Raw genomic sequence first — 72,089 nt, 5'->3', positions numbered from 1 at the left:
AACATATACCATATGTGAAGAAATCACCATGTACAGATGAAGTTTCCATAGTTAGACATGGAAAATTGTCTAAGTATCAAACAATTATCTAGTAGAATAGAGATAGTTTTGTTATGCACGAATTACAGAGGCACTATTACCACGCACATAGTTAAGGAACGATAGTACAATATGTCAAGATAATGACTGTAAGTGTGCAAGTTTGTATGGACAACACATAGTAAGTTATGAAATAAACACCAGTAAAGGTAATGTATAGAGCAAAAAAAAGCATATTAGTAATGGGGTAATTATGGAATAAAGAATTTTTTTGTTTACAAAATAATTATTTGAATAATTAGGGACAACATCCTAGATGTTAACCCTAAGAGAACAATAGTTAGTTTTGTATTTTTCCAAGCATGTGAAAGCTTGAAGGTCGACTATACAATTTTGATATATAAAATGTAAAGGTATAAAGGAAAGATTGTATTATGCAAAGTAATGTGTAAGTTGTATGTGATATGTGATATGAAAAATCATATTCAAATTGTATTGATTCAAATTCTGGTGTATAATCAAAGTTATGTGAAGAGAAGCAAAGGAAAGATCAGATATAGAAGATATCAATAGTAAAGAGGTTTTTGTTTATATCTCTTTTTTATAAAGAATTGTATTGCACAATTGCATGTTTCGGTAGTGGCTCATCTTGGATACATTTTTAAATTGTATACAACAAACCCTAATAGGGTAGAGGACTTTAATAAGGCCTAGTCCTCTAACAAGGACCAAGACACTATATGTACTTTATAGTCTCCTAACAAGATCAACATCCTTAACATGATACTTTTATTTTGTGGATCATTTTGTGGGTACCATCCCCACTAGGGTTTTCCCTTGGCCATGGTTTCCCTAATTAAAAAAATATTGTGTTATGAGATCTCTTTGTATATGGTTATTATTACTATTCAACATAGTTTAGTTTCATATGCATGTTATTAAGTAATTAACAATATTCAGTTTTGGCAAAAGTTTGTAGAATACTGATTCACCCCCTCCCCCCTCTAAGTGTTTCCTATTTCTAACAACTGGTATTAGAGCACAGTTACTCTAAAGAGGCTTAACAACTTGAGTAATATCCCTATGAATATGGAACAACTATAGAGGAATCTTGAAGAAGCCCTTGAATAGATTGATCTTCTTACTGAAGAAAGGGATAACCTAAAAGATAGGTATAAAGATGCAAAAGACTACATTGGAAAATTGAAAGATAAGATTGATCATCTCAAATCTAGAAAGGTTCCTCGAGAGAAGAAAAAAGATAGTAATGAGGTATCAACATTAAAGAAGGAAAATGAGATTCTGAAACATGAGTTGAATATTGTTGAATTAAAGCTAAGTTTGAAAAAGGATGATAGCAAGGTTGAGTCAAATATGAAATCTGAAAATGCAAATCTAAGATCCCTTCTTACAAAAGTAATATTTGAACTTGAATCCATCAAGATAGAGCATGTAGAATTTTAGAAGTACAATACTATTGTGAAAGGATAATTAACCCAAGCTAAGCAACAATTAGAAAAGTTATATTCCAATAGTGAGAAAATTGATGAGAAAATATATTATCAGAGACCTTCCTATGATAAGACTAGTCTTGGATATTTCATTGGAGAAAAATCAAAAAAGAAATCTGAAGCAAGAAAGGAATTAGATCCATTTGTTGAAACCTCTGAACCTAAGAAGAATAACCATGATAAGATTGAATCCAGTAAATCTATAGATGTACCTAAAGACTTGAACATGTGAGTCAACCCAAGAAACATGAAGAACTTAAGTAGATGGAGAAAGTTGAATCACCTAAATAGGTAAGGTATGAATTCAAATGTAGATGTTTTCTATGTAATGAAGTTGGTCATATGAAGATAGATTGTATAGGTAAGTCTTTCAAACCTATTACAAATTTGTATTGTTATAATTGTCATGGTTTCAGTCATAAACCAATTGATTGTAAGAAACCTAGATTTGATAGTAATAATAGAAATAGTATAATGTTTAGAGATACTAACCCTATAGGTAATGAAAGAAGAAGATCGTGTAGTATATCTAATGAAGGAGATAGATCAAATGAAACAAGGAATAACATTGTGTGTTACAAATGTAACAAATTTGGACACATTGCCAGAAATTGCAGAGCACTGGTTAATCATAATGGACCTAATCAGAAAAGAAGTACACTAGTATGTCAGCTATGCAACAATTTTGGTCACATGCCAAGATTTTTCAGAATGGACATAAGAAACATCAACAAAAATCCAAATTTCAGAAGAAACAATAACAAGAACACTAGAAAGAATGATGCAAACAACAACTAGAAAGATGAATTGAAAGAACATGAGGAAGAATTCAAAGAGGTATTTGTTGAAGAAAGATACATCAAATTCATATGTAGTATTACAAGAGGAGTATTTTGATGAATGTTGGTAAACAGATTTGTTCTTTCAGATTATTACTCTTTAATGCCCAATTCGGAACAATATCTAATCACAAACAGTTGGAAAGCTCCTTATGGATGTTTTGGCTTTCCTCTTAATTGGTAGGTAAAACTCCCTAAAATGTATTTGCAATCAATTTTTTTTCTTCCTAAACTACTTTAGGGTATGTTCTTAACCCGAGAACAGTAGAGGGATAACCGAGCTAGACCTAAATAAAATCTAACTCAGGCAGATAGAATTTTCTCAACACTGAAACAAATTTATGCATCCACGCATCTTATGAATCCATAAATCCCATCCACATAATTAACTAATGTTGAACTAAGCTAGTTTAAATATGAACTATGACTAATAAATTGGAAACACTGAAAGGATTTCCTCCTCGAATAAACTATAAAAATTCTTATCATATTCATCCATTGCCTCAAAACAAGGGAGGTAGAACTCTATTCTTCCCTTGTTCCAATTCAAACAAAAGAGAAAACATGAGCTAAATATAATACTAACTGGAACAAAAAATGATTGACATAAAATACCGTTCGATTGTCTCTCCAACAAAAAGTACTTCACACCAAAAAATTTCCAACCTTTCATTAATCTTTTCAATTCATATGTATAGAGTTTTTGAGATGACCATTACAATGGGAGTTTAATTGGTTCATCTTCTGAGGATGAAAAATGGCAAGGTGCCAGTTTGTCATATTATAAAATTACAAAAGAAAACAAAAAGGGGGTATAATATGAGTCACTTAGACCTCTTCCCCTTTTCAATTTTTGCCCTATATGCCTTAGCAGCAACCATTATTGGGATTAGTTCTTCATGGTTGGGCATGTGTATATTAGTGAATCTTAAAAGCCATTTTGCATGTTCCCTTGCCAACTCCTTTATAGCATTCAACTAATTTAACAACTCCTTTGTAGCCACATGTATCCATCCACTGAGTGTCTAGAGTTTTGTAGTTCTATTCTGGCTACTGGAAGCCACTACGAATAGATTATCCAAAAAATTAGAGAAATCACTTTTCATCACTTCCACTCTAATGAGATCCTTTCCTTGACCACTAGTTTGAGAATCAGTGTGTAGCCCTCTCACAAGCTCAAATCCTCTATCTTGAGTCTTCTTTATTTTACTCTCCATTTCTTTGAGTCCCTTCTTAGCTTCCTGGATCATTTCTATCTTGAATTGCATACATTGGAGCCATTCAAACAAAGATTCATTAGCTTTCTTTCGAATCTTTGCTTTGACTACTTCTTTTGCTTTCATCTAGATGATCATCTTTAAAAGGGATATGCATTCATCACATCTAACTCTTTCTCTAGCCAGAGTGTTACTGTTAGATAATATGTTATCATTTTTTGTTTCCAATTTGAGGATAACATTTCCAATTTGATCTATGAGAGGAACTCCTTTTGATTTAAGTCTCTCAATCCATTCTCTAGCAATCTAGCCATAATGTCTATCTTCTTGTAGCTGGGAGATGAGGGCTTGTACTTTAGTTGCACTAGGATTTTGGGTCACAAACATACCAGAAATAGTTGCTAGTCAAGTGACTAGTTGCCTGATAAATTTATTCAATTCTTCTATCTCTGCTTCCATCTTGATCTTTAACAATTTGAGACTCTCCAATTGTCCTTCTATCACTTCATTACTCGATCTCCACAAGCCAACTTTTCTATCATGTCTAGCTTCTCCAAGATTGATCAAATGAAAAGTAAAATTCTTAGGCATCATATCCTCAATTCTCCCTCCTTTTTTTGGCTTGGCTATTTCCATTGTCAAGTGCCCTGTTTCTAGATCTTGCCCTAGTATTGATAAAGTCTTTTGCTTTTTGACCTTTGTCAATGCAGTCCCAGAATGAACTGTGAGAGATACAGTGTCCTTCGCAAAAACACTTTCATCTTTTCTCTTTCTTTTCCTTTCCAAGGTATCTTCTAACCAAGAATCAGTTCCTATCACTTTGGAAGCCATTCCAAGTGATTCGATGCTGAACATTTTCTTCTTCACTGGAGTCATGGCTATAGAAGCTGAAGAGAAAGGATTCTTTGAGTCCTTTGAGATGAGTCTAGAAGAATCTTAGCCCTTCTCCATCTTTGAAGTCTTCTTTGTCTCTTCATTTGATTCAGTAGGCTCACTGCCACTACTTTTTCCATCCCCTGGGTCTACTATTTGTATAGGGGAACCACCTAGCTTCAAAAGTGAAGCACTTGCTGATGGCATGGGGCTATGATGAGAAGATGAGATTGGGGTGGTATGTGGGGAAGGTATCGGAGTAGTGGCACTATCTTTTGGTTCTTCCACCTTCTTCTCTTCAGTACCAGTCTAGGTTCCTATAACTGGCAAGGAACCATCATGACATGTTTGGGCTATAGGAACATTCTTGTTTGGGGGTTGATCACCTCCACCAGTATGTTGAGTTGGTCCTTGGGTGGAAGCTATGGTCACACCAACTATAGCACTCTAAGATGAAGTAGGCATTGCAGCTGTTGGAGAAGCTTGAGTGGCTGCACCCTTACTCTAGCTCTTTCTGGTTGTACACTCGACCCATTTCCCAGTTCTCTTGATTATCCTAGCCATCATGATATTGAGATTCTCTTCCACATCCACATATGGCTCAGAACTTATAGGAATTCCCCTTAATTTAGTCAAATATGTTATTGGGTGGATTGGCTCCATACTCAACCTTCTTTGGAAATCTTGCATGTTGAAGAAATGAAGTGAGGTATCTGTAACATTTTGCAATGTTGACTTAATCCCATTCAGTCCATTGAATCCAACGAATCTTGTTGCCATCTTAACTGAGATAAGATAAGATGAATTGAAATCTTAAAACTAAAAATAGCACAGAGAGTAGAGCTTTGCAACTATGAGAATTCTGAAATCACTATTCAATTTAACAGCATAATAGTTTAAATAAGAAAGTGGTAGTTTGAAAATATGTTATGTTCATCTCTATATAGAAATCCCAATCCACCCGTTAATCTTCAAGATTCACGCCACACAAGTGAATTAAAGGATAAATCCATTAGATTAGTAAATGTGGGGGTTTTTAATGGATTTTTCCATGTCTTTTCACTATATCCATTGGCCCAATAGTAACTTTCCTTTATTATAGACTTACTTTCCCATTTTTCACCAAGTTGCAAAAAATTAAGAATGGAGTACTCCGTAGGGAAAAATTCGCTCAGCTAGATTTTTCTCAAGATACCTTCCAAATGTGGTTAACTGGCTTCTATTATCCTTTTTAAGCATCCTAGGATTGATCAATGAGCTCAACATGCTTGTAGTAGTGATTTTTCAATAGATGTGGAAAATCGCTTTCCAAGGTTGAAAACCCGCTAAGGAGAAGATAACTTCTATTTTTTTGCCTTTGCTTTTATTTTCTCTTTATCTTTTAAGTAAGTGTGCTTCTAATCTTTGGAAAATCTAAAAAGGGCTATGAGAGTGAAAAGGAACCCACTTACTTATTTTTCCCTATCACAAATGTATTTGTCAAAAAACTGACTTCGTAGGTCGAAAACCCATCGTGGAGAAGCTACTTCAGAGTTTTTCGCCAGCCGCTATTCTAATCATTATGATGAATTTTGAGTGACTCTCAAGGTAGAATACTACACTGTAGGGGTTATTTATCCATAAAACAATTCTTTTCTTCCTTGCTTTAGCCCATAAAACTCATTTGTTCACCTCTACAGGAGATCGTCTTCATAGTTTGAAACTCTAGCAAGGAGAAGCCAATGCTAGGTTTTTCACAAACTTCATTTTCTTTATGTGCAAACTATAATGAGTCATGAGAAAATTCATTCTTGGAAATGACTTTGTAAAAATCATGGTATGACCCAAGAATCTCCATCGAAAAGGATCCTGGACTACCCATAAAACTCACAACAACAAGGGAAACCCACCCGGTTATGTAATGCAGGAGAAGAAGTAAGATGAGAACCAGATGGAGAGACTTTTCACTTGGGGAAAGGAAATAAACTCGAACATACCTAAACCTAATTGAGACACAAGATCATTTTCCACTTCACATAATGGGTACAGGATGAAAAGTAAGGCAACAGTTGGCTCTGACTAGAGACTTGGGTTGAGTATACCCAAGCAAGGAACTCAAAATCTCTAGTTTCACAAAAGAAGGTAAAAAAAGGTGGCAACACAACAAAACACAATAAGAAAAAGAACAAGAAAACAAAAGCAAAGGAAAAAGAAAAACCAAGAAACACAAAAGACACTTAAAACTAACTATGATACAATACAGGGGTTACCTGCTCTCAATTACCAATTTGATAAAGCTTTAGATCCTGACCATTATAGGTCAGGGGTAGTACTTCACCATCTTCATATGCCAATTTGAAAGAATTATTTTCAAATGCCTAATAAATTCTGAATGGGCCTTTCCATAAAGTATCAAACTTCTTATGCATTCTTTTTGGAGTGCTTTGCTTATCCTAGAGCAGCACACTGTCTCCCACCATGAAATTTTGTGGTCTTGTTCTCATATCAAATAGATCCTTCACTCACATCTAGTGTTGTGTGATGTGGTCTACGATTTCCTCCCTTTCTTCTTCAAGTTTACTCAAGTACAAGATCCTCTTTTCTAAACCATCTTTAAAAACATCATCTTCGATCATTGTTCTTAGTTTATTTGTAGCTAATTCTAGAGGTAAGGGGAGATTAGCTTCAGTTTCGTAAACCAATTCGAAAGGAGATATGTTGATTTCCCTTTTAGGTGTCACTCTATCTACCCACAACACCTCATAAATCTTTTTGTGCCAAGTCTTTTGATTATCTGAAACCAATTTCTTAACAATATTCATCAAATTCTTATTACTTGACTCAACTTGACCATTTCCTTGAGGGAAATAATCAGATGAATGACCCACAATGATCCCATACTCAAAGCAAAAATTGGTAATTTCAATTGAAGAAAAATAAGATGCATTATCCATCACCAATTTAATAGGGACACTGAACCTGACCAACATGTTCTCCTTTATGAATTCACACACCACTTCGGAAGTAGTCTTCTTAGTACCTTTAGCTTTTACCCACTTAGTGAAGTATTCAGTTGCAGTGATCACATATTGGTGACCAGCATTGGATGCAAGACTAATTGGACCAATGAAGTCGAGACCCCATTGTTGAAAAGGTCCTTCAATGATAATAGGTCTCAATGGTAGAGCAGCTAGTTGAGGGCATCCAGAGAACATCCTGCACTTCTCATTTTTTTCTACCCAGGTATATGCATCTTTAAACATCCCAAGCTAGTAATAACATTGCCTTAGTATTTTAAAAGCTATGACTGAAGATTAGAAATGTCCTTCGCAAGCTTCATCATGAAATGTTCTCAATAGCTTTTCCTATTGTTGTTTGTCTATGCACCTAAGGAAAGTTCCATCAATGGCTTTTTAGAATAGCTTACCATCCCAAATTACATACTTAGTTCCTTTTAGTTTGAGATCTCTTCTTTGTCTTGTGCTTAGGCCCTCTAGACATTCACCATATGTCAGCAAATAAGAAATATTTTCAAACCATGAATCATAGAGGCCTACAGCTAACACCAGCTGCTTCTCTCCCAATTCTTCTGTTCCTTCAGTTATCTTATTTTTTGCAATCGCCTTGCACAGAGCATTTCCCCTTACTAGCTTGGTAGGTTTTATTTCTATATCATACTCCTACATTTTTGCCACCCATGCTCCTCTAACATTATAGCCCACATCTTGTTGTGTCAATACACTCTTCACTGCCACATCAGGGACAAAGACTACAGAATGTGAATGCAAGATATAAAATCAAAAAAAATTCAGGGCTTTAACCACTACAAAAGCATGCTTTTCAATCTATGAATATTTCAATTCATGATTCTTCAAAGATATGCTCGTGAAAGCTATTGGGGCTTGTACCCCTTCATCATTTTCTTGCATAAGTATCACCGAGAGAGTATGTTTGGAAGCATAACAATAAATAATGAAATCTCATTTATAATTTGGACGACATATAACTAGGTCATTAGCAATAGTGGTCTTTATATCTTGAAAGGCTCGCTTTCCTGCCTCATTCCATTTGAAATTTGAATTTCCTTTCATCATATCCACTATATGCTTAGTTGTTTCCACGAAATTAGGCAGAAATCTCCTGAGAAAATTCACTTGTCTAAAGAAAGATTTAACTCCTATTTTATTCGAAGGCAAGCTCAATCTATGAATGACTTCTACCTGTTCAAGGTTGATTTTAATGCCCTCCTCGGACACTATTGTAGGGCCCATTTGCCGTAGCACCAAAAGCCATGACTATTAGTGAACATGGAACACCACATAATTAACCACCTATGGGCAAGGGAGCACGTCGCATCACCCAACAATCTCCCCCTCGATGCACATACCAGGTGCTTACGCGGGTCGGGAAGGCACCGAGGAGATTTGAACCCATGACTAGGCCAAAACCAAGCTCTGATACCAATTGTAGGGCCCATTTTCCGTTGCACCAAAAGCCATGACTATTAGTGAACATGGAACACCACATAATTAACCACCTGTGGGAAGGGGAGCACATCGCATCATCCAACAACTATATGAACTAGGAGTTTCCCTTTTGTTACACAAAAAATTGACTTCTTGGGATTGAGAGATCCCATGCTCTCGACATCTCTGTAAAACCTTTCTCAAATCTTCCATATGATCTTTTCTCTTTCTCAAGAACACGGTGAGGTCATCCAAATATATGACTATGATTTGACCCTTCAGATCGATGAATGTCTTACTCATACATCTTTGGAATGTAGAACCAGCATTGATAAGTCCAAAAGGCATTCTATGATACACAAATGTACTCCAAGGAGTGGTGAATGTTGTCTTATGTTGATCTTTCTCCCCTACTTCGACCTGATTATAACTTGAAAAATCATCAAGCATAGACATCATTTCAAATCCTGCCACTATTTGCAATAGGTAATCCATGTTAGGAAGAGCAAAGTTATCTTTAAGAGACGCTTGGTTCAAGTTGTGGAAATCGACATAAATTCTTATTTCTCCATTCTTCTTTATGATGGGTACTATATTGGTTATCCACATGGAATGATGAATGGGATAAATGATTCTTGCTTTTAACATTTTATCTACCTCCTAGAAGATGGCATCTATAACTTTAGGATTGTAGTTCCTATGTTTTTTTCTGAAAGGGACTGCATCGGGCTTTAGTGGAATTTGGTGTTTTACCTTCCCATCTCTATAACTTTTGAAGTCTTCATAACTGTAGGCAAAAACATATCTTTATTCTATGAATAGATTTCTTACGGCTTCCTTTTCTTTAGGAAAACAACACTTCCCAATATTAATCATTCTGGGATTATGGATATATCCAATTTTTATTCCCTCATACTTGCTCGTAGTAGGTCCTTTTTTTGCTCTCTTTTTCTTTATGTAAGCATTGTGTCTATTAAACAGTTTTTCCAAAGCCACAAAATATGGAGGAATAATGTTACCTTTCAGTTGAACTTCTCCATTTTGATTCAATTTCTCATTTGCACCAGAGCTTTCATGATCACTTCCACTGGATTCATGCTCAAAACTAGACCTATCATTTTCAAGGAACATCTGCAAACTCTTATCATCATTGAAGACTTGCCATGATTTTGTGTTATCTAGAATAGCAGATCGATACACAACTTTGATCTGATACTTTTTGCCTTTGAAATTTGGGTGGGGAAGTAATAGGGAGGCAAAGACTACTAGGGAATTAGCTTTGGCATTCATCTCTCTTAGAACCACTTCAATAGAGAAGGAATCAAGGCCTTCTATCTCATGCCAAATCTAGTTCCTGTAATTCTTCAGCTTGTGATTTTTCATAGAATATTGTCCTTTCACCTATTTCACAATAAGCTCTGTGTCACCTTGAGCTTTTAGGATCTTTATCCCTCTTTCTTTTGTCATTATTATCCCCAATAGTAAGGCCCCATACTCCACAATGTTATTCTTATTCCCAAATTCCAATTTGAAAGCCATAGGTTCAGGTTCTCCTTCCTAGGATATCAATACTACACATGCTCTAGATCCTGAAGAAGCACAACTTCCATCAAATTCAAGTGTCCAAATGTGTCTTCGCTTTCATTAGAAACTTTCTTACTTTGATTCTCATCTATCTATTCATCCAAGCTTTCTTCAGTAAACAACATATAGTTGTCAAATTCTAGCTCTTGATATAAAATCTAGGCTTTGGAATCATCTGACTTCAAGACTGTGAACTTCTTCTTTTCTTCAGGTTCTAATTTGACTTTCTTATTCCCAATAAGTATCACTACTTGGGACCAATCTAGCTTTATTTCTCCTCCTAAGTCTCGACAAAAACTTCTACTTAAAAGAAGTCCATAGCTTGCTAGAATGTCAACTACCAAAATAGTCAATAGGAGATTCTTTTCCAGATGTGAAGCTAAGGCTACCTGAGCATCTTTAATCTACCCAAGTAAGGGAACTTGTTTAACATCCATTGAGTAGCATATTCCATGTACTTTAGTGAGATTGAGACCCAAGGCTTTGGCTATGGAATAAGGCGTAACATTATCTGATGCACCTGAATCTATTATGCAATTACTGAGTTTACATCCATTAATATACAATGAGATATAAAAAGGCTCTGGCTTTTTTTTGGGAGATGTTGTTAAGACTGTAGAATCTTCTTGGTTAAACAAACCAGATTTCAAGGTTTCATCCTCTTTCTCAATCGTTACATTACAATTCGCATCTGATGTGTTTCCTTTACATTGGTCAACCAATCTTTTTAACTCAGAAGGATGTGACTTTAAATAATCAATAGTGGAAATTTGAATTTTTGATTCTTCACAAAATTGAATGAAGTCAAAGGATGTCTTGTCCTTACCCATTTGTGAAGTAGATGCTCCTTGATCAGTATGTACATTACTTGTTGAAGGAATAGAGTCATTTTTGTGGGTGTGACTAGAGGATTAATTCTTCAACCTTTGGCCCTGGGTAAGTACTGTGTATGACTTTCCATCGATGGTTGCATAACATTCACCTTTTGATTCAGAATCTGACTCATATTCTAAAAATAAATTTCTAGAGTCACCATTTGCATAGGAATCGGGCTTAGAACAAGGAGTTGTAGTGTTCAACTCATTAGTAGATAACAATTGCATCATGCAAGTAGTCTCCAGACAACTCTTGCTATCATGATCTGTGGTCAAATGAAAGATGCACATATTTCCTTTTTTTTGGTGCTGCCTCAATTTGCAACCTGGGTTGTGATCCTGTAAGCTATGAAAATCTACTTTCATTATTTCTTCGCGATGAATTTTGATTATTTCGCTGATAGGGACTATTGAATCCAAGTAACTGCTTCTTCATTACTACTAGCTCATTTGAAAATTTTTGAATCATCTCCTCAGATGATGTGGTATTACTAGAACTTCCCTTAGTTTGAAGTTCTCATTTCCATTTTTCCATAGAAATCAAATCATCCTCACACTCAATCGCCTTCTTTTGTGCATCAACTAGATCTGTGGGATGTGCTCTCCTTAAATCATAATTTACATCTAGAGGCATTGCACTAATAGAGAAGGTTTTCAAATTACTAGGTGTGGGTCTATCAGCAACTAGAATTCTGCTGATAATCTTATTGAACTTGGCAACGAAATCCCTCATGCTCATAGTGGATTGCTTCTTAATTGAATTCAACTATGTTAGTAGGGTATATTTATCTTTCGCAGTCTTGAATCTTGTCTCAAAGGCTATCCTCAATGTATCCCAATCAATTATTGAGCTGTCAATTAGATGATAAAACCAGTCCACTACATTATCTGTAAGACTCTCTACGAACAACCTTACAGCAACATCTTCATGTCCCACCCCTAAGATATGAGTGGTTGCGAAAAAAGCTTTAATGTGTTCATCTGTAGTAACTTTCCCATCACCTGAGAATTTGGGGAAATTCTTCCTTGAACCAGTCGGGAGTGGATGATAAGTGTTTAATGCTAATGGTCTTGTTTTCGCAGCCCATGGGGCAGCCATGATTGTCCTGGCAGTATATGGCAGGAAATTAACAACTAGAGGGGCAGTAACTTCATGGAGTGCTAACACCTGAGAAGTGGAATGTGAAGTGTTGGTGTCCTAATTTCTAATAGGGGAAGGCTACCTACTCTGGCTTTTATTTTCACTTCCCCTTTGGAACATCTAAGATAGAAAAATTAAGCTCTGGAAGCTTATCAAAGATAGGGTCTTACTCACCCTGTTCCTTGGAACTTCTGAGGAACCTAAATTGTTCTAGGATGCTGGGTCTAGTTTATCTCTGAGCTTCTCGTCTCAATTGTCTTTTTTATCTCCGGATATCTCTCCTTTGAACAGCTCTCTCTAAGGCTTCAAGCTCTTCTTTCTTCTTCTTCTAACACCTAGCTAGTGTTCCTGTAATGTTCAGTGTTCCTTCTATGTCTCCAAATGAATGTGTTAAGGGATGAAATTATGTCTTCTTGATCATCTTGAAAACTGAGGTTAGGTTGGAGCACTGGAATTATGTTTTCATGAGGTAGTATCATTTTCCCTCATGACATAGGCTTTTTGGTCAAGCAAATGTTCGTCTCCCCAGTAGAGTCACCAAAAATTTGTTGGTAAAAAAATTTGTTCTTACAGATTATTGCTCTTTAATGCCCAATTCGGAACAATATCTTATCACAAACAGTTCGAAAGCTCCTTATGGATGATTTGGCTTTCCTCTGAATTGGTAGGTACATCTCCCTAAAATAGATTTGCAATGAATTCTATTTTCTTCCTAAACTACTTTGGGGTATGTTCTTAACCCAAGAATAGTAGAGGGAGAACCGAGCCAGACCTAAATAAAATCTAACTCAAGCAGATAGAAGTTTCTCAACACTAAAACAAATTTATGCATCCACGCATCTTATGAATCCATAAATCCCATCCACATAATTAACTAATGTTGAACTAAGCTAGTTTAAATCTGAACTATGACTAATAAAATGGAAATGTTGAAAGGATTTCCTCTTCGAATGAACTATAACAATTCTTATCGTATTCATCTGTTGCCTCAAAATAGGGGAGGTAGAACTCTGTTCTTCCCTTATTCCAATTCAAACAAAAGAGAAAACATGAACTATATATAATACAAACTAGAACAGAAAATGATTGACATAAAATACCATTCGATTGTCTTTGCAACAAAAAGTACTTCACACCAAAAAAATTTTGACCTTTCATTAATCTTTTCAATTCATACATATAGAGTTTTTGATATGACTGTTACAATGAGAGTTTAATCAGTTCATCTTCTGAGGATGACAAATGGCAAGGTGCCAATTTTTTGTATTACAAAATTACAAAAGAAAACAAAAAGGGGGCATAATATGAGTCACTTAGACTTCTTCCCCTTTTCAGTTTTTGCCCTATATGCCTTAGTAGCAACCATTATTGGGATTAGTTCTTCATGGTTGGGCATGTGTATATTAGTGAATCCTAAAAGCCATTTTGCATGTTCCCTTGCCAACTCCTTTACAGCATTTAATTGATCCGACAACACCTCTGCAGCCACATGTATCCATCCACTGAGCGTCTGGAGTTCTGCGATTCTATTCTGGCTACTGGAAGCCACTACGGACAGATTATCTGCAGTACTAGTCTGGGTTTCTACAACTAGCAAGGAACCATCATGACATGTTTGGGCTATAGGAACATTCTTGTCTATGGGTTGATCACCTCCGCCTGCAGGTTGAGTTGGTCCTTGGGTGGAAGCTATGGTCACACCAACTGTAGCACTCTGAGATGAACTAGGAGTTGCAGCTGTTGGAGAAGCTTGAGTGGCTACACCCTTACTCCAGCTCTTTCTAGTTGTACACTCAACCCATTTCCAAATTCTCTTGATTATCCTAGCCATCATGATATTGAGATTCTCTTCCACATCCACATATGGCTCAGAACTGATAGGAATTCCCCTTAATTTAGTCAAATATGTACTACTATACATATTTTGATCATTAGCCTCCAATCCTTCTACATTGAGATCAATGCCATATGTCTTTATTTGTTCCATTGTGAGCTTGGCAAAAGCACAATCTCAACTCTCCAACTCATCCCTACAATCTACCCAATAATCTTCAAGAGTGGTGGCATGCTTGATCACACTCCTGATTTGAAGCACCTCTCTTGCATATCCATTTAGGTCGAACATGGACCTCATAACCTCATATTGCTCCAATTTGTACTTATTCTCGAATGTCTTGAGCATGTTTTTGGCATCAGACCAAGAATCACAACTATAAGCCTCGACCTTCATGGGGAACTCATACCCCTTCTTCCTTAAACTGGCACTTAGCACATTCACTTGGATAGCTTGTCTCATGATCTCTATGAGCACAATCATATCGCTTGGGTATCTAGGTAGCTTCAAATGAAATTCGTCGAATGTTGCAAGACACAAATGCGAGAAGGATGAGAATTGAATAAAATAGCTACCAAACTGACTAAAGGTCACCATCACTTTTGGGCTAAACCTCCTCTCCGGGCATCCTTGTAGTTTCCTGAAAATCCTCATTGTAAAAGAGTCATTAACTCTGACATACTCTGCATAGCTATTCTGTAACTACAAGCATGGATAAAATTCATAACTTTTTACATCATCAGGAAAATCCTCTATTCTGGGAAGGCTCGGCCACAATTGTAGACAAGCCAACATATAAATTAGGAAAGAAGACATGTAGAAGGTATTGTAGAACTTTGTAGCACTGAGATCTTTGGACAAATGTTCACTTACCTCATATGCCCAATCAACATAATGTGTGTCTAAACAGATGATTTGCACTAAAAAGAAATATTGTTCTACAAAATTGACTGCTTCCACCTAACCTTTCAACCAATGCAAAAGAACCAGAATGTCCACGATTTTGGGCTTGAGATCAGTGCCAAAAAGGGTCTTAGGAACCTTACTCTTAGCTCCCTGTGACTTTTGGAACCAAGACCTCATGATTTCCTTCCACCACACCATCTAATTCAAGGAGAACTTGGACATGGCTCCTCCTATGGTGAATTCAAAAAATTCTTCCCGCTCTAGAATCTGGAGGCAATTGACTATAGTTTGCCAATAAATTGAGATTAAAACTGTATGATCTAGCAACAAAAAAATTTTAGTGTCTAGATTATAATGGTTAATACATTGAATGATCAGCTAGGGGGCTTGAATTGCCACTAGAAACGTGGCTGCTTCCACTAGCCCACTTCCTTGGAGTTTCTCTATTATTGGGTGGATTGGCTTCGTCTTCAACCTTCTTTGGAAATCTTGCATGTCAAAGAAATGGAGTGAGGTATTTGTAACATTCTACAATGTTGACTTAATCCCATTCAGTCCATCGAATCTAGAAAATCTTGTTGCCATCTTAACTGAGATAGAGATGAATTGAAAATCTTAAAACTAACAATAGCACCGAGAGTAGAGCTTTGCAACTGTGAGAATTATGAAATCACTATTCAATTTAACAGCATAATAGTTCAAATAAGAAAGAAATAGTTTGAAAATCCATTATGTTCATATCTATATAGGAATCCCAATCCACTTGTTAATCTTCAAGATCCGCGCCACACGAGTGAATTAAAGGATAAATCTGTTAGATTAGTAAATGCAAGGGTTTCTAATGGATTTTTCCATGTCTTTTCACTATTTGCATTTGCCCAATGATAACTTTCCTTTATTACAGACTTACTTTCTCGTTTTTCACCAAGTTGCAAAAAATTAAGAACAGAGTACTCCGTGTGGAAAAATTTGCTCAGCCAGATTTTGCTCAAGATACCTTCCAAATGTGGTTAACTGGATTCTATTATCCTTTTTAAGCATCATGTGATTAATCTATGAGCTCAACATGCTTGGAGTAGTGATTTTTCAATAGATGCAGAAAATCGCTTTCCAGGGTTGAAAACTCGCTGAGGAAAAGACAACTTCTATTTTTCTGCCTTTGCTTTTATTTTCACTATATCTTTTAAGTAAGTGTGCTTCTAAGCTTTGAAAAATATAAAAAGGGCTACGAAAGTGAAAAGGAATCCACTTACTTATTTTTCCCTCTCACAAATGTCTTTGTCAAAAAACTGACTTTGTAGGTTGAAAACCCACTGTGGAGAAGCTACTTCAAATTTTTCTTCCAACCACTATTCTGATCATTATGATGAATTTTGAGTGACTCCCAAGGTAGAATACTACAATATAGGGATGATTTATCCATAAAACAACCTGTTTCTTCCTTGCTTTAGCCTATAAAACTCATTTGTTGACCTCTGCGGGAGATCGCCTTCACAATTTGAAACTTTTCCAAGGAGAAGCCAATGCTAGGTTTTCTGCAAACTTCATTTTCTTTATGTGCAAACTATAATGAGTCACGAGAAAATTCATTCTTGGAGATGACTTTGTGAAAATCATGGTACAACCCAAGAATCTCCATCGAAAAGGATCCTAGACTACCCACAAAACTCACGACAACAAGGGAAGCCCACCTGGTTATGTAATGCGGGAGAAGAAGTAAGATGAGAACCCAATGGAGAGACTTTTCACTTGGGGAAAGGAAATAGACTTAGACATGCCTAAACCTAATTGAGACACAATATCATTTTCCACTTTGCATAATGGGTACAGGATGAAAAGTGGAGCAAGAATGCACCTAATGAAATATTGAAGTAAGCTATTGTATATGATTCGTCCTATTTGAATTAAGCACATTTCTATTGAAGATTGAGTATTAGAAAGAGAAAATCAAGGTTAGGGATATATTTAAGAGTTGAAAAGTTAATATGAGGTAGAGGATGATTTGTAGAATCTATTGTTAAGTGCACAGATGATTTGGTAATCACATGAAGTTATACGAATGAAAAGAAGTTGATAGATATATAGAAACAACTTTTTACTGATTGAGCAGTTGTGTAATTAATGCAAAGTTAGTTTTGAATAGATATAAGTCATGTGAGCAATGTTGTGTGTATCACTCAATTGTGTGAAGAGTTAAGGAGAAATCAAAATAAAATTGACAATGAATTGAAGGAGAATTGAAGTGATTTGCAATATAAATTAAAGGCAGCCCTAGTTACACGGAATCAAGTTATTTTTTGAATTTATAGTTGAATTTTGAAGCTTTTGAATTAGTAAAATGGAGAACCATACTGTATGTGATGTTAGTGAGAGGCCAAGGTATAGGTTCAAGAAACATCCATATGTATCTATGGAAGATGATCCCTTAGTAGAATTTTCACAACTTCTACACAATGTATTACATGTAGAAGATGTCAAGGCATACATAAATTACAAGTTTGAGAGTATTGCGGATAATGATATTCATAAGGATATAGAACTTGTGTGTAATGGTGATTTATCTTTGATTCAAGACTTCACACACATGAAGGATTTTAAGATTTTCTAGCATATGTTCTTCACGAACTTTGATAATCGTGAGTGGAGCAAAATCATTTTAAAAGATTTCACAAAGGAATTTTTTGGGTAGGAGACATCCCTGCGATGATTAACAACAATATGATCCATAAGCTCACTAGTTTTAGAAATGAAGGCAACAACCCAATCAATGAGAAGAACGTGAAGAGATTGGTTGAGACTAACCTGAAAATGAAATCAAATGGAAGAAACATGAGGATTGACCTGATAAATGAAATAGATGTTAGGTTTATCAGCAAGATCACTAGCTACAAAATGAATCATAGTTCCAAAGTAAACTCAATACCTACTGGATTTATCCATGTAGCATATCTAATGAAAAAGAAGAAACATAGAGTAAATATGTGTGAAATTGTGAAACAACAGTTGTTGGATAACATTGAGAAGCTATAAAGGATAAAGAATGTAGTGTTTAGGTTTGAATCCCTCCTAATACACCTATTCTTCCAAGTGATTAGATAATTCCCTAATATGCCAGAATGGGAATGGAATAGTGATCAATGTACTATGAGAGTGATAACTCAATTATACAAGAAACAATCAGAGGAGAAAATAATAGAAGTCATGTCTAAGATGATGAAGAGTTTCTAATCTACAATGAAATAGAGATTAAAAATTGCACCTACTCTAGTAGAGAAATATAAGGATGAAGTATGTTTCATGGTTGAAATTGATGTCACATGTATGGAAGCAGTAGAGCCTATAGTGAAGTCCATAGACCTCATGGGCTATGAGATGAGTGAAGAAATCATAGGAGTCTTATTTTGGAGTCAAAAAGAGACAAGGGATGTCCTAGATGGGGGACATACAATGAAAAAAGTCGAGGAAGTTCATAGTGAACTCTATAACAAAGATATCAAAAAGAAAGTTGAGAAGAAGATTGAAACTATTCTCAAGGAGACTAGTATGGCAAGAGAAGAATATAAAGAGGCAATGGGAATCACTTTGGAAATGAGAGAAAGTGGAAAAACAAAAATCTTGGTAGCTACACCTCTAGTAGTAGCAGGATTAGTAGGAGTTACTATAGTAGGATCCTCCACACAAATGCCAAGTGCACCATATGTCAAAGTAGCATAGGTACAACCTATTATTGTACAACTCGTTCAAAAAAAGAAGGATGAAGAGGAGGTAAAGATAATTTGTGAACAATCAATCACTCCTCCAAGCACAAGGAAATAAGAGAGTTTCACCAAGGTAAAACAAGAGGTAGAGTCACCTTCCAAGAAGAGGACAAAGTAAATATCCAGTAGACCAAGAAAGAGTAGGAAAAATGTGTAGATGACTAAGTTAGATGAATCTAATTTAGAAGAGTTAGAGGACATACATATTGAGAAGGATGTGATTGAAGCTAAGACAACCTTAGACAAGAAACCTTGGAAATCAAAGGTAGAGAATCTAAATGTTTAGATTATTGATATGATGTAGGAGGATCCTAGTTGTAAGATAAATCTTGCATGACCCAAAAATATTTTATTTTTAGGCTTTTTCTATTTTAATAAGGACTAGTAGATAGAGGGATTAATATTTATGGAAACTGGCTATTTTTAGTATGTTTTTCATATGATCTTAGAATGTTCTCATTTTCTATAGGAAGGTTCATTTTAGAGCTGTAAGCTACCATAAACCTCTCATTGTTCAAGCATAAGTATTGAAGAAGTTATTGCAGATTTTCAGTAGAAAAAATTGCAAAGAAATATTCAAGCTCACCATTGGAGGCCCTAGAGTGCCTAGATAAGGTCTGAAACCTTGATGAAAAGGTGTTTGCGCTATTTTGAGCCTATAGAACAAGAGCTAGCATTTTCAAAAAGTGGTTATAACACCCAATTGGAGTAATGGTTCATGAGTTATGGCCTTTCAAAGTTGGGCTAGCCAAAATATCTAAAATAATTGTCAAAGATGTATTTGGTCGAATCTATATGTATTGTTAGGGTTTTTTGTCCCTAGGTATTAAGTTTCAATGTCTAGAACCTTCCCAGGTGACATAAAATTTCTTATTTAAGTAAGGCCTGAACATTATCTAAAATAGCTCTAGGTCGTAGTTCATAGCTTAGTCTTACTGTAATGAAGGCACTCATGTGGGTTAGCATTTTGTACTTATGAATTATATAATTTCACATCTGTAGGGAAAATAAGAAGTCCATATTTTGTTCTCACATTTGTTATTGTTTCTTTTTTTCTGTTATGAGTTTATGGTATTAAGGGGAGCACCCTTCATCAAGTGGTATTAGAGCCTAGTTCTTGAGTGTGTGGACAAATCACTGACTATGAGGCAATTTGTACCAGGACAATGGTTTAGACTGAGTGTGTAGATAGATCACCAATTGTGAGGCAATTTGCACTAGGGTTTCACCCAAAGTGCGAAAATGCCTCCATGAATAGAGCACGAAAGAAGAGTTGTAGGTGTTACACTTGAGGGTTTCTGAGCCCTCCAAAGACAAATGCAAGCATTGGAAGAAAAAATGAGTAGAGGAATACATCTTCTTGTAAGAGATGAAAGTGAGGATGAGGATGAAGTAGATGAATATGTCGAACCAGAGGTAGTTCTAAATCTAGAGGAAGAAAGACTTCTTAGGGCCATCTCAAAGATTGGAAAATGACCTAAGTTTGAAGTTCCCATATTTTTGGGAAATCTTAACCAAAAGGAGTTGATTGATTAGAACAATGAACTAGAGGGGTACTTTGAATATGAAGATATTGATGATCCTAATAGCGTCAAGATTGCGAAGGTGAAATTGAAGGGATATGCAAAGATCTGGTGGTAGGAGGTTTAGTAGGAGAAAAATAGAAAGGGAAAGGATAAAATCGCTAGATGGGAATGGATGATAGCTAAATTGAAGTGACAATTCATTTTTGTCAATTATGAGCTTGATTGTTGAAGAAAATCCAAGGGTTGAAGCAAGCAAGGAGTTCCACCAAGTTCTCATTAGAACTGGCCATGTAGAAGTTAACAAGGAGAAATTTGCCCATTATCTTAATTGGTTAAGGCCAAGCATTCAAGACGAACTAAGTTTGATTTGAATGAACGGTATTTAGGAGACATACCAGTTTTCCCTAAGAGTTGAAAAATTTGAACAATAAGTTTGACAACAAGAATAGTGAAAGAGGTCGCAGTGGAAGATTTGGTGGATGATCTTATGGTGGTCATAATGATGATCAGAAGAACAAGGATGAGGCTACAACTAGTAGTTAGAGCCAAAGGGAAAATAATTCCAATCATTTCCATTATCAAAACAATAGAGATTGGAGAGGAAGAGGTAGAGGACAAGGATCTAGAAGAGGAGGCTTCCATGGGAAATGTTTTCACTATGAAGAAGAAAAGCATAGAGCATTTGAATGTACCCAATGCCAAGGAAGGATAGATCAAAGAACAGAAGGCCAAGCCAGAGTTGCACATGTTGATGAAGATGCTAGATCTTCACATTCTGAAGATGTTGAAAGAGGAGAAGTCCTAGTTAACAAAAGAGTCCTACTGAGTGGTGAGAATAAACCTAATCAAAGAAGGGGTTTTTTCACACAAGGTGCAGATGTGAAGATAAGTATTGTGATGTGAGCATTGATGGTGGAAGTATTGACAATCTAGTGTCAGAAACAATGGTTACCAAGTTAAAGCTGAAGAGATGGAAACACCCGCATCCATACCATATTGCTTGGGTGCAAGATGATCACAAGGTCATGTTCAATGAATAATGCTCAATGAAGTTCAAGATTGGAAGCTACTAAGATGAGGTATTTTGTGATATCATACCTATAGACATATGTCATATGTTGTTGGGTAGGCCATGGTAGTTTGGAAGGCATGTTGTACAGAATGGGTGAACAAATACCTACACTCTAACCAAGGATGGAGTGAAGCATAAGTTGAAGCCATTGAACGATAAAGAAGAAAAGGTATGTAGTGCTGCCATAATATGTTTTTTTGATGGAAAAGAGTTCCTCAAAGGTATGAAGCATGAGCATATGTGGTTTTCTATAATTCCAAAATATAGTAAAGAAGAAGTAGAGGCGGTACTTGTAGAAGTTGCAAATATTTTGGGAGAGTTTTATGATATTGTATCAGACAGTGTACCTAATGAATTGCCCCCAATGAGGAAGATTAGTCACCAAATGGATTTAGTTCCAAGAGCTAGCTTTCCAAACAAGGCAGCACACAGAATGACACCAGTAGAAAGTGAAGAGTTGAACAGACAAGTTCATGAGTTATTGCAGAAGGGGTTGATTCGATAGAGTTTAAGTCCATGTGTTGTACTAGCTGTATTAGCACAAAAGAAGAATAGAGGATGGAGGATGTGCATATATTCTCGCACTATCAACAAGATTAAAATCAAGTATAGATTTCATTTCCTGATGATGGATGATATTATAGATTGTTTGAGTGAAGTTGAGTGTTTCACAAGGATAGATCTAAAGAGTGGGTATCATCAGATTTGTATCAGAGAAGGTGATGAGTGGAAGACTGCTTTCAAGACAAAAGAAGGATTGTTTGGGTGGTTAGTCATGCATTTTGGGTTAACCAATCCACCAAGCACTTTCATGTGGCTTATGAATGAAGTACCAAAGGAGTTTCGAGGTAAGTTTTTCATTGTTTACCGAGATGATATTTTGATCTTTAGTAAAACATTGGAGGAGCATTTGATCCATATTTGCAAGGTGTTTGATAAGTTGAGGGAAGAAAAGTTGTTGATAAACTTGAAGAAGTGCAGTTTTGTAGAGGAGGAGTTAGTGCACTTAGGATTTGTAATTTCAGCAGAAGGTTTGAAAATATACCCAGAGAAAGTGAAGGCTATCTTTGAATGGACTACTCCAAGGAGTGCAATAGAGGTAAGATCTTTTCATGGACAAGCTATTTTTTACAAAAATTTCATAAGAGATTTTAGCATTATTTGTGGACCCTTGACTGAAACAATGAGAGGGGATAGGAAAGAATTTAAGTGGAATGTAGGAGTAGATAAGAGTTTTAATCTATTGAAACTAAAAGTTACTAACCAACCTATTTTAGCACTTCCTAATTTTAAGAAGGTATTTCAAATAGACTATGATGCTAGTGGCACCACAATAGGAGCTATTATGAGCCAATAAGGTAGACTTGTTGCTTATTTCAGTGAGAAATTGAATGATGCAAAAAGAAAATATTTTGTTTCTGTTCATGAATTTTAAGCTATAGTTCAAGCATTGAAGAAGTAGACACTATCTTCTTCCTAAGGAGTTTGTTTTGTATACTGGTCATCAAGCTTTGCAATATTTAAATAGTCAAGGAAAATTGAACCAAAGGCATTTGAAGTGGGTTGAGTTTTGCAGAGTTATACATTTGTTTTAAAACACAGGAGTGGGAAGTTTAATAGAGTTGCAGATGGTCTTAGTAGAAGACAAATTTTGCTGATAGAAATGTAGATAGAGGTGGTTGGGTTCAAGGAACTCAGTACTTTGTAGCCAAATGATCCTAATTTTGGTGAAGTGTGGAAGGCTTGTACAAAACCTGTTACCCTTGATAGAACCAAGTGGTTGGATTTCATAATCTGAGATAGTATGTTGTTCAAAGGAAGCCAATTGTGCATTCCCAAAAGTTCAATGAGAGAGAATCTCATCAAAGAGAAGCATAGTAGAGGATTGGGTAGACATTTTGGCAGAGATAAAACCATAGCTTTGGCTGCTAAGAATTATTACTAGCCACAATTGTAGCAAGATGTGAAGAATTTTGTATAGAGTTGTAGAGTATGTTAGATGGCAATAGGAGTGAAGCATAATACAAGGTTGTATCAGCCATTATCTATACTAGAGAAGTCGTGGGAGGATGTTAGCAAGGATTTTATTCTTAGATTACCAAGGACATAGTGTGGGCATGATTCTATTTTTGTGGTGGTTGAAAAATGGCACATTTTATTCCTTGCAAGAAGACTAGTGATGTTGTTCATGTGGCAAAAGTTGTTTTTTAGAGAAGTGGTGAGACTACATGGTCTGCCAAAGAGTATCATTTTAGATTGAGATACCAAATTTGTTGGGTATTTCTGGCATACATTGTGGACAAAGTTGAAGATAGATTTGAAGTTTAGTTCATCACATCATCCATAGACTAATGGACAAACAGAAGTTGTGAATTGCAATTTGGGAAACTTGCTAAGATTTTTGGTTGGAGACAAGCCAAAAGGATAAGATATGATTTTACCACAAGAAAAATTTGCAAATAATAATTTTTTCAACAGGAGTACTGGTAAATCACCATTCTAGATTGTATATGGGAGTAGTCCTAAAAATGCTTCTAAATTGAGGTAGTTGGATAAAGGAGAGATAAGTAGTGCTAAAGTAGAAGAATTTGATGAACATTTGAAGAACATCCATAAGGATGTGAGGAAGCACATTATAAAGATGAATACACAGTGCAAGATTAAGGTAGATGTTAAAAGGAGGGATGAGGAATTTCATATTGGAGATGAAGTCATGGTTCATTTGACAAAGGAGCTACATATAATAAGCTAAAGATGAAGAAGTTTGTACTGTGCAAGATAATCAAAAGGCATGATTTTGAAAATGCTTATGAAGTGGAGTTACCTACTAAATTGAATATTTCACCAGTATTTAATATTTTTGATTTGACAGAGTATTATGAAGGAGGTGATGGAGATGAAGTTACAGATGCACAATGGAGTATTCCAATGGCTAGTTTAGCTACAAAGGAGATTGAGGAGATATTAGACAGTCATATTGGCAAAAGTACTAGGAATAGAACTTATGAGGAATATCTAGTCAAATGGAAAGGGAAGCTAGTAGAGGATTCATCATGGCTAATAAAGGAGGAGGTTAATGGACTTAGTTTTTCTCTGAACACCTAAGACGTGCTAGAGTCACTTCTCAAATTACCTCAGGTGTCTAAGGTATGAGCATCTTGGGTGTAAGAGCAATCTCACATCACCCAAAAATATTTAGTTTTCAGTCTTCTCTATTTTAATAAGGACTAGTAGACAAGGTGGTTACTATTTATAGGATCTTGCTATTTTTAGTAATTTTTTCATATGAGCTCAAAATTTTCTCATTTTCTATAGGAAGGTTCATTTTAGATTTGTAAGTCTGCCATAAAAATCTCATTGCTCAAGCATAAGTATCAGAGAAGTTGTTATGGATTTTTGATGGAAAAATTTGCAGAAAAAATCTTTAGGCTCACCATTGGAGGCCTTAGATTGTGTAGATGAGGTTTGAAAACTCGATGGAAGGGAATTTGCATCATTTCAATCCTATAGATTAGGAGCTAGCATTTCTAAAAAGTGGTTATAATAGTGAATCAGAGCAACAGTTCATGAGTTATGGCCTTTCAAAGTTGAGCTACCCTAAATATCTAAAATAATTGTCAAAGATGTATTTGGCCAGATCTATATGTATTGTTAAGGTCTATTGGCCTTAGGTATTAAGTTTCAATGTCTAGAACCTTCCTAGGTGACATAAAATTGCCTATTTTAGAAAGGGCTGAACATTGTTTGGAATAGCTCTAGGTGGTAGTTCGCAGCTTAGTCTTACAAATTATTGTAATGAAGGCACCCATGTGGGTTAGCATATTGTACTTATGAATTTTGTAATTACGCATTTGGGGTGCAAATAAGAAGTCCATATTTTGTTCTTGCATTTGCTATTATTTCTTTGTTTCTATTATGTATTTATGGTATTAAGGGGAGCACTCTTCGTCATGATAATAAGAGCTTTGTTCAGTTGAAAAAGTATTATCATTTTTAAAATAACATGGATAGAATGCAATTGTTAAATACATGGTTTTGGAAAATAAGAGATTTGAGAATATTCAGAAAGATATACCTTAGGACTTGTATAATAGGTTAATTAATAGAAAAAGGAGAGTAGTAGAAGATGATAGAGGAATAAGGGAAAATTTGATAAGAAAACTTTATGAAGTTAACAATGATGAAGATATGAAAAGGATAATGAAGGGTATTGAGCCTCTGTTGAGGAACAAGAGAAGAACAATTTTGTTGGTGGGTTGTAATTATGAGCAAGTGAATGAGGAAAAAAAGCAAGAAATAGTTAAATTCATGACCTCCACATGTAATATTGCTAAATAGAGAAAGGATTTAGGGGGAGCAATCCCTATTTTAGAAGATAAAAGTGCACCTACATCAGTAGAAGAGGTATTCAAAGACATTGTAATGTCATAATCATCACTGCATATTACAATTGGTACTAATACCATGGAAGTGGACAGTACACAGATAACAATTGATGATATGGAAGATCCTTTTAAGGATTATGGAACAAGTATTGTTGCCAATATAACTAACTACTCTAGTTATGAAGAAGATGAAGATGAAGAAGAGGAGAAAATAAAGAGATAGGAAGAAGAGGAAAAGAATGAGAAGGAAGAGGAGAAATGGAAGATGGAAGAAGAGAGGAAAAGAAAAATAGACAAGGAAAAGAAGAAGAGGACAAGAAAAAGAAAAATGAAGAAGAGAAGAAAAAGAAAGAAGAAGAAGAAGAAGAGAAAAGAGAGGAAGAAGAAGTAAGGAGGAAAGAAGAGAAAGAAACAGATGAAAGAGTAAATCATAACTAGAAGGTTGTGATTCATAAATCAGTATTCCAACCTTAACTCAAGCATGTTATTACATAATTTTATAAATTAGTGTTCCAACATGAGGTTGACATCCTACTAACTACACTTAAGAAAGGAAAATCTTCTATGATAACAATGATATACATTGCATCAGATGATGATGATGATGATCAGAAAGGACTCATCATCGATAATAAAATTGTTACAGAAGAATAACAAGGTCAAAAAATTTCAGAAGACCTTGGAAAAGGTTGTTGAGAAATTGTAGAGAATAGTCATGACCAAGGTGATAGAAAATGACCTACAACTAAAAGAAAAAGAGTTAGTGAATTTTTTTAATAAGGAATAAATTACTCTATTAGACATTTCATCAACCCAAGCATAGATCAATCATGAAGCACAATTGTTTGCCACTATATGCAATAGTGTGAGAAATGATTTGCATACCCTTGACACTAGCATCAAGGAATTGAGAAGATGTCTAGAAGAAGAAAGGAGATTGTATGGACAATGCACTATGTCATACAATTATCTAAAAGATGTGAATGATGAAATCAACTTGAAGGTGAAAGAACTTCAAACTCTGACATCAACATTGTAGCAATTGAGTACAATTATGGAAGATCTTGAGGCCATAGTATCAAAGGTTCATGATGTCATCATAATCATTGAACTTAGGAAAGAAAGGGTAATCAAATAGTTCTCTCTACTAAGAGAACACTTAATATTAATGGTCAACAATGTGCAAAAGAATATGTAAGGATATCTTGGAGCTAAGGAAAACTATGAGAAATTTTTTTATACAAGTTTAAATGTAGTTGAAGTAACCTCCAATGGATTATGTGCACTACATATCACAACAGAGGTAGTAAGAAATACATAGAAGAAGGAATTTGAGCCGCTAAAGAAAATTTTTAGATTGTCTATCCAAAATCTCAAATTCATCTTGAGAAGATGTAACAATTTTTTTTTGACTTGTATATAAAATTTTGACACCTTTGTCATTGATGTCAAAGGGGGAGAAGTATAAGTAACATTGCATATAGAATATGATGTATGTAGAAAGGAGGAGTAATATCAATGTGAAGTATATTGTAATAGGAGTAATAAAGAAAGATGGTTATAATTTAAATTGATCCACAAATTTTGAATTTTAAAGTTCTGTAAATTTTTGTTAAGGCCAAATTTTGAAGAAATTTTTTCTATAGCATTTTGGGACTTCACCAATTTTCCCATATGTCGCCATCAATGCCAAAGGGGGAGATTGTTGGCAATATGTCTAAGTAAGATATGTTGGTATTTTATTGGATTTGTCAAGTTGTCATTTAGGGCAACTTATACCTTATCTAAAGAAGGTACCATGTACAGATGAAGTTTCCATAGTTAGACATGGAAAATTGTCTAAGTATTAGTTATTTATCTAGCAAAATAGAGACAGTTTTGATATGTATGGATGGTAGAGGAATTATTGACATGTGTGTAGATAAAGAAATATAGTACAATATGTTAGGATGACAAATGTAACTGTGCAAGTATGTATAAATAGAAGGAGTTATGGAATAAACACTAGTAAAGGTAGTGTACAAAGCAGAACAAATCATATCAGTAACTAGGTAATTATGGGTTACAAAATTATTTTTTTTATGAAATAATTATTTAACTAATTATGGATGACATCCTAGATGTTAACCCTAAGAGAGAGAAAGAGTTATTTTTTTATTTTTCCAAGCGTGTTAAAGCTTGGAGGCCGATTGGGTAGTTTTGATCAAATGTAAAGGTATAAATGAAAGACTGCATTATCTAAAGTAATGTGTAAGTTGTATGTGATATGAAAACTCATATGCAAATTGTATTGATGTAAATTTTGATGTATGATCATAGGTATGCAAAGATATCATGCCCAAAGATCAGGGTAAAAACACAACAAATTTTATTTTGTTTAAGTTAATAAACACAATGTTTAGCACATACTACATTGAATACATCATAGGAAGTTGAAAAATGATAGAAGTGAGTTTTTCTATTGTATTACATAATGGTGTAGTGTCAACATCTCAGATGTAGTGCACCATTATGGTACCTTAGGTTCTAGTGCTACAGGAACACCTAGTTCAAGTTACAAAATTTGGTTTGATTGAACCATAGATAAAGTAAAACATCATGCTTAAGGAGTAACTAGGGGTCGTTGGTACTTTAGTTGAATTTGAATTAATTTTTTTTAGTTGAATTTGAATTAAATCCATCCACTCATACTTCTTCCCCTTTCTTTGAAGAGATGTGATCGAGTGTGTCAATATAGAAAATCTTGCAATATGGCATCTATAGTATCCTACTAACCCCATCAAGCTCCTCACCTCAGCGACATTGGTGGGTGTTGGCCAATCTATGATGGCCCTAATCTTTGATGGATCTACTAAGACCCCATCACCTAATATAACATGACCCAAATAATTTATCTCAGGTTTGAAGATTGCACACTTTGACAAGCTTCCATACAATTGATTTTCTCTCAACTTCTGCAACAATTGTCTTAGGTGCTCCTCATGCTCCTTTCATCATGAGAATATATCAAAATATCATCTAGGAATATGACTACAAACTTATCCAAAAAGTTATGGAATGCTCCATTCATGAGGCTCATGAATACAACTAGAGCATTCTTGAGGCCGAATGGTACCATAGTAAACTCATAGTGATCATACATCATACAAAATGTAGTCTTGTGGATATCATTCTCCACAATCCTCAACTAATGATAACCTGACTTTAGATCTATCTTTGAGAATACTCAAGCACCTTGTAATTGGTCGAAGAGATAATCAATCCTAGTTAGTAGGTATATGTTCTTAATGGTTACTTTGTTCAACTATTGATAGTCAATGCACAACCTAAGTGATCTATCTTTATTCTTCACGAAGTTCACTGGTGCACCCCAAGGTGACACACTATATCAAATATTCCCTTTCTCTAAGAGTTCCTCCAACTAGGTCTTTAGCTCACCAAGCTCATAGGTAGTCATCTTACATGGTGCTCTTGATACTGACTCGTCTCCTAGCAGAAGATCTATGTGAAAATCTATTACTTGAGGTGGAGGAATACTAGGAACATCAAAAGGAAATACATCTACAAACTCCTATAGAATAGGAAAATCATGGAGGGATGGCTCCCCCTCTGAATCCTCCTCTCATTTTCTAATGGTGATAGAAAACAACTGACATACCTTTTGCATGCATTGCCTAAGCTACATAGGAGAAATCATACGAAGAGATATAGGTCTCTATACTCTGTAGATCACCTTAGGAATCCCATGCTCATCCATACACTCTACCCTCTTTTTTTATAATCCATCTTGGCATTGTGGGCATAAAGCCAATCCATGCCAAGGACAATCATATGAACCTAGATGGGACATGTCTCTAATCTAAATTTGAGAATTTTGTATCATGGAACTAACTGACACTACGGCTCCTGAGGCTAACTCTAACTCCCAATAGACATCCTATCTAATTGTCATTAACCCACAACACTCCACTATAAATAGAGATATAAAGGAGTTTGTAGCTCCAAAATCAAATCAAATAGCAACCATACTACCTTGTATCATACTTGTGGCCCGATGCTTAGCCTAGCGGTCATGAACTGTTGCAAACACTCTATGGGATCTAGCCATATCACCAATTGTAGGCTCTGAGGTAACCCCTCTCTAACCACCCAATGACTATCCTTACAGACACTCTTTAGCTATATGACCCATGACACCACAAGTATAGCATGGTCCATGGGTATAAACTTGTACACTTTTTGATATGGATTGTTGTGGACCTTCAATCCTACTAGATTCACTATAACCACCCCTAGAGGATTGTTTAGTTCTCATTGGTTGTGTCTATGGGGCTTGTGTCCTTTGATCTTGTTTAGGACCCTATGACTAATACTTCTTGGGCTTAGAGCTTTTATATCCTTTTGATGGTTTCTATTGAGAGTCTTGATGTGGCCTCTACTCTTGAGACTATTGGCTCGTAGAGGACCCTGCAGAGTGGTTCTGATTCTCTTTCCAAGGGGGTCTCTACTGTCCTGAATGTTGGGTAGGTTTTTAGTTCTAAGACTAATCTCAAGACTCCTATCTACCATGATTATCCTCAATGACTAGTGCTAGTTCAACTACCCATTTGAAATTAGTAGGGAATGCCAAGCGAACTGTACCCTAAAGTGAGAAATTAAGGTTCATAATGAAATGATGGATCTATAGTTTCTTTTCCTTCATGTGTTCAACATAAGGAAGGAGCTAAAGAAATCTTCTCTCATATTGGAATACTAAAAGGCCTCTTCTCTAGAGAATGGTACACCTCTATCTACCTCTATTTAAAGTGCTTAGAAAGATACCTCTGATGGAGTCTGGCCAAAAATGTTTTCCATGTGAGGGTGTCAATCCTCACTCCTCCTATAGACTCCTCTTTCTATCACCATACTAAGGCATTCTCCCATAACTATTGAATGGCTAGGCATGCCTTTAGATTACTCCCATGAGGACATAATCCAAAGCACTATTGTAGACTTTGTAAATAAGCCTCTTCTAATGCACTATCTTTAGAACCCCTAAATAATGGTGGTTGTAGTCACAATAACTCTTTGATCTTGTCATTGATATCTCAACGAGGATTGTCAGGTGATGACCCCATTTGATAGACCAACTCACCCTTATGATCTCCCTATCCCTTAACCTATCTTGGTGGGGGACTACTACTCCTCTCTCTAACATCTGCCTCGCCTCCTCTTGGCTCCTATCCTTCCCTTTTAGAATATGCTACTTGGGTTGTACTATGGGTGGTAGTCTCTGTTGGACTACCCCAATCAGGTTCTAGAGGATATCCAGAATATCCTAGTTAAGGTTCCATGGTAATGGGGGAGGTTGTCCATCCTCCTATTTTGCCTCAACATGGAAAACTCTATGACCTCTGCCTCCATGGCGAGCTCATGTGACAACATGCATCCTTCTTAATAGTTAAATTTTAAACAAGTTGAAACGTAACAATTTTAGGTTCCTAGTGTTGAAACTAACACTTTGATACCAAAATGTCATGCCCAAAAATTGGGGCAAAAACACAACATTTTTTTAAAAAAAGTTAATAAACATAATGTTTAACACATACTACATTAAATACATTACAAGAAGTTGAAAAAGGATAGAAGTGAGTTTTCTATTGTATTACATAATGATGTAGAGTCGACATGTCAAACATATTGCACCATTACAAACCTTAGGTTCTAGTGCTACAGGAACACCTAGTTCGGGCTACAAAATCTGGTTTGATTAAACCATAGCTAAAGTAAGACATCATGCTCAAGGAATAACCAAGGGTCTTTAGTACTTTGGTTGAATTTGAATTAATTTTTTTAGTTGAATAAGTTTGGATTCATAATAATATCACAAATTACATTAGGTTATTATGTTATCTTATATTTGTTTCAGTATGTCAATTCAAACTTCCAAGTGCACTAGTGTGCATCCTTTCAAAAGTTTACCTACACCCTTAGTATTCAGTGACAATTGAAATTATACTCTAATAAAGATAATTTAATTGTTAAATTTTCCTCATTAATCCTTATACATCATTCATTTCATTTTAAAACATAATGCAATTTACTAAATCAAGATATCTAGTCAACTTGACTTACAACACATTCGAACATTACATGAACATTAAAACCCGATAACTCCTCATAACCCAAAAATTAATAAACATTAAAATTATAACTAATTAAATATTTAACAGAATAATATAATGTTTGGATTCATCCATTATGTTAAATCTATTTATACCTATACCCATACATCAAAAACAAATATTAGTTTACCTCACTATGACACTATCCTAATTTAACTCTAACATTACACCTAAAGAGTAGAATTCCCCAATCATTTTTAAAAATTTAATTAAATCCACAATATTCTAAATATGGAATACAATTTCCAAATATCCCATATATTAAAAAATATATATTTAAAATAAATATATTTACACCTAAATCATCAACTCCTAACTATCTCCTAAACCTACCTATTTAAAATCCATTGAAAAAGTGTACCTTTATTAACTTCTACTTAATTAATACTAAACCTCACTATTTTATTTCTAAACAAAAAACATCTACTCCTTACTTTATTAACACTAACCGTACTTACCCCTTATCATCTCCTAACTCCTAATTATCTCCTAAGCTTACCAAGGCCACTTAGTCACTTGTCCTTCCCTTTCCCCAAGATCATGGGGGCAGCCTCCAAGGCTCCTACATGTTGCCCTAGGTCTATATTTCTTTGCCCAAGGAATCCTCCCTCCCCCCCCCCCCCCCCAAGTACACATGGGTCTTTGAACACAAGGATTTACATAAAATGAATAAGGGACATGGTTTGAGGATAAAGTTTAGAAGAATTTTATTTTTACTTTTTAACAAACATAATATACTTCCCTCCAAGTCACTGTACCATATAGTTTGACCCAGCATGCATGACAGAGAGGTAGACTATGATGTGGAGGGTGACATTATCCAAGTGGAATGCATGTGGGGTTGTGGGGAAGAATGATAAAGGTAAGGGTTTTAATGAGATAAAGTTTAGTGGGTGAGAGTATGCTTGAGAGGGTGAGTGTTGATTTTTATTATATATATATATATATATATATATATATAATCATTATTATTTGACTAGGATTTTACATTAAAACTTATATAACAATAACTATTATAGAATGTTGAGTTTATCTTTATTTTATCTTTTCTTCATGTATTTGGCAGCATCCTGTAGGTAGCCATTTTGACAATTCAATTGCATTTTGGTAAGAACATGCAAATGTTCTCAAATAGTTTTTTATTGTTTGGTCTTTTTTTTTTTCTAAGCAATCTTATTGGAGTATTTTAAGGTCTTTTATAGTGAATTTACTAGGAATTTAGATGTGATTGAACTATGAGTTTTACACAATGATCTTTTTTTTTGGATTAAAATTTCTATGATAAGCTAATGCGCAACTAAAGAGATAATGCATTTTCTTGAGTATCAAATTTAACTAACATTATTATTGCATTCTCTATTCAATTCCTTAATGAATTACTACCATATTACAATGCTTCTACTTCTCCATTATCTATGATCAAATTTTCAAAAAATTACATAAGAATGCATTACTCATTGAATTATCATTGGATATTTTTCTATTTATATGTATTTCAAAACTAGAATTGAATGAAAAGGAATTTGCATTTTACTACAATCCATTGTAGCTAATTTATATTAAAAATCTCTTTCTCTTATTAATGAAATTAAGATCTAGAATATTGAACATTTTCAAGGATCCCAATAAGACACATTTCCTTGTTTTCAAACAATATTACAAGATATACCAAGAAAGTGATACAAGGGAGAATTCTCCAACAACAAGGTGACTCATGAAAACTACACCAAGGATCCATTCCAAGTTTTCTCCCTAACTAAATCCATCTAAGAATCTGTAAATACAAAAAAAGTACCATCGAGATCTCACCTCCCATCCTAGGCCTCGAAATGCCACCCACTGAGCTAGAAGAAACTATAATTGATCGGGTGACAACCAAATAAAACTCACATCTGAAACATAGCATAAGAACACCCCTCCAAGGCTTGCACAATTAGGTTCACATCAAACCCATAACATAGGGGTGAAAGTAGACTATAGAGTAGGAGATTGTTCAATGTAAAAACATGTAATATACATGTCGTTTTGAGGCTAGAAGTTCACATAAACTTCCATGTTTTCTCCTCCTTATCCCCCCAAAGTAAGATCAATGTCATTGGCATGGAAGGGCCCATACACCTTGCATTTCTTCCCTCTCCTCACCATGAGGAGAGACTCTACACAATCTTGGTGTCCAACTAACCCCTTCCCCATACATGGCCACTTCTGCCCTATCTAAGGATGAGCAATGAAAACACTCCTCAATTTTCCCAATAAAATAAGGAAAAGAACATGAAAATGAAATAAGCAGAAACCCACAATACCCATCCCTTACATGATAACAACACAAACACAACTTCAAACATGTAAGAGATTTACACATACAACAAGAAATGAGAAAAATAAACATATCCATGGCAATGGAGAAACGTACCTTCACAAAGCTTATGGAAAGAATGAATTTTGAGATGAACTCATCCTTTTCTCCTTCCAATTCCAATGCTTGAATTCTCTAATAATAGAGAGTGGGTGAACACCCTCCAACTATTCAAGGGGACTCTAAATAGCCTCTAAACTAACCCACCCAAAATAACAATAACTTAAATCTTGACTCTAATCCTCCTTTGGTCTTCCCACTTTCCCCTATCATAAAGGAAACCTCTTAGCAAGAGTGTAAACTTGGGTAACCTCATGGAGACGATCCATTTTCACAATAAAAAGAAATTGGGATATTTTAGGGGTCATAAATGTTGATAGGAAGTTCTAGAAGGGTGGAAAAGTCTCCTAACCCATATCCATACCATTTGGGCAATTGAATTACATTAAGTTTGGCTTCCAGGATCAGTTTAGGACCTATGCAATTGGCTTAAAATTATTTGGTCTTCAAAATCCTAAGGATGTAACCTTTCCACTAAACCCTAATCTAGAGAAATTAATTTAGGTTGCTAACTAAATCAATCTTAAGTTAATGGGTTATATTGACAACCTTGATTGACATGTCAGTGCACATATGCATATAATGAATATCAAGTGCCACCATGAGATTTACTTTTACATAATATTTGACATGTCACAAAATATAGAATGATACACATACATTCAGATTACAATACAAATTAAACATTTGACAATGAGGTTCAAATCACTTTATTGGATTCAACTTTGGTCTTACAATTTGCACTTAAGGTTGGGTATTGTTTCTCTAATTAATTCCATGGTAAAATTTCCTACACACTTAATGCAAATATTAGTAGTTTGATAATATCACACACACAACCCAAATTTACATAATCAAATTAATCAAAAAATTATAAATTTCATTTAAATAAAGTTTTCTCATTTCTGCATACAGATTTAACATCACTAATTACATAACTAAGGTATTGACATATTCATAAGCCCAAATCATTTATTGAAATACACCATCATAACGCATTCGTATACATAAAAAATCAAAGGAAATAATCAAACATTTTAAAGAAAAGTATCACACGATATAAATAATATAGATAATGTCTACTCCATCAAATAATGTCTCAAATATATCGAGTCATAATGTGTCAAAATAAAATGTATTAGATGTACTATGAGGGATCGAGGTGGGACCTCACAAAAGAGAAGCAAAGGAAAGACCAAACATTGAATATATCAACAGTAAAGAGGTTTTTGGATCTATCTCTTTTGTATAAAGAAATGTATTACACAATTGCATGTTTGGATAGTGGGCTCATCTTACATACATTTTGTATTTGTATAGAACAAATCCTTACAAGGTTGAGGCTTTTAGCAAGGCCTAGTCCTCTAACAAGGACCGGGACACTATATGTACTTTATAGACTCCTATCAGGGTCAACATCCTTAACATGATACTTTTATTTAGTGGATCCTTTTGTAGGTACCATCCCCACCGAGGTTTTTCCTTGGTTAGGGTTTCCCTAGTTAATAAAATATGGTGTTATGAGTTCTTTGTGCATGGTTATTAATATTGTTCAACATTGTTAGTTTACTTTTATATGCATGCTATAAACTAATTAACAATATTCAATTTTGGGTAAAAGTTTGTAGAATACTAATTCACCCCCCTCTCAATATTCCCTATTTCTAATAGATATTTCAAGTTGAATGTGATGTAAGTGACAGTGCAATAGGAGTTGTGTTGAGTCAAGAGGGTAAACTTGTTGGTTTCTTCAATGAGAAGTTGAATATTGCTAAAATAAAGTATTTTATGTATAATCAAGAGTTTTATGATATTTTTCAAGCCTTGAATAAGTGGAGAAATTATTTGATTCCTAAGGAGTTTGTGTTGTATACTGATCATAAAGCTTTATAGTATTTGGGAAGTCAACATAAGTTGAATCAAAGACATATCAAGTGAGTTGAATACTTGCAGAGTTTCACATTTGTTATCAAGCATCAAAGTGTAGTTACTACTAGAGTTGTTGATGTATTGAGCAGACGATGTTTTTTATTGACTGAGATGAAGGTTGAAGTTCTTGGTTGTGATGAAATGAAGGAATTGTATAATATTGATCTTGATTTTTTCTGAGGCATGGAAAGAGTGTGAAGCAACAAATCTATAAGATCAAATGAGTAAGGTTGATGATTATTTCATTCAAGAAGGTATGTTGTTCACAGGAATTTAGTTGTGTATACCAAGAAGTTCTATGAGAGTTAATTTGATTAAGGAAAAGCATTGTGGTGGTTTGGCTAGACATTTTGGAATTGATAAGACATTGAGTTTTCTTAATGATAAGTATTATTCTCCAAAGATGTATAAGGATGTTCAGAAGTTTGTAAGGATTTATGGAATTTGTCAAGTTGCAAAAGGACTAAGTTAGAATGTTGGATTGTATAACCTATTTCTGCTCTTGAGAAACCTTGGAGTGACATCAGTATAGATTGTGTTCTTGGATTACCTAAGACAACAAAAGGGTGTGATTCCATTTTTTTTTTGTGGATAGATTTTCTAACATGGCACATTTCATACCATGTAAGAAGACATCATATGCTATGCACATTGCTGAGATTTTCTTTGACGAGATTGTTAGATTGCATGGATTACCAAAAAGTATAATTTCTAACAGAAATAGTAAGTTTGTTGCTTATTTTTGGAGGACTCTATGGAACAAGATAAATGTTGAGTTGAAGTTTAGTTCTACATTCCATCCATAGATGGACAAATAGAGGTTGCCAATAAAAGCTTGGGTAATTTGTTGAGATTTTTAGTTGAAGCAAAGCCGAGTAATTGAGATATGGTATTGGCACAAGTTGAGTTTTCATATAATAATTCTATGAAGAGGAGTATAGGGAAAACACCTTTTGAGATTGTTACTGGAATGCACCCTAAAGAAGTATCAGATTTGAGGGATGTTTCTAGTGAAAAGAAGAGAAGTGATGAAGAGGAAGAATTTTATGCTTTTATGAAGTCTTTACATGAGGAAGTGAAGTTGAGGTTGGAACAAAGTAATCAAAAGTATAAGGAGAATGTTCATAAGTCTAGGAGACATCTTTTTATTGAAGTTGGTGATGAGGTGATGGTTCATTTGAAGAGAGAAAAATTTCCTGTTGGAACATATAGTAAGTTGAAAATGAAGAAGTTTGGACCTTGTAAGATCTTGAGGAATTTTGAAAGTGGTAATTCTTGTGTTGAGTTACTTAATAACATGGATATATCTCCCATATTCAATGTTTTTTATTTACAAAAGTTTCATGAGTCAAATTATAAAGTTGATGTACCTAACAATTATCCTAAGAAGAAGATTATCAAAGATTTGGTAAAAGGATGAGAGAAAAGGATTACCATGAATATTTGGTAACATGGAAAAACAAACCTCTTGAAGATGCATCATGGATTTATCAATTGGAGTCGAATTCAGCTCAAGTTGTGAAATCTCAATAATTCAAGAGAATTGTTTCTTTCAGCCATGGTTGTCTAATGTAGGATCATCTTGGCTTGTCTCGCTATCATGCTCATCTTTCTTCATTCTTCCTATTGTTTGCTATGTATGGGTCCAGAATGTTGTCTTTTGACAAAAAAAAAATGACAAGAAAGTTGTGGAAGAAAGAAAGCTTGAGGAATGTAGTGAAGTTGAAAGAGATCTATTTATGTGCAATATGTGAGCCAGAGAAACATTATTGTCATCTCTTCCTAAAAATGAATACAGTCAGGTATGATATTTAGAAACATCTCATAAAATTTGGAAGGCTTTAGAAACTAATTTTGAAGGAGATAAGCATGTTAAAGGAGTAAGACTACATAATTGGATATGTTTGTTTCAAGATGGTAAAATAATGGAAGATGAATATGTAAGAAGCTATGTTGGTAGAATATCAGATATTGTTGCAAGAATTAAGTCGTTTGGAGGATCTAAAGAAGAATATGATATTTTATGGAAGATTATGAAAACCTTAGCACCACCATTCAAATAAGTAGCATAGATGATTGAAATTCTAACTCGCTACAGTGAGAAGTTCACCAGGGAAACTTTACTTGGAAGATTGGAAGCAACAGAATCAAGTTTGAGGCAATCTAGAGAATTGACCAGAGTGCAAATAGCCTTTAGTGCATTAGGTGTTCTTCCATGTTTACCAATAAGTGCAAGAACCAATAAAGACTATGCTAATAGCAAGAAATCCAAATCCAAAGAAGATAGGAAAATTGAAGAAGGAATAACACTGCTTGTGAGGAGAGAACCAAATGGTAAGAATTTTATTAAATTTTGGATTTGTAATGAATTTGGTAATTACGCTTCTAAGTTTCCTAAAAGAGAGAAAAATTATACAAGGAATTTGAAGCCTAGAAGACCTAAAGATTGTTTTTTATGCAAATGAAGATGATGAGTTTGAGGAAAGAGTTCAAAGTGAAAGTTATGATGAATCAGGATTTGTGGCTGTAAAAAAAGAGAATTATGAAATTAGAGAAGAAAAATATTTAATTTCTCAAGTTGAAAAGAAATATGATTGGATTATAGACAGTGGATGTTCACATCATACAACTGGTGACATGAACAAGTTTGTTAAGTTTATAAATTATGATGGAGGAATTGTTAGAGCAGGTAACAATGTAGCTTATCACATCACAAGGATAAGATCTATTACTCTTGATGGAAAGAATAATATTGATGATGTTTTTTTTTATGGGTTAAAGCATAACTTGTTGAGTGTTGGAAAATTGGTTGATAAAGGTTATCAGTTGCAATTCACATAGAAGACTTGCATTATCAAAGATAAGGATGGTAAGTTGATTGGAACATATACAAGATCCAGAGATAATGTGTTTCAATTGAACCCTATTGAGATGACTTTTTTAGTTGAAAAGGTGGATAACAATTGGTCATGGAATAAAAGGTTTTTTCATATAAAAATTGATAATATTATGAAGATTGGCAGTACATTTGCAATCAAAGATTTACCTAGAATCATGAAGCCTACTAATATTGTTTGCAAAGAATGTATTGTGGCTAAGAAGAAGAAGGTTTCATTTCCCAACAAGAATTTCACTACCATAGAGGAATTGGAGATTGTTCATAGAGATTTAAGTGGTCCTACTAGAACAAGAGGATTCTATGGTGAAAGTTACATTAAGATTTTTGTTGATGATTTCACTAGAATGATGTAGGTAGCCTTTCTTAAGGATAAATCTAAGGCATTTGAAAATTTTAAGGTATTTGAGAATAGAATTGAGAATGAATCTGGTGTAAAATTAAATATTTGAGATTAGATAGAGGAGGATAGTTCACTTCTAGAGATTTTAATATCTTTTGTGAAGAAAAAGGAATCAAGAGACAATTATCATCACCCAAGACTCATGAGAAAAATGGTATTGCAGAAAGAAGAAACAAGAGAAATTATGTTTGAGAATGATGTATTCAAGACATTTTGGAGAGAATCAGTCAACACAATAGTATACACCATTAACAGAGTGCAAATCAGAAAAGGTACAAACAAGACTCCTTGTGAATCATGGTTTGGACATGCACCATCTATAAAGTATTTCAAAAAATTTTGAAGTAAATGTTACATAAAGAGAGATGATGATACTGGTAAGTTTGATCCAAGAAGAAATGAAGGTATGTTCCTTGGTTATTCATTGAAAAGAAAATCTTATAGATATTTTAATTAGAAAACTAAGACAATTATTGAATGAGAAATGTGAAAGTGGATGAAAATTTTGGAGTTAAAGAAATAATATTGGATTATCTTTCTAATGAAGAGGAAGATAATCCTAAGCCTATCAGAGAAGACATTGAAGTTTTCTTTGAGACTAGCAATGTTTTGTAGAATGATGTTCAAATTGTTGAACAAAGAAAACAACAAAGATCATAGCTAAGAGAAGAGATAAGAGTTGAGGTAACAACTCCTAAACCAAATAGGGATTTGGTGAAGAATCACCCTACTAGACAGATTATTGGAAGAAAAGACAAAGGAGTAATGAGAAAACATAGAGTACATGAGGAATTATGTTTGATTTCTCAAGTTGAACTAAAGCGTCCAAATGAGGCATGCAAGGATGGTCATTAAATTCAAGCAATGAAGGAAGAACTCGATCATATTGTAAAGATGGAGACATGGGAATTGGTTCCTAGACCCAAAGACAAGGATTTCATAGGAACTAAATGGAACTACAACATTTGGGGTCAAATTGTGATAACGGTGTAATTTGTATTGATTTTCATGTTTTTTTGCAATTGTCTCTGACATCGTCGCAATACCCACATTGGCATTATAATTGCAATGTCCCGTGACTATAAACCAAAAAAAGAAAACATGACATAAATCATTCCCCATTTATTTTTATTGTGGAGAGCTACGTGGGAAAGAGGGTTGTGAGCTCTGAATGAGGGTGGAGTGTTGTGAACGTTGTCATGCCCTTCATTGTTGTGATCTTTGCATTTCATTGTTGTGATCTCTGTATTTCATTGTTGTGCCCTTGGTCTACAATTTTGATGTGATCTCTACAATTCATTGGTGTGCCCTTGCTTTTTGATTTGGTTATCATGGCCTTGTGGTCTCTGCATTTTTTTTTCATCCCTTGCTCTAAGATCTAGATGTCGTACCCTTGTGATCTCTACATTTCGTTGTTGTGCCCTTACTTTGTGATTATTTTGTTGTTCCCTTGCTCTATGATTTTCTTTCCATGTTGTTCCCTTGTGATCTTTGTGCCCTTGTTCTGCAATTCTTGCTCTGCAATTTCATTGATGTGCCCTTGCTCTTCAATTTTCTTTAAAGGTTATGTAAATTTTTGTTTCTTTTCTTTATAAACATGTATCTATTCATATTTCCATCTAAACATGTATACTTAGAGATATTTTTAAAGGTTCGTATTACATCTCAACACAATAGAAAATTGATCCAACTATATACATTTTCCAAAATCCAAATAATAAAACAATAAAACTAACTCAACTCGTGCTAAGTGACTTACCTCAAGATCCTCCACAAAAATAATACAAACAAGGAAAAAGGGTAGAGTTCACAAGAAATTTTACAACAAGACATTATAGTAGATATTTTTAGAAAGAAACTAGCCATAAGCCAGTAGATTGGGTCTAGTTGTTGATTAGCTCAGTTGATTACAAATTTCTATAGAACTATCATCAGATTAGGTATAATAAAATGAACAATCAATTGTTCCCATCTAGTAGGATCAAATACAGTTTTCCATGGTATTTTTGGAAGCCGCATTATAGTATGGTATTTCTACAAGCCACATTTTGTATGAATATTACTCATAAAACCAATCAATTCCAAAAAAAAATAGTCTCTTCAGACCTTTTGGCCAATTGTTCATGTCTTTGTCTATGCTTCCATATTGTGCATATTTTGTGATCATTGTATTCTATGTAATTATTACTCCACTTTTTATCCATCTCATGGGATGACCTCTCTATTGCGATATTGCAACAAATGATTCATGCATCCCTTCACTATGGTGCCTCTGCAAGATTTCTCCATTCCACATGAGCATAATGTCTTTTAGTTCCAACATGATGTCTGCCAATGTTTGACTTTTGAATGGAATTTTAGACAATCTTTTTAACAAATATCATGGTATCATTCTATCAAATAGCTCACATGCCTTGTCCTTTCTACCTGATTGATGAGTTGTCACTAAGAAGTGTTGTTAGATAAGAAGCCTCACTTTTATTTTTGTTCCTCACATATCATTTTTTGGATATTGGCTTCTTATCCAATTTCTACAGTCACTCTTGCATATGGATTATTTTGAAGTTGATTTGCATTTTATTAATGCTCAATATTTCATGGCTTGCCACGAACATTTGGTTTAGAAACCCAATTTGTGAGGTGGTGATTTAGAGATTCCAAATCTCCTCTGCTAAATATTTTGGCAATATTCTATATGGGATATCATCAAAGAGGACAAGTTACAAAAGTTTTGGAAGTTATCTAATAATTGTATAGGAACATTCTTTGACTACAGGCTAGAAATTGAACTATTTTGTCAAATGGTTCATATGCATTGTGATTCTTGTTACATTCTTGTCCATAGAAACCTTTACAGATTTGAAACACCAAGTTTACATCAAGCATGAAACTCCAATCTCTAAAAATTATTTAGTGTCCTCTCGAGCTAGGAATATGATGTTTTGTTCTCTTGAACATCACCACAATGGATATCAAAGACTCATCATCTTCAAAACAACATGGAATAAGGTGACACCAAGTAGCATGTATTAAAACCATTTTTGACTTAGAGTTCCTTGAAGTAAATTGTGATGAATCTCCAATGAATACATTTAATTAAATACTTGGCATCCATCTTTATCAAATTACAATTTATCAAGCATTTGGTATGTCTGTGATTTCTCTCATATGGAAAATAAAGCATGCAAGGAAAGGTCAGGTGGTGTGAGCTAGAAATGGGGCATAGATCATGGAATAATTCTTAAGGCTCTAAATCTCCAACACCAAATGGTCCTACATTGCAAGTATGGAATAGAGAGACACCATATGCCTTCCCATGTGGGAGATCTGAGTCATTTAGAGGTGATATACCATAGGCTAGATAATGAAGCTTGGATTAGATTATCACTTATATTCCTCAAAACTTTAAACTCGCCAAATAATAAGCTTCAACTTCATTTGTGTATGATCACTGAATAAGGTGAACCATGCATATTATCCCTTACCGCATAAAAATTCAAGTCATTGAGAGGTACATGTTGTTGGTTGGGGCACCAAAATCAAGGTCAAAATGGTTTGAGATGGTCCATCTTTGAATACTCCCAGGAATTTTTAGTTGCTCTTCTCACTGCTAGAAGAACAACTTCAGTGAAGAGTTGAGTGTAAGGAGTTGAAGAGGAAAGTTCTACTTCTATGTAAATGCCATAATCATGAGGCTTCCATAATATCCTCAATGTTGTCTAGATGTTTCCATTGTGCAGTCTCTTTCTAAAGCCACTCCTTCTCCTTTGATCTCATGCCTTAAATTTGATTATAAAACTTCTAAATATATGCCTCTACCTTATCTAAAATCAATTTCACATCGTGTTGCAACTATAGCATAGGTGTTTGATCATTGATACCTTTCATTTCAGCATTCAAGTTTTCAAGATTGGTCAACACCCTCACTTGAAAACCTCTCATGTCAAGAAATTTTTGTACTATTTCAACAACATTTTCTTGCTTATGAGCTAACAATTTTTCAAGCCCATTTTCTTGTAAAACATTAATTTTGTTGAAAAATTGTAAATTCTTAGAAAGTGCATTATTGTTTTCATGTATGTATGTATATATAATAATGAAGAATAATAATGTTTCATGTATGTAAAAATAATAACTAACATTACCATTGGATCATATAATAATGAAGTAATCAACCCAATTAACTAGCAACTAGACTAATTTAACTGGTGTTTCCAATTCATAGTACCTACCACAACACTTTTCTAGATTCTATCGAGTGGCTCCTATAATATCCTTATCAAAATCAATTTTAGAATTCAATTTTTTAAGTTTGGTCAATAGCCTCACTTGCAAACCTCTCATGTCAAGCAATTTATGTACTATTTCAACAACATTTTCATGTAAAACATTAATTTTGTTGAACAATTATAAACTCTTAGCAAATGCATTGTTGTTTTCATGTATGTATGTATATATGTATGTATGTATGTATGTATATAAATGTATGTATGTATATGTATGTATGTATGTATGTATGTATGTATGTATGTATGTATATGTATATATGTATGTATGTATGTATGTATATGTATTATAAACAAAAAAGAAAAGAAGAGATGACATTAGGCATTCCCCATTTGTTTTGATTAATTGTGGAGAGCTACATGTGAAAGAGGGTGGAGAGCTCTAAATGTTGGTGAAGATCAATGGAGATCTAAGATTTCATTGTCATGCCTTGTGATATTTGCATCTCATTTCCATGTCCTTGTGATCTCTATATATGCATGCATGCATGTATGTATGTATATATGTATATATATCTATATATATCTATATATATATATATATATATATATATATATATATATATATATATATATATATGTATGTATGTATGTATGTATATGTGTATATGCATGTATGTATGTATATAAATAGAGAGATCTTGATATGACAGAAAAATAATAGAACTCGCTCAACAGGTAGCATGACCACAGATGTAAACAGATTCTTCTTTTTCTCTCTCATTTTTAATGTGTTTATTTCACTTGAACTATTATTTCCTAGGGGGCATTTTGTAATATTGGATTCATTTTATGTAGGAGGCGATGAGGACATTCGTAGATGTACTCTTGTGATGAATTACTTGTGAGCAATGAAGATGGACTTCCCCTGAGAGTAGTAGGAGGTGATGAAGACATTCCATGTACTTTAAATATTAATCTCATGACACTCCAGGTAATTTACCATGCTTATACACATATGGTTGTTTAGGTAATCAACCTTACATTTAATAAAAGGAATATGTGTTTTTAAACAAGGTTTTCTCACATTGATTATTGTCAGAATCTTTTAAACATAACTATATAAGGAGTGAGTTAGGACGTATATAGGTTAACCTTACATTAATTGTAAACTAAAACACAAAGGTTACACCAAGGTATTACAACATTGTAATTATAGAAAACTATCTGATTTGCCTGAGTGGGTCTATGATGGTGAAGAGTTGTATCAGGTGAGTAAAGCTCACCAATGGTTATAGGAATACAACTACATCAAAAAAAATTAGAAAACAACACTACATATTTGTTAGAGTGAGTAGTTCAAGGGTATTGATCCCATGGATATGGGTATGTAGGCAACCTAGTAGGAAGAGGCTGCCTCCACTATGCAGACACCTTGGACATAGTTAAGTAGAACTTAACTATTTTAAGACATTATATGTAACATGTAACAAGTAGTTTGACATAGAACCTTGACAAATTCACTATTTCCTTTTGGATACATTCTAATCCACCATGAACCAACAAGAAGTTAACTTTGAATAACTTAAGAAATAATACACTTTTCAAATAGATTTCTTGTTGCATGATGCATTGAAGATAAAAATGATGTTTCAAGTAAAGTACATTGTTGATATTAATTAAACAACCTTCTTATTATTTTCAAAATGGCAAGCCTAGAAATATTGTTTAGCCAATTTACAAATAGAAATATATTTTGAAATATAGCAAAAAACAAATCTTGCAATTACCAAATTGTAATAGATAACCCACCATACTAGATTATGAGTCAATGTAGAACTAAAATATTAAACCTTTTACTTCTTAGCAACATGTCTACAAAAAGAGAAAATAAATCTCATACCATGTACATACTAAATTGTACAAAATAATATATCAAGGACCTTGTAGGCTTGTGAAAACATTCTCTAACTATTATGTTTTTATAATTTTTGACTTAACAATCATATTTATTACTGTCTTCCTCATGCTTTTTACCTAACACCCTCAGCATCTCTACCCCAATTAATTCTTTCTCCCATTGTCTCAACCCTTCTAGGCTCTGTATCATCTTGATTTTTTACAAAGGTATGATGCTTACTAGTTCTACAATCAAAAAAATTCTTTTCCATATTGATGGCACTCAAAATTGCATTCCTATTTTGAGTGTCTATCCCAAATTTTGAATCACTTTAAGCCCCTATGAATGTTTTTCTTGCACATGTACCTAGTTGCCCATTTGAAGCTCGTAAGGCGTTTAATATTTCTAACACCTTCCATTCAACATATGCACATGTTTTGTATTGATAAACTGACATTCTGAGCTATTTCGTGAAGTCCCATTTTGAGTAATTATCAAATCTGCATTTTCACCTATGTCAAATAGTGATAGGAGGCCATGTTTGCATGTGAATATTTTAAACCCGATAATTTTTTGTGACTCACCACTTTGCAGATATTTAATATGCATATCAAAGAACCTATGTTCCAAGTTTCAAGTCATTTCAAATCCATTTTATTAGGTTTCAAACCCCTCAAAGTTGGTAGTTTACCGTTTTCATGCATTTGGAAATTGTGCAAAATTCTAGAAGGCCCTATTTGACGAGTTATAACTTTTGACCAGTTGAACCAAATGAAAGGATTCTTGTTGTGTGACATTTTAGAGGTCAGAGAAATTCCATGTTTCAATTTTAACCTTATGACGAATCCATTTGATCAATTTTCAAATGTGATTCCAAATGCAATTTCTATCTTTTTACTAGTGTCAATAAATATAGATTGGTTGGTACCCCTGTTCGTGATGTCATAACTCAAAATTTGTGATAGGTGAGATCAAACAGATTGTACCACTATGTTATACTCTGAAAATACTTCAAGTGTGCCAATTTTTAAGTCTTGACGAATCTGTTTGCACACTTTCCCAGGTCCATTCAGTTTGCAAAAAACTATTTTTCTGCCAATGTTTCTAGTCTACAAATTCTAAGTAACCCACTTTGACCGCTCACCAAATGTGTCCTTTTATTCGTCATGAGCCCTAATTGTGGTTTTATACTCTCCTCATGATAGTGAACCAATGCCCCAGATTTCATCTTCCTAAGTGTCAATTTACCCTATTTTTGAAGCCAAATTTGAACGTGATTTATGCTTTTCTGACATGTTTTCTTGCAGGCAGTTTTGAAAGGGCAACTTTGAAAATCAATGTCTTTTGACTGAGAATTCGTCATGAGACGAGATTCGACAAGGTAAGAGTATGCAGAACAAAGTATCAGTGTGTCAAATTTCAAAGCTCGGTCAGGTTTTTTGGTCATTTTTTAAAGCCAGTCAAAGGACCTCCTAGCATGAGGTTGATAATTTGCAAAGAAAAAGAAGGTGGAAATGAGTTTTAATGATCATTTAGTGCTCAAAATTGGTCCTAATCAACATCAGATGGTCAATGGATTAGTTTGGCAGTTCAGTTGTTTGGAAATGAATTTTTTTTTAGTCAGACCCACTTTAGGGCCCAATTAATTCCATCAGATCAATCAATACCATGGATATCAAGCTTATGTTGCAAGTCCTAATGTTTGCATTTGTTAAATATCTTGATATGCTTATATCTTTATTCGAGATCAAAAAAAAAGTGTATGGATTATACACAACATGAATAGTAATGATGACTCATGTGCAAATGGAAGGAGTTGCAGCATAGCTACAAAAAAGTCTTTATAATTTAATGTCATCGCAAAGACAATGAAGTTGATGTTTGTAGAGAAGGAACAACAAAAAATCCATAGGCAGGAAAGCCACCACATCAAAGGCCAGAAGACAATCAATCCATGTGCATGTACAATAATCTAGACAATCAACTAGTTGCATGATAGTAATGATGACTCATGTGCAAATGGAAGGAGTTGCAGCATAGCTGCAAAAAAGTCTTTATACTTTAATGTCATCGCAAAGACAATGAAGCCGATGTTTGTAGAGAAGGAACAGCAAAAAATCCATAGGCAAGAAAGCCACCACGTCAAAGGCCAGAAGACAATCAATCCATGTGCATGTACAACAATCCAGACAATCAACTAGTTGCATAAGCTTTTCAAGAATTTACATAAATAAAACACACTTACCAGATTGTAGATGAATGTGCCTTCCAGATGTAGTAGGAAGACTGAGATAAACACATAGAGGCACATAGAGATCATGCACGGGAGAATTCATGATGAAAATTGCTAAGTTAAAAACTCCTCCACTTCCTACATGCAATAGTAATTAGACTGATTGCATTATCAATTTCAAAGGGTCAACTAATTTATATATGCACTTGAAATTGTTGAAGACATAATTGAAAAGGCATTGTAGGTGTGAGTTTCAAGATTCATTGATAGAGTTCACAGGGTTTGTTGTTTATATGACTAACAGTCAGTTTCAAAAATCAAATGCATTGCCAAATCTTCACAAGCCTCGCCATGGGGTATCAAATTTTAGTGTCAAGGTCATGAAAGGTTTCAACCACCATGTCAAGGGCAACTACAAGGAGCACAGTTACCATATTCAGGCCAGCTACAAAATGTTGATAGAAACTTTTAGCAATTGCCATATCCAGTGCAGCCCCACAACATTTCTGATCAATTTCATCTTTTATCTTCGAAGCACAGTGGTATGCCTTCTATGTCCATGCTTTCTCAGAATCAACCAAATAATATGTCACCTTTTTCAAGGGGACATGGTCAAATATACGTGTTGCCCAAACATTTTGACATGCCATCACCTTCTCATTTGCATCATCAACAAATGGTCCCTCCTAGGTCCTCACAAGGAGAATCAATGCTTTCTTTGTCACTAAGCCTATCCTCAAGCATGTCTCATCATCTAAGCTCTTTTGAGGGTCCAAGAGGTTTTATGGAAAGGAGCTTGCAATATGGTCAAACATTAGAACAGTCATCTCTTTCAAAACCAATGGATCACATGGACATTTTAGGAAATAGAAAGAGTGAACTTTTCAAAAATAAGCAGAATGATCCACAACAGCTAGTGGGATCTTAGTTTTCAATGACCTAGCCCTCAGGTCAGCAGAAAAATATAATGAAACCAAATGGAGCTTCTACGAAGGGGCATATAGAGGGAATGTAGGTACTTGCATTTCCTCTAATTATGGAAGAAGAAATAGAGGTCGTGAGTAGCAGGAGATGCAAAACACACGAGTTGGAGAATTCGTAGCAGGTGCAAGAAACATTAATGAAAGGGAAATCGCAGAGATTACAAAGACACTCCACAAATGTGGAGAAGCTGTTGAAAATAGAGGAACCCACATTTAGAAGAGGCAATGACATAAAAATGGAAGCTGCATGAACAAAATTGCAAACACAATTAGTTGGGGCCCATCTGTGCTAGGAAAGATTGATGCGTTGAGAAGGAGGCATGAATGAGGTTTTTAATTTTCAAGTCTTGTTGAAAGGGGAGCATTCTGCCAGTAACAAGAAGGTAGAACATGCTAAAGAATATACACCAATGGTAGTCAGAAGAGGAACACGCAATGAAGAGGAGAATAGTTTGAAGAATTAAAAAGAAGAAAAGCCATAGGAGATAGTAAAAGAAGTTACACGCAGTCGAAAATAGAGAAAGAGCAAACCCATGGCAAATTGGGGTAGAGAATGCAGTGAATTAATGAGGAAAGCTTCTAGTCAAACAAGTAATATAGTGGATTATCCCACATTAGTTATGGCATGAAGATATTATGTGGTTTAAATATCAAAAGACTCATATCAAGTGTTGTCTTAAGGCACTCATGGCTTGAAAGGCCAAGCTCTTGCATGGTGGGCCCATTGTGACTAAGTATTTTTACTCAGTAAATGTTCATGACCAAAGTGTAAGAGCAGGAAGCAAGAACAAAGGCTTTATGGTGCTACAACAACCAACGTATAAGGGGGAGGCCGAACTTGAAGGCTTTACGCTCTTCCAAGGTGGGACCTAGCACAAATTGAAGTAAACCGTAAGAGCGTAAAATGAATTCAAATAGATTACAATGCTACAGGATGCTTGAAATATTAATATGCTCATTGTGTGTGCGAGGGTGTAAAGAAAAATTCCAGGACTCACGATGCTATAGTGTTAAAATTTAAATATTAAAAGGAAATTTTCAAATATTTCAAATAAAATATTGAGGGGCCCATTGGGTGCTATGGCCAATAGGAAACTGACAAGTGGAAAAGGGAAAAATAAAAGTAATAAAGTGAAAGTGAATATAAAATTCAGAGTTTGAACGCATGTTTTCAAATTGAAGATTCAAATGGTTTTAAAGTTTTTATATAGTTTTAACTATATAATTTTTTTAATTTTTCATTTTAATTCTCTAGCCATGAACAAGAGCCTGAATTTCAAATGGCTACCACGGGGGCATTTTTTTGTCCAAAATAGGCACTTCAATATACTATTGGAACCAGGAAGAGATGAACTATCCATTTACGAGGTCAATTTTTGAGCAGGTCTTCACTGGTTCGCTCTGCAAGCAAATTTGTGTTTTCCAAGGCATTCTTAGTGGAACAGGTAGAATTCATCATGGAGCATCAGAATCAGTTAGGAGGCAAACATTGAAGTCTGTTGAAGCCTAAAACAAATTCTTAAAAGGTTTTCATGTTTCTAGAGTTCATTTTGTAACTAATTTCAAAACAAGCATCAAAATCAGTTATGATTTCAATCAAATATCTGAAATATTATGTGCTTGTAGGGGCCAAATGATGAGGATTTGATTGTGCAGTCATAGAGAGAGGATAGAGAGAGGTTTTCCAGCTTCTTGGGAAAGAATTCTAATGGGACACTTGTCATTGTTTGATCAAATCTGAGAATTTATTTCCTCCTTTATCATCCTCTTTCTTTCTCATTGCAAAGGGTTCAAGTTTTAGAGAACTTTCTCACCACTATGATACCAAGTTGGCAATTTTCTTTGTGATACTAGTAGGGTTCCAATGTTCTACCGTGAGACCAGGGTTGTAAATGGTTTTGCTTCCTATCTATTGAGTTGTGCTCTAGCAGTGAAGGCCACACATCCACTCCTGTACAGATTTTCATTTCATTTCATGTATTGTTATTCTAAGATATTGGAAATTGATGCTAGATCATGTGAAGTATTTTGAGTTTCATTTAGTGTTACCAGTTTATGTATTCAGTATTTCAAAGGATGAATATAAAAGGGGATTTACAACGAATTATCTAGGTTTTCTTATTCTGTCTCCTGATTCTTCATATGCTATTGACTTTGAGATTAAATGAATAAAATTCATTTGATTCAAGACATCTTGGATGAGTTGTGTATCAGATCTATTGCTGCCTTTGACTCAAGGAGTTAAGTAAATGCTTCAATGTTCTCATAGGGTTTCTGGGTATATGAAGGGGATATTTCATAAGAATGGAATTTGGGAATTTCAGTTGACAAACTTAATTGTAAGGCAATCAAGTTAGGTCATCTTGCTACTAATGACTCTATGTCCCAATAGATAAGGCACTTATCACTAAATTAGATGCAAGCTGATATGAAGGTTATTTACACAAATATTTTAATCAAAATCAATTTAGTTTTCCATGTTTTGTTGTGGGCTGAAAGGAATTAACCCTCACTTAGCTTATGGGTTCCTAGGTTATGATTTGTAGCTATTTCATTCCTATGTCATTGCATAAGTAATTAGAATATAAAAAGGGTTTCATTTGCTATTAATAGGTTTAGATTTGTAGTGCCTGCCCCTAAGTTGCATTTTTGTTATCATGATCAAACTCTGTTAGAGTAGTTTTGTGTTGATAGTTAGTAGCATTGTTTCGAGACTATCAAACATTATGTTATGGCTTCAGTTGATGTATGATGAGATTATTTAGACTCTACATTTCATGTATGCATGATGATTATTACATTGCTTTTAGTTATTGATGATGATTAGTTAGATGGTTTATTATCACATGTGTTTTATTATGGATACTTACCCCATACTTGCATGTGTATGGTGTGTATGTTTGTTCTTATGTATGGCATTTTTGATGTGGTTAAGGAAGGGAGTCGTAGTCACCTGCTAGTCGGGATCTCCCGATGCACCACTTCCTGTCATTGCCTGTTTAGTTTAGCATATATATATATATATAGTATGTACATGCATGGTTTTTATGCAGGTTGCAGGTACCGCGTATCGACTTTCCTAAATTGCCAGGATGAGCGTACCCTATCACACTGTCTCAATGGTAACAGAAGGGAGATAAATTCTCAAGTCCAAATCCTAAACCCCTAAACCATTTGTCCTAGTGAGATAGGACAAGTATCTGGATATTTTACCTTCCGAATGTGTCGGATGACATAATTCGTGATTTTTAACCCTTTAGACTGATTTTGTATGAATTGTTCTATGATGGGTTTTTCATATTTTATCTTGGAGGTCTATGGTGAATTTTCTATTAATTAAGTCTTAATAAATAGATTTAATTCATAAATTAATTATTTGGGAAAAATTAATATAATATCATGATCTTTGATATTTTGATTATAATTAATTAAATGAGAATTAATTGAGAAAAGAATTAAATAAAAGAAATTAGAAATTAATAATTAATAATTAAAATAATAATAATAATAAAGTAACAAATAAATAATAATAATAAAAGTAATAAAGGAATTAAAATAAAAGTTATGAGCTTGCCTAGGAGTAAACACACCTTTTGATTGCACATATGTCAACAACACAGGAGTTAGCGCACAAATCAAGCACATGGTGTCTACAACCTTACGACTCATCTAGAAGGTTGGAAAAAGCTCATGCTTAGTTGTCAACACCTTTTGGTTGTTTCTAGAGACATTCTAGGTGCTTCCTGAGAGTTATTTATATTCAAGCACTCCTAGAAGCTTAAGCAGCGCATTTGGAGGACCCAGGAATGTTGGAGAAGGAAGGAGCTTGCTCTGCAAAATTCTGAAGAAAAGTGATTAGCATCAGTGTCCAGGTAGACACTCGTGATTTTTGCATATGTCATTTTCACTTCTCGCACTTCATGTCTTCTTCGTGTTTTCTGAATGCTTTCTGAAGATTCTATGTGTGAATGTTCCAGTTGTTTTAATCTTGTCATGGATATTTAATTCTTTATGTGAGAAAACCCCACATGTGTAGATCTAAGAATTCTATGGACTAGGGTTAAAGATTTATAGTCAAAACCTATTAGAATGATTAATGGGTAAAATTGGGAGAACAATTATTTTAAAAGTAAATTGTTAAGAATTAAAAAGCCCTTTTTGTCTTAAAAACTTTGTATTTGTTCTCTTTTAAAATCATGCAAATCTGCACATATATATATATATATATAATCGTAGTCAAAATTATAAAAAAACTGAATCGCGATTTCCATTTGAGGAAAAGCGATTTTAAAATATATATATATATATATATATATATATATATATATATATATATATATATATATATATATATATATATATATATATATATATATATATAAATGTTTTGGGGAAGGGACCCCCGTACCCCAACTATCGGTGGTGTACCTGCACGAGTCGCAGAGTACCTGCGTGTTCGCAAGGTACCAGTGACTTGCGAGCCGCATGGCCTTCCTTTCTATATAACTCACGGCACATATATAAATATAAATCTGCGACCACTATTACTACCATGGGTATATGTTATGAATTGTACCATGCTCTCCACTAACTTTGACGTTAATACATAATAATGGGTCGCAGGGTACCTACGTAAGCAGTGTACCCGCGATAGTATTGGTATCAATTTTTATATTTTGCAAATGTTTTAATAATAATAACATTATTAATATTGTTTTACATATATATATATATTAATAATTTTTATATAGTAATTATTAGTGTGTGTGTGTGTGTGTGTGTGTGTAATGTTAATGAAATTTTAAATAGTTAAGATTTTCAATAAATAATGTAGTTTTAAATTAATCAATTTACTTAATTAGAATTTAATCTAATTAGAGTTAATTAAAAGTTATAATATTTAAGTTATCAAACATTTATTTCTTCTCAAAATTGTAAATTGAGTTATTGCAAAATGATAACTCATTATCAAAATAAGTATAACGTATATTGAATTCTAAGAGCTAGAGGGGAAAACTTTTATTCTTTAAAACAACATATGGGTTAGGAAAAACATACAAAATATTTCTCCATTCAATATCTAAATTTGAAAACGAAAACTGAGACCTCCACATTTTATTCAACTATATAATTTTAGCAAACCAAAACATGTGCTTGCATTATGTTTTCTCTATGCTTCTTGTTTTGGGTTTTTGGATTGACTAGTGTTGACTAGTTATAGGACATCTACCAGAGGCTTGAGGGATTATGATTGTGATGTCATGATGATGTCTTTTGATCTCAATCTTTACAAACCCAACCATGGTTATGTGATGGTATGCTCTATGAAGATGTTTGTATTACTGATTGTTATTGCTTTCCAGTCTTCTTATGTGAAGCTAAGATTCATATGTATGAGACATTTGACTTAACCATTTTGAGTCATCGATCAGTTATCCTTGGACTACTTTCCAGTCGCCATGATGGGACTAAAGTGTTGATTTATATCTTGATGATGTCATGTTGTGACATGTTTTTGACTCGACCATTTTGGAGTCTACAATCAGTATTATTTTGAGAAGCTTTTTGGTTACTTATTAAGAACCAATGATTATTGTGATTATCAGGGATACCTTCAGTTGCCAATAGAGAACTATTGAGGTCATGATTATCTATGGATGCTTTTCAGTTGACTCATGGAGATTTGATGTTTATATTGTGGATTATCTTTTGGTATTTTGTGGTTTATGATTCCATGAGTCTAGGGTAGGTTATCTACTTGTAGTGATGGGAAGTGGCTCGCAATGGGGGTCGGGGCCCTAAGAGGCTGCCAGGGTAACTCATTGTAAGTTTTCTTCATAAGTGAAAACACTCACACCTAATACTGACTTAATGAACCTAAAAAGATAATTGTTTTGTTCTCGCCCATGCCTCGAGTGCTAGAACGGACTAGGATGGGATTAGAGAGAACACTTGGTTGCGACCTTGCATTCCGTAGTATGCCTCATCTGTATGAGAGGATACTAGTGGCCGCACAGGGATCACTAGGGGACCGGGGTCTATTGGGAGACTACCAGGGTAACTCTAGCGTGATCCATGCGATGACACTTTCCCACTTGCATAGTAGGTTTCCTACATGTCTTTGTTGTGTCTCTAGGTTTAGATGTCGATTTTTGATTGGAACCTTTGAGTTAGTATAATTTTAGGATTCCTAGACTTAGAGAGTATTTATGCTATGTGATTTTGATAGCCTGTTTGGGACTTGAGATTATCTCCTCAGCACAGTGGGAGTGGACCACTTAGGTTCCACGCGGTCGGGTGGTAGTGCTTTTTTCACTCTTACCATATGAGATCCATTTGAGACACCGTAGCTGATGCATTCTTGGATTATGATGGTAGATATGTATCCTTTCATTGATGATTAGTATATGATAGATTATGTTGTTTACTTATCTTATGCTCTACTTTATATGATGGGATTTCTTATGGATATGTTGTAGCATGTTAGATTACTTTCTGCATATGATGTAGTATGATTTAGGAGTGACATTCCTACTATGTCAATACCGATGATCTCTTCGGTGATTTGGAATGTTATGCACAAAGGGATGGCTAGGACCCATGATGGTCTAATGATGCTATTAACGGTTGGGAGGAACCATGCACTTAGTTAATTATGTTTGATGGTATATGGTTATCTTTTATGATGGATGTTTATATCTTTTATGATGATGTATCATGTGATTACCTTTATTTTATTGCATTTGCATCAATGTTTTAGAATAGGATGATGTACTTTATTTCATATATGTATATTCTTTTAAGCCTTTCATACCCTATGGCATGTACAGTGGACGATTGAGCAATCGTAAATGTAATTTAAGAACGTTGGACTTTTCATTATTATATCATGTGGATGTAGTATTAGATGGATTCATTAATAGTTAATTTAGATGTGATTCAACATTAAGGGATCCTTGAAGAATGTAAACTGTTATGTAAGCTATGTTTACTTTCACTTGTATTGTTGCTATTTCTTCCGTTACTATGTATAAGCTATAAATGGTTTTACTTTCATGAAAGAAAAAAGAATGTTGCCAAACTTAGTGAAACTTTAGGTTAATTCTTTGGATCCCTTGGTGTGGCATTACAAGATTTATGTTTAAATTGCATTGGTACCATATATCACAACCTCAAGGTTAACCTGCCTAGGTCTTGCAGAGCCTAAAGTGAAGAAGGAGTTATGCCTTATAGTTGGCCCAAGATTGTAGTCAAGTGTATCCATCATAGGAATTTGCTAGCCTTAGATGCATTGGTCTGGTTTCTTGGTTATTTTCAAAACTATTAAATCAAGAGCCGACACATATCTCTACTCTTGTACTTTCCCTATGCATCATATATAATATCATTGTGTTTAGTACCTTCATAAATCTTATTCCCCTTATCCGAATCTTTTGTATAATTTCTATTATATTTCTCTAAATTCATTCTATTATGTCCATAATTTTTATTTTCACTATCGTGGTCATGATCATATCTTCTCCTTTTCTCCCTTTTTTTGGGTACCCTCTCAAATGATTTATTGTCTACATCACTTTTCTTAGGGACTTCAGTCACAGATTTTATACCTTTGTCACTATGATTCATTGGTCTAGTTTCTAATTAGCTAGGCTGATTACAAATTCCTATAGAACTCTCATCAGGTTAGGTGTGATAAAATACACAATCAGCTGCTCCTAACTAGCAGGATCAATCCAGTAACTTTAAATTTTACAATCATAATAGAAAAAAATATGGAATGTTTGACATTGCAGAGAGTGCTTTCCTAAAAATTCTATTTCTGAAATTCAACTTTGGTTATGAACATTATCTAGTGGTTGCAATGCTCTTACCCCTATAACAGGTTTTCTTATTATTTTTATCTTTTGGGAGAGACCGAATAGAACTCATTCCATGTTTTTTTCTATTACATTTTCATCGCAATTTTGATGGCTAGCCATCGGTTCCACAATATTTCTGCCACAAATCCATCTCTATTGTGATGGACAGGTTTGATGGCTAGTCATTGAACCCATAGCCTAGCTATCACATAAACACCGCACATGCAACAAAGTCTGCATTGTATAGCCATTGTAATTATGACAATGTATTGACCCATCTAGCTTCAATTCATGATAGCTTTATGCATTGCAGTTGTGATGGAAGCCCTTGGCATTGCAATTTGTAATGAAAAAAAATTGATGTCCCTTCGAAGGGAACCAATTCTTGTATGTATCGCTTGGGCGATGGGTGGCCATCACAATTGGGACAACCTACCATCACAATTTGACACCAAATGTAGTAGTGTGGGTATTCAGACACAAGATGAATGAACAAGATGAAGATGTAAGAAATAAAGCTAGATTGGTATGCAAAGGATATTCATAGCAAGAAGGTATAGATTATGAAGAGACATTTTCCCCTGTTTCCAGAATGGAAGTAGTGAGAATGTTCCTAACTTATGTAGCAAATAAGAAGTTTAAAGTGTATTGGATGGATATAAAGTCAACATTGCTAAATGGAGAACTTGAATAAGAAGTCTACATTGAGAAACCTGAAGGATTTTCTTTGATAGAAGAAAAGACATGGTATGCAGATTAAAGAAAGAATTGCATGGTCTAAAGAAAGCACCTAGAACTTGGTATGCAAGATTGGACAAATATTTGGAAAAAATTCAATTTGCTAAAGGTACGACAAATAGTAATTTGTATTTGATAAAATTAAGAATGGATTATTGATTGTTGCCATATTTGTTGATGACATAACCTTTAGAGATAATGATGAAGCAAGTGATAAGTTTTCTAATGAAATGAAGAATGAGTATGATTGGTGAGATGAAGTTTTTCCTTGGGTTTACAAATTGTCCAAAATAGTGATGTTATTTTCATATCACAAGCGCTAAGTATTTAAAAGACTTGTTGAAAATATCTGGCTTGGAAATTTGTAAGTGTTTTGGTATACCTGCGATAACTAGTCACAAGTTATCTAGCAAAGATGAGACACCTATAGTTGAGTAGAAGAAGCATAGATATATGATTGGAGGTTTGTAATATCTAACTCACACCAGACCAGTTATAGAAAATGCATTTGGGATAGTAGAGAGATTTCAAGTTGATCCTAAGGAATCTCATTTTTTAGTAGTAAAGAGGATATTCAGATATCTAAATGGTACACCTGATTTTGGATTATGGTATGATAGATCAAGTGATTTTACTTTATGTGCTTATACTGATACACATTGGAAAAGTAGTATGGATGATAGAAAGAGCACTAGTTATGGAGTATTTTTTCTTGGAGGAAGATTGGTTCCTTGGCTAAGAAAGAAATAGGATTTCATTTCATAGAGTACAACTAAAGCATAGTATGTAGCTATAACAAACAATTGCAATTAGATCATGTGGATGAAGCATATGCTAAATGACACTGTAATAGATTTTTTAGAACCTATTATCATACATTATGATAACATAATTATAAAGTATGTCTAAGCATCCAATGTTTCACTCTAAGACTAAGCATATATTTATTAAGTATCATGTTATGAGAGAGAAAGTCATCAAAAAATAGATCAGATTGGAGTATGTAAGTACAAAAGAGTAGATTGCAAATATCTGTACAAAGCCCTTTCCTAAAGATACATTTGAGTATTTTTATGGTATTCTTGGGGTTATGCCTCTTTCTACTTCTAATTAAATGATGTAGAGATTGCATCAGTCTAGTGGTACAGAGCACTAATGTTTGACTAGACTGAATGTTAAAGCTTCTTGTATGGGGGAGAATCTGAGATGAGTAGAGTCATCAAGGACTCTTGATAGTTGATTTAGAACAATATATTAAGTACTTGAAGAAGATGATTGACATAATGAATCCTTTGTCATTGATGTCAATGGGGGATAAGTGTACATGAAAAACATCTCCTATGAATGGGGGTGAGATTGCATAGAAGATATCTCCTATGTATGGGGGAGAAGTATTGTTGTCAATGGGAAGAAACATTGAATGGGAAAAGTTGTGAACAATTGATTTCCATCCATGGAAGAATGAGAGTTGTTCCTAAGAGTTAGAGTGTGAATAGTTGATGCTAATCCATGTAAGATTGAGAAAGAACAGACAGAATAGTGTTCTAGTAAGTTTCAAATTTTATTTATGAAGAGGATTGAAAAGATGAAAACAACAACAATAGCAAAAAAGTGTTGATTTGATATTCTTGGAACTCAGATTTTTTTCATCTATGTTGCCATCAATTCCAAAGGGGGAGGTTTTTAGCATGAATTATAATGGTATTTCTTTTTGTGAGTATCCTAAAAATTGCTAGAACACTTGGGGAGATTGTTACCATGATTTACATGTTGTATTCATGACTGTGTTTGTCATTGATGTCAAATTAGCTTTGCTCCTGTAAAGACTAGTAGATTAGTAAACAAAGAACAAGGTTGTACAAACTATGTATTAATGATCAGATCAAGTGTAGCTAAGGATGTGTTCTATACTCTATCCTGATAAAGTGGTTAAGTGTGCATACAAAGAGTCAAAGACATACATAAGATATAGTTGATTTACAGAAGACAATAAATAGATAGAGTGCTTGATAAGAATATTTTGATGTTTGGATTGTATCTCCTAACAGAGATAGAATCATGATACACATATTTAGACAATGACAATAGACATCCCAATGATGATGTTAGTAAGTGTACAAGGTTTGAAGTCACACATGTGAGAATTTGTGAAGACTGTGAGCTAACAATGTTATGTGATTATAAAATAATTGATTATCTTGAAGAGGTCATATTATAAATAATTGGGAAAGCCTCAAGGCCAACTCAAGGAATTACTTTGAGGATATGGTATAAAGGAAGGTTATTTTCATTTTGGTGATGTATGTATTGTGTGTGATTCAAAAGTGATAGGTGAAGGATTTAGTAAATTCAAGTAAGCAATCCAAGGGATTATTAGATGTGAAGTTGGTGATCTTGTATCAAGATCTGAAGAGGAGAAGTTAGATCAAAGGATAGAGAAGGAACTATACATTTCTATTATTCTAAAAGTAATAATATAGAGTTCAATTGGTAGTGATCTTAGTGGTCTTTCCCTTGAAGCTATTTGGATAGTGGGTCCATCTGCCTTCTACAACTCCTAACAAGGTTGGCACAACTCCTAGTAGGGTTGGAATCTCCTAATAGGGATTCAAAGTCTCTTAACCAGGATTGATATGTACTGAATGTATTTCATTAGCTCCTAACATGGTCCATCCTCTAACAAGGAACTTATATATTAGTATATCATTTTGTGGGTACCATCCCCATCACAATTTTCCCTTTGATCAAAGGTTTCCCTAGTTAACATATCTGGTGTTATTGTATATGAGTATCTTCTTATGGTTGTTGATATATTTCTCACATTCTTAAGGTTTAATAAGGTTGATAATTTTTTGAATATTTTGATAATTGATTCACCCCCATCTTTCACCATTTTGCTATCTCTGATATCAAACATGTAGAGTTCCTTTCTCTTAGCTGAATTCTTGTTAATACTCCTTTATTTTGATCTCTAGTTATGTTTGGCACACTGTGATTGATTCTTGTCCTCTTCGGTGTAATAGGTTATGTATCTAGATTTTGCTCCTCAATTTTTTCTTATTGACATTATGTCAGTAGAGTGTTATTGGTTCCTATAATTTCTTGTTGTATTCTTGTTTTCTTAGGTTCAAAATATATCAACTCATTATATTCCTCTAGTTTACTTCTGCTATTTTCCTCATTATATTTAGAGAAATGATCTATCTTCACATTTTCACTTTCAATGATTTTGTTTGTCCTCAAGTTTAGACACTTGTATGCTTTACTTTTGGTTAAGTATCCCAAAAATATTCCTTCTTCACTTTTGGCGTCTAAATTCCCATTCCTTTCATCTTTCTTGATGTAACACTTTATGCCAAAAATTTTGAAATAACTTACATTAGGTGTTCTTTTGTAATAGATTTTATATGGGGTCTTGTTTACTCCTTTTTCTAAGTTCTACTCAGTTAAGAGTGTAGACTATTGTACTAATAGCTTCTTTCCATAATTTTTGTAATACATTACTCTAACTTAGTAGTGTTCTTGCACATTCAACGATGGATTTGTTTCTTCTTTCTACAATACCATTTTGTTGAGGTGTTATTGGTGATGTCAACTTTCTATAGTATTGATTGAGTTTATTTGATGTAATTCCCCACCTGGAGATCCTTGGAACAAGGATAAAAAAAATCCAATAAAAAAAAAATTAATGGTATTAAGCATGGATACATACAACATCAACATGCAACTGATCACAAAGATCACAATGGAAAACTTAACCAACAATCCAAGAAACCAACGATCTCCAAGTGTCACTACTTACAAATGCATCCAAAAACATCTATGAAAGTTTACACAAACTAGAAAATATTAATCTCTTATCTGTTGGCACCTAGGAAGGGGCACAACCCTAAAGGGAATCCAAAACACCCTTTGAATCTCAACCAACAAGTCTGGAGATACCTATTATTTGCCTGAGCAAGCTTTTGCATAAAAAGTGAGTGATATTTTTATAGTATCGTACAACACTGTATGACACTACCAAGTGATACTTTTCCAATATCGCATGACATTTCTTACAACTATTGGGTGATACTTTCTAGTATCGCACGATAAAATTTACTATTACCATATGATACTTTACCAATATCACAAGATAGAAATTTATATATTTGTGCAACACTTTCTAGTATCTTATGATATTTCTTCCTATAGCCATGCGATACTTTTCGAGTATCACCCAATATTGAACCAATGTCACCCAGTAGAGTTGCCAAAAATTGTTAGTGAACAATTTTTCCCTCTTGTTAATTAGTATCTTTAATAATAGGGAAAACTAACTCACCACAAATGAGTCTTTCAATCTTTTTTTCAAGAATCTATGTGCTCAAAGGCACAACTTTCTTCTTAAAAGATTAATCATTATAAATTCTATTACAAAAGAATTGAATTACTTGTTCTTTTAACCTAAAATAACATAAAGGTAATTAAAACATTCTCCCATAAACATAAAATAATGTTGTAGATCTAAAAGATAATAGCCTCACAACTTATGTCGCATGACATACATTAATGAGCTTCTCAAATTTATGATCATACTTACTGAACAACCAAAATGAATGTACATATTATTTCAGAAAATCAATGGAAAATACATCATTACAATAAGACTGAATTTGACACAAAAATAAATCCAACCAAATAACCATACGATCATATGAGAGATGATGAGATAATAACCACATGATTAATCACCATTCATCATTAATTTATTTCCATAAATCACCAAAAAGATAGTTATCAACTGTATCAAAATAACTATATTAATTCCATGTTCAAAAAGTCAACCCTTCAAAGATCTAAAAAAACAAAACAAATAGCCACGCAGGGCTTTCGAATCATTTTTTAAAAATAACTCTTCAAGGAGTTACCAAATGTCAAATAAACAAAGTTTTTTAGAAAATATTAGCCAAAGAAAATAAAACAAATATGGTTTGTGGTCCCTATATTACTAACTAATTTTTAGCTATGTTGATGACATCAACATTAAGTTCCTAGGTCATAGGAAGACCACCATCGGCTTCCTTCCAAGCTTTGTGTACTATCGGAAAGCTAATCAATTTATTTTATTGAGGGACTCCAAGTTGTTCAAGGCACATTTCCACATCATCATGATCTAAGTGACATGTTCCAACCTCTTATCATGTGCTTCCAAATGGTCAATGCAAATGATCATCATTGAATCAGACCTGACAACTATAGTTAGGTCTTTAACAGAGGCCTCCTCTACTTGTTTCAATTCTTGTATCTTCAAAAAGAAAGATGATTCTACTTCTTTTGAGGTTTTCTCCTCTTGGTCCATGTTCTCCATAATGTTGACATCGGTGCACCTATTGTCACCAATTAGGATTTGCTTCAAATAGTCCATCTCATTTTTTAATTCAGCACACTCTTCTAGGCCTTGTTCAATTAGATGTTCCTCCATTCTAGATTGGCTCAAGCTATGAATAGGAAATATGCATTAACACCTACTCTAGGTTTTTCCACTAAGAACTTATCCACCCCATATTCCTGGACTTCAAAAATATCGATGATATATTCATCCCATTTTACCTTCTTAGACTCCCAAGGATTCATCTGTAACTCTAAAGAGATCATCAACTTGTATGGCCTTTGCATTGGTGTTGATGAAGTGAGAGACATAACCAACTCCTCGGGCATCTACTACATTCAACCACTCATCATAAGCATGGGAAATTGACCTGTCTCTTTTGACTTGTTCAATAAATCTTTTATTAATGGGAGTAGTAACATATATAATAGATATTGCACTTGGCCAAGTCTTCTATATCTAGATTTTAAAGTTCATGTATATGCTATGCCATCCTATGTAGGGACTTCCTAAGATCTTGCTTATCACTTTGATCTTTCCAAATATGCTACAATATCCTCATATTACCAGTGGTCCATATGTTCTTGTCAATGGCTCTGTAATGCCCTGCCCAAAGATCCTTGGAAACAAGGATAAATATAAGCCAAGATTTTTTTTTTTTTTTTTTTAAAAACAAGTAATGATGCACATGACATACAACTTATGAGGATAAAAAACATCGCAACGGAAGACTAAACAACCATCCAAACACCAACGAATCTCCAAATGCCACCACTAACCAAAATGACAAATCATAGAAAGATGCAAACAAATATGAATCCTAAAACATACTAAATTCAAAATGCAACTCCAAGAGAACATCAAAAAGGTTGTCCAGAACACCTCCAAAAAACTTTCAGACAAACTAAAAAGTGCCCATTGTGTGCCTGAGCAAGCTTTTCCAAAACCTAGGTGATACTTTAAAATAGCATAGTATGATATGTAGTGCCTGCCCCTAGTTCGCATTTCGGTTATCATTGTCAAATTCTTTTAGGTTGATTTTATGCATTGATTAGTTTAGAGATATTGGATTTACAATATTATGATATTATTTCATGTTTTGGATTACATATATACTTGTTGATTTCATTTCACATGACGTTAGTGATGTCTTTAATGATGATTATGTTGTATTGATAGAGATGCATTATTATATGTACGAATTTGATGTTAGACTTGTGATTTTTACGATACTTACCCCATACTTGCATGTGTATGGTGTGCGTGTTTATTTTATCTTTCTGTTTGACGTGTTTGATGTGGCTAAGGGAGGGAGTCGTAGTCACCTGCTAGTCGGGATCTACACGATGAACCACTCCCCGCCATTGTCTGTTTAGTTTAGATATATTATATACATGTACATGCTCGTCTTTTATGCAGGATGTAGGTACCGGGCATCGACTTCCCAGAATTGCCAGGATGAGCGTGCCCTATTACAAATACTCAAATGGTGAGAATGGGAAGATAATGATTAGGTCCAATCCTAGCCATAAGCCTATAATACTTGTCCTGCAAGGAGGACTCGTAACAGACTGTCTACCCTTTTTAAAACCCGTGAGTATTTTGTGCGTATGTTGTTTTGTGAGTCTTTGATGAATTTTCTATTAATTAAGTCTAATTAATAGATTAAATTAATAATTTAATTTAATGAAGAATTATTATGACTTTTTGAATATTTAATTATATTTAATTAATTGAGAAATTAATTAAATATAAAGAATTGAATTGGAAGATAAAAGTTTTAAGATTAAATTTAGAACATGATAATATTTATTTAATTTAATAATAATATATTTAGAGTTCATTTTTAAATAAATGCTAAATATTATTGTTATTTAAGTTAGTAAATATTTATCAAATTAAACGTTCAAAATATATTAAAAAGGAAAAATATATTAATTTATGGAAAAGATTTAAGTTCGCATGAATGAGTTTTAAATATAAGAGATTAATTTAAAAGATAAAATATGTGAACTTGATTAAGATATTTTATTAAGTGCGCATGAGATTAAAGTTAATAAATTAATTTAAAGTAAAGTAAAGTGGAAAGTTAAATAAAGTAATTTAATGATTCACTTAAAGTGCATGAAGGAATAATAAAAGAATATTTTATTTTAAAAAGAAAATTAATTGTGCATGAATGAATTAATTAAATAAGAGAGAATTAAATATTGGAGATAAAAGTTAAAGTTTAAATTTAGAACGTGATTATATTTATTTAATTTAATAATAATATATTTAGAGTGCATTTTTAAATAAATGCTAAATATTATTGTTATTTAAGTTAATAAATATTTTATCAATTAAGTTTCTAAAATGAAATTAAAAGTGAAAAGATATTTAATTATCATAAAGATTATAGTTCGCATGAATTATGCATGAGTTGAAAATAAAAGAAATTAATTGAAAAGATTAAACATGTGAAATTAATAAAGATATTTAATCGCATTAAGTGCGCATGAGATTTATAAGTTATAAATTGATTAAAATAGAAGTTGAGTGGAAATTAAATAAAGAGATTTAATAATCCATTTAACGGGCATGAAAATATGAAAGATAAGATAAATAAAGGTTGATTTTAGAGTTAACGAGGGGGATCAAGAGACCTCTCGGGTAAACGCACAATTAGTGCCCCGATTGTAGGAAGAGAACTCCTTATCAAAATTTGAGGGTTCATTTTTCAAGGGGGGAGTTTTTCATACAGAGATTGGAGGACACACACAGGTTTGAAGAGAAAATCAGAGGGTTTGGAAAAGAAGGGAAGTTTTTCGTAGCTTGAAGGGTTTCACTTGCAGTAGGAATCTTTATCTAGCTGCCACTGTTTAGCATCAGATCCAGGTAGGACCTCGTGGTTTAATTGTATAGTAGTTTTCACTTTTCAAATTTCTGTCTGCTCCGTGTCTTTTGCATGTGTTGTGTTTCGGGTATGCAATATTGTTCTTGTTTGAGAAATATCTGTACATGGCTTAGATGGGTACTTCGCTGAGTATATTTTAGGAAATTGTATTTTTTTTTAATATGAGTAAGATTGAATAAGAAATCAAACAAATACGAGAATCTATTGGATATTGAAATTGGGTTTGAGATTTAAAAGATAAATGTTGTTCCCTTTTAATAAATTTTTAAGAACGAAAATTAATCTGGGAAAAAGTTTGAAATGGAAAGAAAATTATGAATTAGAAATTTGAATGGTTAAAATTAGTTTTCCTATTAGTATTGTAATGTGAACATTGTTTAAAAAAAATATATAATAATAAATAAATTATATATATATATATATATATATATATATATATATATATATATATATATATATATATTATTGTGGAGTTAATTGAAACAAATATTATAAATTTTTTTTTTTATAAAAAAAAAAATTTTAAAAAATTATAAATTTATAAAAACAACTTTTAATGGCATATACATGTTTAAATGAAATTTTAAATAAAATTAAACTTTTTAATAAAAAAATCAATTGGGAAGTGGGGGCCACGACCTCCCCCAGCCCCCACCTTGGCATTTAAGCCGCCGGCAGTTCCTGCTGACGCAGGTACTGCGCAGGCAAGCTGTCGCAGGCCTTGCGTCAGCAGGCAGAGAAGCCTTTTAAAGGCTTACGCATGCTTTCAAAGCAATGCGATTATGTTTGCATATAAAGTTTTATTTAGAATCATTTTTAGTTTTTATTAAATTTTAAATTAAATTAATATTATATTATTAATTATAATAATTTTATATTATTATTTATTAAAATGTATTATTAAATTAATAATTATTTAATGAAATTATTCTATCTAGGACTGGATATTAATATAGGTATTTATACAATTAGTTTAAAATTAATTAAGTTAATTGTTAATTAAGTTATTCAATGGGGCTTTATTTTACTTAACTATTGATAATATTGAATTAATAAAATTATAACTATTTTTATCATTGATGGGTATTCTTATAACTAAAACAAATGAATATATATATATATATCCTTGATTATTTTCAAGCAATTGACTTATTATAAATGGGATCAATTTTATAGTTTATTTAGAGAGACGAGTAGGTTAACATATAGGGTAAGATGTGAAAAGTTTTATACTTAAGCATATAATAACTTGAAACTAAAACCTTACTTGAATCCAGCGATGCATTTCTAAATCATACCGATCTGTGAGATTGTTATGTGTTGCTTGTACTCTCTATGCTTTGAGATTTTGGTGTTGATTAGATGTCGACCAGTCTAGGATGTACACCAGAGGTTTTGTGAGATTTTTTGTATACTATTTATGGGACTAGATGTTATGATGTGTTTTGTGATTCATATTGGAGATTATATTTATGAGGTTTATCTTGTGGAGAAATTATGTGTACTTGGATGGGAGAACCATCTTGTTATCAGGTTGTCTGTTAAGGAACCGAGTTTGATCTTTATGGGTGTTGTGGTATGGAACACAACTGTGTTTTTTATGTGCTTAGGAGAGGTTGTCTAGGTACGTGACTTGGGAGTGGCTTGCATAGGGGTCCGGGACCCAAAGTGGTCAGTACCAGGGTAACCTAATGCAAGTTATGTAATAAGTGATAATCTAGTAAGTAAAATTTATGGGGGGAAAACACACTAAAAAGATAAGTTAGAGATATTTGATCTACCCATGCCTTTAGTGCTTGTATAGACTAAGGATGGGAATGAGATGAGTGCCTCGTCTTCTTGAGAGGGCTTTCTAGTTTCCATATGTGTGATGTTGAGGGTCCGGGGTTCAGAGTAACCAGTCCTGGGTAACTCAACGCTTGAGAGTCCGGGGTCTCTTAAGAGATCAGTCTAGGGTAACTCAAGCAGCCATGTGATGACACTCCCTAGTATGTAGCCTGAGTCTCCTCTGTAGATTTGTGTACCTCTGGTGGTGTACTTATTGTTGGATGTTTTATTGTGGTTATTACTTTCATTGAGGATGATTGGTGATTCATGGATGATGTACTTTTGACATGTGGCTTTTGACTTGAAATGATTATCTTTTGTTGACTTTATCTTATGATCTTGGTATTTGGTTTATACTTGGTTCGTGTATGATGTTTGGTTATGTGGTGTCGGTATTGGATTGAGTGTTCTTACTTTTGGATTATTTTATCTTCTTGAGTAGTATGTGTTACCTTTGAGATAGTTTTGGCTAGTAGGTATTCCATGCCTAGGAATGTTTTATGTTTGATAGCCATTTGTGGATCGTTCATTATCTTCCCTGCACGGTGGGAGTGGAAGCCTGACTAGGTAACCATGCGGTTGGGAGGTAGTGCCTTCTTACCATTTGGGTTCCCCCTTCACATTGCCAGTTGTTGGATGTTCGTTGCAGAAGATGTACCTTTATCATTCTTATTTCTTATCTCGGAGACTTCTTTTCAGATGATGTATATATATGTGATCATGTATTATGATGTATTGTATCTATTTTCACATACCCTGCGACATGTGAAGTGGATGTACTTTCATTGTATTGTTTATACTTATGCATTTGCTTATGCGATTATGTATTTGTTATTCCTTTATGATCTTGAGACATTGTACTTGAAACTTAAACTAATTAATTTAAAATCATTAAATGTGACTCAACGTAAAGGAACTCTTGAGGAATTGAAACTATATCTGTAATTGATTATGTGTATTTGATATGTATGTTCTTATTGCTTTCACATTAATGTTATCTTGATGTTGTTTAAACTTTTTTTTTAAAAAAAAAAAAGTTCAGTAAACATTGTAACATGTTAGGTTTATTTCTCTTGGGTTCCCGAGCGGGGCGTTACATGATACTTTCTTATATCATACAACCTTTCTAATGAAGGTGTGTGATACAATCAAGGTTTGGGTGACACTTCTCAAGAAGGCATGTGATACTTTACCATTATCATAGGACCTTTCTTCAATGGATGTGTGATACTTTCTAGTATTGCACAACATTACTCTAAGAGATGTGCGATATAATCAAGGATCACATGATAAATCTCTTTTGGGCGTGTGATACATTGAAGTATCGCCCAATGTTGATGCATGGTCACCGAGGAACACAAGGAAAACTCTAAGGATGAAGCAAGGGATAAAATAAGAACTTAAAACCTCTACACTGGGGAGTATCGGATCCACTGTCAAGGTATAGACACTCGAACACCATGTACTGAAACAACATCACAATAAACAAGACAGCCAAACTAAGTATGTGGTTCCTCCCAACCATAATAGCATCATAAGACCATTGTGGGTCCTAGCCATCCCCCACACATAACATCCCAAACTACTAACTAGATCATCAGTGCTATCTTATGAGGACATCACTACTAAAATGTGCTACAACATAAGAAGAAGGAAATCTAACATGTTAGAAGTAAAGCATAAGATAATCCTACGAATCAAACTCATGATCTAACACATGCTAAACACCATGATAAGGAAATATGCCAATACTAACATCATCTAAGCATGATATATGAGCATCCCAATGAAAGCATAAATCACAATATAACATACTTTGGAACCTAAAGTACCAAGTGAAAACATCCAGGAACGATTGCACTGGAATAGTAGACCATCTCTATACACCAATCCCCAATAGTTATGAAGGTAGTTATGCCTCCCAACCATGTGGAACCCGTAGGTCCACTCCTATCATGTTGATGGAGATAATGATCCAACCATAAACATGCATAAAGAAAACATCCATGGCTAACACTCATGCTAGAAAGGATGGTGACTAAAATCAAGATCAAGAACAATGCAAGTACTACAAGTCCTGGTCAAACAGTCAATGGGCTACTATGTAGGGGCTGACATTATGGAGATTCGCTTGGCATTGACAAGCCCAAACTACTATTGGTAGCTAAACTCTCCAATGGGAAACACACACTCCGAGTGGCAACTCTTCCCAACAAAAGGCACACAAGCCCAACTTTTTAGTTATCTTATATTTATTACCACCCAGTATTTTAATTTAGTAATCACTTATATAAAACTTCATCTACCAACCAACAAGAAATAGTCACCAGGTTGTGAGATAGAAGCCCCTCCATGTGCTACCCTACTCTAACTGCGCTCATTCAACGATTAGTGCCCATAGGCATGTATACCAACCCTAGCCCCAAATGATCATAACTTCTAAAAATACCATGGAAGGTTAGGACTTGCAAGTCACTCAACAAATGTACATGCACGGACTCATGTGTGGTGCACCACCATCACAAAAATCATAACACAAGGACTAGATGAGAATACAATGCAGAAATACAGTCCACTCAAAATAGACTTGGGAGGAAAGATGTGGCATGCATCCCAATGTAACATAAAAGTGCAACAAGGGTTTGATTAACATCCAAATGGATGATCTAGGTCCATGACCAACATCATGCCAAGAAAACCCAAGAAAATAGGCTAGCACGCAAAATAAGGTAAATACCCCAAAAATTGGAAAACTTTGAAATTAAAACCCAATTGATCTTTGGGTACCGAAGCCTCAAAAATCCAATAAAATTTGGGTTCAGAAACCGTATAAAAAAAAGGCTAGCATAACAGCATGAACCCCCATCCCAAAAATAGGGAAAATGTTCATACCTAACCAACTAGGCAAAACTAGCAAACAAAAATGAAGGGGAACACTAGTTCTCAGCCTCCTAACAAATTGCTACAAGAAACAAAAGCTAAAACAAAGTGGAAACAAGAAAATGAGAAAGCCCTACCTAATAGAAAAAGGGGCTAAAAATGAAAATAGCACAATAAAATAATTTGCCCGCTAAAACTCTCGAAAATCACGATATAGTAAGGTTTACCTGAACCGGATCTAATGAGATTGACCTCGCGAAGATCCCATGCTCACAACTCTCACAACAAATAGAAATGTGATCTTCCAAAAGAGGATTCTCAAAAAATCTCTCAAATTTGTGTTTTACAAAAGTGAGAAGTGAGAAAATAATTCCCTTTTTCAATACTTATTCACTTTTCAAGTGAATAATCGATTAGGGGAAATAGCCGGTTAGACTAGCTAAACTTTGAATCCACCCAAATGAAAACATCTTATTCCTATAAATAGGAATTCATCTATGCCCAAGCTTCCAGAAATTAAATTCAATAAAAATTATCACCCTAAGACTCAAAATCACAGAAACATCCTTAACAACTTTCGCGATAATGCGAACTACTAAATGCACAGACATGCTCACTTGTCTAATCACATAATACAAATGAGTTCAGATTTAATAATCATCGAAAGGTTTAATTAAACAATTAAATAAGGATATGTCAACCATACAAGGATAACATTGGTAAAATATGAATAGCTAGATTGTTAACTCCATGTGCCATTACTAGCGATATAAATCCTACACACTAAATACATGATCAACTGCAATTGCATATAATATCATAGCCAAAGCAATAAATGCATTAAATAACTAATTTAACCATTTATTCAATTATACCAAAATAATCTATTTACATCATCCACATTCACATAACGCATAAAGATACAAGAATGAAGTAAATAACCACAGCATAAAATCTATCACATAAAAAAATTAAAGATATGTCTAAATACCAGATAACCAGATATCATCATAGAACTACTCTTATCTCAAAATGCATCAACATGCAAATATGATAAATTGAACAGCATTGTAGTATAGCATCTATGATACTAGAATCAAAGTATAACATCTAACCCTCAGGTCATCTCAAAGTACAAATAATAAGAGTATCAAGTATCTCTTGAATCAAAATAACAACAAGGTACAGACTACAAACACGAGAGGTATTACAAGCTCTAGATGTGAGATCGAGGATAGTTTTCTCCACTATATAATATTGTGGCAGCATTGTTTTGGTTTCACAATGCACACCCCATTTCTTCTAGAGAAGGGGACCCCCGAGTTTTTTTAGCTTTCCAAATCCCTAGTTTGAGGTTTGATTT

Source organism: Cupressus sempervirens, chromosome 10 (genome assembly GCF_028749045.1).
Source record: "Cupressus sempervirens isolate cs-2001-9-10 chromosome 10, ASM2874904v1, whole genome shotgun sequence".
In the NCBI taxonomy this organism is placed as follows: Eukaryota; Viridiplantae; Streptophyta; class Pinopsida; order Cupressales; family Cupressaceae; genus Cupressus; species Cupressus sempervirens.
The sequence above is the reverse complement of the archived record's forward strand: the minus strand, read 5'-3'. Positions refer to the sequence as shown.